This window comes from Mobula birostris, chromosome 2 (genome assembly GCF_030028105.1).
Source record: "Mobula birostris isolate sMobBir1 chromosome 2, sMobBir1.hap1, whole genome shotgun sequence".
Lineage (NCBI taxonomy): Eukaryota > Metazoa > Chordata > Chondrichthyes > Myliobatiformes > Myliobatidae > Mobula > Mobula birostris.
Window position 1 is genome coordinate 43,924,165 of NC_092371.1, and position 72,089 is coordinate 43,996,253.

The 72,089-nt window shown below is 39.5% G+C and overlaps 1 protein-coding gene across 1 annotated transcript; it reads left to right on the top strand.

Annotated features, from left to right (window-relative positions):
* Nucleotides 1–11,948: 11,948 nt before the first annotated feature.
* Nucleotides 11,949–47,419, top strand: LOC140210552 (cadherin-like protein 26). The gene is made up of 14 exons (XM_072279605.1): nucleotides 11,949–11,957; nucleotides 12,327–12,474; nucleotides 17,573–17,739; nucleotides 17,872–18,000; nucleotides 20,461–20,646; nucleotides 22,067–22,326; nucleotides 25,204–25,346; nucleotides 25,572–25,805; nucleotides 34,088–34,125; nucleotides 35,114–35,212; nucleotides 38,895–38,975; nucleotides 41,869–41,952; nucleotides 44,069–44,158; nucleotides 47,213–47,419. The coding sequence occupies exons 1-14, from the start codon at nucleotides 11,949–11,951 to the stop codon at nucleotides 47,417–47,419; spliced, it is 1,875 nt and encodes a 624-aa protein (XP_072135706.1).
* The last annotated feature ends 24,670 nt before the right edge of the window (nucleotides 47,420–72,089 follow it).

The window sequence follows — 72,089 nt, forward strand, 5'->3', positions numbered from 1 at the left end:
AGTCTTACAAGTGATGTAGATGAAATCAATGTAATTGAGGTAATGCAACTACATGAAAACGTGACAAAATTAGGGAAGAATAGCAGTTTGTGGCATTATCTAATTAGCGCATTAAGCATTCACGAGGAATTGCAACTACGGAGTGATGCTAATAGAGAACTGCAGGCTGAACTAGATTGTCTAAAGTAGAGAACTCCAGGACGTATTTAGTTGGAACACCACAAATCTAGCAGATGGCGGTATCTTCTTTCAACAGCTTCCTCTTCCATTCCATTGTTAACTTCACCAGGCTACACTTGTGTCATTTTAATGACTTAAAAAACAACAGAATTATTGCAGGACAACAGCCAAATATCTCAGAATCCCAATCTCAAAGTTAATCAGGAGAAATGAGACTAGCCTGCAGGCACTGCTAGATACTTTGAAAGAGTACTTCATTCACATGAACTTTGTCTTCAGCTGCATGAAGTTAAGAAGGGGCGACATGGCTTTTGAAAATGACGAAAATATCTAGCTGTGAAATATTGTTGCATTTCTGTTGACACTCTGTTTTTCTGTAATGGGATATGATTTATTTTGGAAAATCTGAGTTGGAGCTTCAAAATTACGACAATAACTCCACCCACAATCTGAGCTGAGCAGTATTAGAAATCTCTTCTTTTTTCACATACATCAGTTTCTGATCAAATTTCGATTCACTGAATGCAGATTAGCCTTGGCACGATGTACACTTTTCAGACAACAAACAACAAATAGATACATGCCTGCAAAGAAAACAGAAAGCAAGGTGATATTCCTGTGATGGATTAAGTGAATTTGTTACTAGTGTTTATTATTGATTTCTAATTAAAGTAGCATAAACTTTAATTTGTTTGGATTTATTGTTCAAATATACTGTAAAATATCATTACTCTGTTAAAGTCAAACCCAACTTCATCGTAACTGAGAGAAATTCACTTAATTCTCTGGAACCTGTAGTTACTGGTGGAACATTAAAGTGAGGAAAACTGTGAAGTAAATAAGTTGACATTAAAAACAGGAATTTCAGGTTGTGTTATTTGATCTTATTAAGCCATCTCACAGAGAATTAAATAAGCCATCTGCGACTGTGATTTGCAAAACAAATTCAACATCAGCGTTGTTGGATATACAGTCATCATGGAATTAGGAATGCATACGTTTCTGCTTTTCTTCGTAATTGTAAGTATATTTTGCTGATTTATTTTTTAATTTAACAAGTCACTTTGTTAGAAAAGACTCAATGAATTTAATGCAGAGCAAGAAAATACATATTATTTCTGCTTTAGCAAAGACTGATTTGCTTCATCATATTAAATTTTAACCTCTGCACAAGGTGATGGGAACTTATTTTTATAAGAAGGATTTGTATATTTTAGAGTGCTCAAAGATTAAATGTTGTGCCAGTTTTTGTATTGATTAGTCGGTAGGTAGGAGGCAGAAGAAAACCTCTGAATTGAAACATGATTTAATCAAGCAGCAGCTTTTCTTTCTCTGCATTCTTAATGGTGCCAGTTGAAAACGGTATGACATTTTTTTGCTCTGGCCATACAATTGCCAACTATTAATCAAAATTTAATGTGAAAGAAACTAAGTGAGTTTCTTTCAAATTGAATTTCATAGCTCAGATTTCTTTTGCTTTGTGGTATCTAAAATACAAATCTGTGAGTTCACAGTTTAAACCTATACTAATTAAGATTAAGTAAAAACATACCTACCGTATATTGCTCAAGGTCCCACTATTGTGTTCTGTCAAACAAGGTTTCATCTTTTCATTCACTTTTAATGGCTTAAATGTTGTATTATTTTTGTTAATGATATGTTTCCACTTATAGTGTAGCGTCACCTGAGAGTAGAAGGGGATATTTGTAGTCTAATTTCTCTGCAGGCTCATCCTGACTCATTCAACATTTCCTTCAAGGACTGTAGCTTTTTGTATCTGAACAGCTTTGATGTGAAGTCAGAAACTTTAAAACAGATCTTACTTTGCACAATACTGTGCATTATGTTACATAATATTGATTGGCACCTGATTAGTTCCAGTGGTTTAGACAGGGCAGAGTTTGTTAAGTGTGTCCAGGACGGATCCTGTCACAGTATGTTGACAGGCCGACTAGGGGGAATGCCGTACTAGATCTAGTATTAGGTAACGAACCGGGTCAGGTCACAAATCTCTCAATGGGTGAGCATCTGGGAGACAGTGACCACTGCTCCCTGGCCTGGATAGAAAAGGATAGAGTCAGAAAGGACAGAAAAATTTTTGATTGGAGAAGGGCAAATTATAAGGCTATAAGGCTAGAACTTGCAGGTGTGAATTGAGATGATGTTTTTGCCGGGAAATGTACTTTGGACATGTGATCGATGTTTAGGGAGCTCTTGCAGGTTGTTAGCAATAAATTTGTCCCAGTAAGGAAGATAAAGAATGGTAGGGTGAAGGAACAATGAGTGACAAGTGAGGTGGAGAATCTAGTCAGGTGGAAGAAGGCAGCATACATGAGGTTTAGGAAGCAAGGATCAGGTGGGTCTATTGAGGAATATAGGGTAGCAAGAAAAGAGCTTAAGAAGGGGGCATGAGAAGGCCTTAACGAGTAGGGTAAAGGAAAACCCCAAGGCATTCTTCAATTATGTGAAGAACAGAAGGTTGACAGGAGTGAAGATAGGACCAATTAGAGATAAAGGTGGAAAGATGTGGAAACCTGGAGAAGTGTGAGGTGGTAAACTTTGGAAGAACAAACTCTAAGGCAGAGTACAAAGCAAATAGCAGGATACTTGGTAGTGTGGAGGAGCAGAGGGATCTGGGGGTACATGTCCACAGATCCCTGAAAGTTGCCTCACAGGTAGATAGGGTAGTTAAGAAAGCTTATGGGGTGTTAGCTTTCATAAGTCGAGGGATAGAGTTTAAGAGTCGTGCGGTAATGATGCAGCTCTATAAAACTCTGGTTAGGCCACACTTGGAGTACTGTGTCCAGTTCTGGTCGCCTCACTATAGGAAGGATGTGGAAGCATTGGAGAGGGTATAGAGAAGATTTGCCAGGATGCTGTCTGGTTTGGAGAGTATGCATTATGATCAGAGATTAAGGGAGCTAGGGCTTTACTCTTTGGAGAGAAGGAGGATGACAGGAGACATGATGGAGGTATACAAGATATTAAGAGGAATAGATAGAGTGGACAGCCAGTGCCCCTTCCCCAGGGCACCACTACTCAATACAAGAGGACATGGCTTCAGTGTAGGGGTGGTATGTTCAAGGGGGATATTAGAGGAAGGTTTTTCACTCAGAGAATGGTTGGTGTGTGGAATGCACTGCCTGAGTCAGTGGTGGAGGTAGATACACCAGTGAAATTTAAGATGCTTACTAGACAGGTATACGTAGAAATTTAAGGTGGGTGTTTGGATTATATGGGAGGTAGGGTTTAAGGGTCGGCACAACATTGTGAGCCAAAGGGCCTGTACTGTGCTGTACTGTTCTATGTTCTATATTCTATAAAGTGATTTGTTTTTCAAAGAAGTGATTGCCAAATGGTTAGTGCGTCAGTTGTTTTCTCCCAGATTTTCTGTTTACATCCTTCTCCTCTGATGCAATGTGCTTGTAAACCATTGTGTCACAGGCTTCCAGTACTGAGGCAGTTTGGAATGAAATGGTTGATTCTACTCTGCATTATTTATGGACCTCAATCTTCAGCTGGGCCAAAGATATGGCAGATCGAGGTATCAAATATCCCCTAGATAGGCTCCTTTTCTTTGAAATTTATTCACTACTTATCACCCTCCTCTTTGCTGTTCTTCAGCCCAGACAACCCAGCCCTCACCCCACTTTTCACCCATCTTCTGAGCAAAGCTGCTCTAATATGTGAGCTAAATTGCTCTGCAGTTTCTAGTGCTCAGGGAAGTTTTTATTTACTTCCTTTGTAGTTTCTAGTGTCCAGGAAAGTTTCTGTGGGTAACCCTAGATAATATCTAAGGTAAGGACATGTTCGGCACAGCTTTGTGGGCTGAAGGACCTGTATTGTGTTGTAGATTTTCTATGTTTCTATATTTCTATTCAAAACTCTAGCCTGTTTCAGGTAGTAACCTTATTTTTATAATAAGAAGGTCTTTAGGTACAATTAGAACCTTATTTGCCCTGAATGGGAATGGACTGTGGTCCTTGGAGTACAAACACTAATCATTTCTTTACATATGGAGCAGAAAAGACTCCGTAAATTTAAAAATTTGTTTTTTTTTTGTGGAAGCTGGTGGCATCAGGAATGCATAAATTTATCTTGCTGGTTAACTGGCTAATAGCCAAGTGTCAATCCAATAATTTGCATGGATGAATCATATGGCACCCTGCAGACTGTCGGTTTAATTAAAAATACAGCTGATGCCTGAGCACCCTGACTTCCACATTGCATGCACAATACTTCACCGTGTGCAGCTGGAGCTGAACATCTCCTTCCCTTCACCTAAATCAGAAGGCTAGACCCAAATAAGATGAAGTCTGAACTTTCTACCGATTTTGCTTTCAAAAGCATGCATAGTGCTATTATTTAATGATGTTATGTATGGATAAACTTGAATGGTTTCAGAATTCGGTGCTGTTTAAGATTTAAGAAAGCAGATTTCTTTGAAGTGGATCTCTTATTGATGGATTAAATACAACTTCAGATTTCCAGAACTGGAGCTTAAAGAAAGTACCTGTTAATAAAAATATTACACATGAATCTTGGATACTTTATATATTAAAAACTGAAATGCTTAAATTTAGGACATGTGCAGGGCTGAAGAACAGCATTCGATCATACTGCACCGGGAAAAGAGAAGGTGGATTTCTGCTGTTTTTAGACTTGTAGAGGAAGATCCAGGACCTTACCCAAAAAAAGCTATACAAGTAAGCATTGTAATGGAAGAAAGAAAACTTTTTTTTAATGAGAACAAATTAGCATAAAATAAATCTATGTCTTTCATAAAGTAATAAGGTAGTGCAATTCTGTTTCTGCCTCACATAGAATGTTGATGACCGGCTTATTGTCGCCTTGTGTTAAGCATTATCATTATTTTGGAGTCAGGAAAAAAGCTGTAACTCATTATTTTCTATTTAAATTTATTTGGTGTTGGTTACAGTTGTGAAAGTTTCTAGAAATTTCTCCTGTACAACAGGTGCACAGGATGTGTCCACAACCTAAGTTTTGTCAAACTGCTGCCGTATACCTCCAGCTGTGGAAGCCCCAGAGACTTCATCTTTCCATGGGTTCATTGCATACATCTCTCAAATGGAGCAAGAGACTGGGATCAGATAGGGCAAATGACTGTATATCAAATTTATGCACTTTACAAACACAACCTACAAATGTAGTTGATCTAAAAAAAATGTGTTGGAATTGCAGTGTAGAAGTAATGCATGTCAAAATGACCTGGCCTCATTCTTGAAGCTAGTGCCTGCCTTTCTATAACACAATTATAGGCTCTAAATGCACATTAGATGTAGATTGGTGCACATTCACAGTCTGTGAACTCAAGACGCTGAAGCACAAACCAACGATACAAGTTATGCAAGACAGGCACAGGTATTGACAATAATTGGGGCAGTCACAGTATAGAGAGTGGGTTACAGAACTGATGAAGATGATAGCAAGCTCATATCCAATCCCCCTTCTCACTAGGGCAGAAGTCGGCTATCTATCCCTTCCAGGCTGCTCTGTCATTTATCAATATCATAGCTGATCTTTTATCTGAGCATCCTTTTTCCAGCACCATTCCTATATATACCTGTTGATTCTTTTAACATCCAGAAATTTACTTACTTTTGTTATGAATACATATAATGGCTGGGATTCTTCAGCTCCCTGAACCTGAGAATTCCAAAGGCAGACAATACCCTGACTGAAGACATTTCTCCTAACCTCATTCCTAATGGCCTCATATTTATTCCGAAACTCTGCCCACCAATCTTAGATGTCTTGAACAGGGGAATCATCCTCTCTGTATCTTGCCAGTCAAGTTCTTAAAAAATTTTCTACACTTCAATGACATTTCATTTTAGCCTGCAGTCAACAGGATGAGTTGCAACGTAAAAGGTGGACAAAATCAAATGAGGTAAATACAGGACTGAACGCGTTATATTTGAATGCACACAGTATATGTAATAAGGCAGAGAAACTTGTAGCACAGTTGCAGATTGGCAGATATGATGTTGTAGGCATCACTGAACCATGGCTGAAAGAAGATTATAGCTGGGAGCTTAACATCCAAGGATACATATTGTATCAAAAGGACAAGCAGGAAGGCAGAACGGGTTGCATTGCTCTGAGGTGACATACAGTCAGAAGGTGATGATCTTTGTGCAAAGAGCTAAGGAACTGCAAGGTAAAATGGCCCTGATGGGAATTGTATACAGACACCCAAACAGTAGTATGGGTGTAGTCTACAAATTACAACGGGAGGCAGAAAATGCAGTCCAAAAGAGCAATGTTACAATAGTCATGGGGCATTTCAATATGCAGGTAGATTGGGAAAATAATGTTGGTACTGGATTCCTGGAGGGAGAATTTCTAAAATGCCTACGAATTGGCTTTTTAGAGCAGCTCATGGTTGAGCCCAATAAGGGATCGGCTATTCTGGATTAGTTGTTGTGCAATGAACCAGAATTAATCAGAGACCTTGGGGCCATTAGGGTCAAGTAATCATAATATAATCAAATTCACCCTGAAATTGAGAAGGAAAGCCAAAGTCAGATGTATCAGTGTTACAGTGGAGTAACGGGATGCACAGAGGCATGACTGAAGAGTTGGCCAGAATTGATGGAAAAGACACTAGCAGGGATGATGGTAGAGCAGCAATGGCTGGAATTTCTGGTAGCAATTCAGAAGGTACAGGATATATCCATCCCAAAGAGGAAGAAATATTCTAAAGGAACAATGATACAATTGCAGTTAACAAGGGAAGTCATAGCCAACAGAAAAGCCAAAGAGAGTGCATATAATAGAGCAAGAATGAGTGGGAAGTTAGAGAATTGGGAAGCTTTTAAAAACCAACAAAAGGCAACTAAAAAAGTCATTAAGAAGATAAAGATGGAATATGAAAGTAAACTAGCCAATAATGTTAAGGAGGATACCAAAAGTTTCTTCAGATACATTAAGTATAAAAGAGAGGTGAGAGTGGAATTTGAACTGCCAAAATGATCCTGGAAGGCAGTAAAGGGAAACAAGGAAATAGCCGACAAACTGCATAAGTATTTTGTATTAGTCTTCATAGTGGATGACGCTAGTGAAGTTCCAGGTGTCAGGGGTCATGAAGTGTGTCCAGTTATGATAATTGGAGAGAAGGTTCTTGGGAAACTGAAAGGTCTGAAGGTCAATAAGTCACCTGGACTAGATGGTGTACACCCCAGAGTTCTGAAAAAGGTGTCTGCAGAGAGTGTGGAGGCATTAGTAATGATCTTTCAAGAATCACTAGATTCTGGAATGGTTCTGGAAGACTGGAAAATTGCAAATGTCACACCACTCTTCAAGAAGGGAAAGAGGCAGAAGCAAGGAAACTCTAGGTCAGTTAGTCTGAGTTCAATGGTTGGGAAGATGTTGGAGTCAATTATTAAGGATGATGTCTCTGGGAACTTAGAGGCACATAATAAAATAGGCCATAGTCAACATGGGTTCCTCAAGGGAAAATCTTGCCTGACAAACCTGTTGGAATTCTTTGAAGAAACAACAAACAGCATAGACGAAAGAAAATTGGTTGTTGTTGTGTCTTGGATTTTGACAAGGTGCCACACATGGGGCTACTTAACAAGCTACGAGCCCACACTATTATAGGAAAGATTCTATCATGGATAAAGCAGTGGTTAATTGGCAGGAGGCAAAGAGTGTGAATAAAGGGAGCTTTTTCAGACTGGCTGTTGGTGTAGATGATTCAATCACACTTTCATAACTTCCAAGCTTATCCATGAACTTCCAGCTATGCAGGTTTCAATTGCTTAATGGAAAGCCTTTGAAGAAGAAACCCTTTCATTCATTCTGATAACGGCGATCACCAAATCAGCTCCTGGCACTCCTATAATTAAGGCTAGTACAGCACGTCACCAGGAAATAATGCCCTCCAATCATGGTACAAGGGAAGATGACCCTTTGTGTCAGTTTCCTAAAGGTCATAGGCAGTTCTTCTCCAGTGGACTCAATTTAGGCTTCTGCTACCTGTATCAATGATAAGCATTGAGCATTTTAATTGGATTGGTAAGTTGGGGGGGAGGAGTATGCGAAAATATTGGAGTGATTATTCACTATCAAACTTACAGTCAAATTGGGTCTGCAATCCAATTTCTAGACCTATTCATTGTGCCATCCCTAGTGTCATGAGTACTGTAACTGTGACAGGGATTGCAAATACCTCAACTTGATCCAAAATAAATCCACCTTGCTGATGCACACAGTCCACCATTCAACTACATGCTGTTCCATATCTAACCAATGTCACTATGTTTTGCTTTTTATGGAGTTCCTGCTATGGTCCCTGCTGTCAAGATAGACGTTGGATTTTTACAGTAAGAATATATCTTCACAGACTCTTTCCTCAAACTTATTTTCCTTTCTCCTTCTCTAGATTTCTTCTTTTTAATACTCTTTTTTTCAATGGATCACATGTTTTGTTTCATATTTATTTTGAACACACATTCCTTCTCTTCATCCACTCACATTTTTCCCTTTCCCATTTAACCTGCTCTTGCTTGTGTTGATCTTTCTGTTTGCCCAAGTCTTATGTTCAGAGGTACTTGTATCTCTCCTTGTTTCTCCAAGGTTGGAATCTGAAATTAAACAGAGAGAAAGTGGAAGCAGAGGGATAGTTAAAGAAACAAGGAACAAGGCTCAGGGGGTTTTCATTATTTTGAAATCTTGGTGCACTTCAGTCAGGCTGTGCTTTCTGTGAGATAATACAAGATATTATATATCTTTTCAAGCCAATACATGATTAAGTCCAGTTAAAATCTGATAAAGATAGTGGATATTCTTTGAAACACTTTTGTAATAAAATGGGAAAGTGTTCATTCAATCCTAAGAAATAAAGGATAGCAGAGCACTCCACAGTAAGTAAAACTTGTCTCTCAGTTCTTGCAAAAGCCAAACACAAGTGTACAGCATTGGCATGCCCATCTGCTGTAGATTGTGAAAACTTGTCATAGATTCCAGATCAACTAAGAACCTGCAATCCATTTCAAACAGACTGGCGTAACTTTACTTATTTAATAAAGATTAATAGCTCAGACATAAAATTTAACCCTTAGAGAAAATTCAAAGCCTAAGTTTTTAATGGTACATCATGTCTGCAAGTTAAAAGCTAAGTAATTGTATATTTTAAAGAAATGCTTTTAATAAGTCACTTTGTCTCATTCTCTTGGACAATCATTTCCAGAAGTAACAGCTTTCTTCTCTTACAGCTTTCCAATGACAGGTCAAAAAACCATACACTGATATTTATAATTTCCGGTGAGGGTGTTGATGAGGATCCTGAGAGAAACTTGTTCTCGATTGACAGAGAGACTGGAGAAATATTTGTTCATCACAAAGTTGATCGTGAGGAAACACCATCATTGATGGTACACATTTTCTTCCTATTATTCACTTCAACAGATGTTTTGCTGTATGATTCAATGCATATGAACCGGGTCCTATGATTTGTGCAACATTCATACATAAGATAGTGCTAGGTTTCTTAGGGATTGGTAGCCAATGTTTCATTGGCAGAGCTGGAATGTCATAGGCAGGGATAAGGGACAATAAAATGTCCCACTGAGCAAAATTATCACAATCAGCTAAAAACTTCAGTCTTTGATAAACATTGTCACTCTTGTTCAGAGGTTGTTTCTCTTTGTCACAAAGACCCCGTGGTAGTAACATCAATCAATCCTGAAAGATTGAAAGCATTGTGGTTGCTTTCATTAATATTATTACTTACCAGGATCAACTGCATGGTTTTATGTCTTGCAGTTGCTCTGTATTTGCACAGTCATGAAAAATCAATGTTTTCAGCTTTTGTATAGCACCTTCCTGAAAATGATGCTGCCCTTTATTTGCTTTTATTGTGCATATTAACCTCAATATTGTGTCCAAGAATGTTCATCATTATCTTATCCTCCTAATTACATTACAAAGATTCGTGATTTTGATACGATCAATAATATCGAGAGACACACATTCACTTCAGCCTCTGTTCATAAATATAAAATCACTATTTCTATTCATAAAAACTATCACCTGCACTTGCTGTCTTGTGATCCTATATATTTGAGGCTCTATATCAAACCATGAAGCTACCGGACAGAATGCTTTCCAGTGTACATCTTGTATCAATCTGTTGGGCCTACAGTGGAACCTCTGTGATGTTGATGCCCATTGCTGACCCCTCAATGAGGACTGGTTATGTTTTCCTGACCTCTCCGTCCTGAAGCCCACTATCAATTCCTTGGTTTTGCTGACACTGAATCAGAGGTTGTTGTTACAATAGCATTCAACCAGCTGATCTATACTTCACTCTTTACGCTTCCTCATTAGCATCTAAGATTATACCAACAGTAGTGGTGTCACCCATGAATCTGTAGATGGCATTTCAGCTGAGCATTCCCATCCAGTTCAAAGTTTTGGTATGTTCTTATCATGAAACAGATGTTCAGATGTCAGGTCTCCGATCTTTCGTGTTGCAGGGCACAGATACAGATGTGGAAAATGCACTGAATAAATGAACCTATGTTTGTTCGTTATGTGCTGTGTTGTATGATGAGGGCGATCATGGTCTTTCCATGTCCATGACTGTTCTTGGCAAGTTTTTCTACAGAGGTGGTTTGCCAATGCCCTTTTCTGGGTAGTGTCATTACAAGATGGGTGACCCCATCTTATCAATACTCTTCAGAGATTATCTGCCTGGGAACAGTTGTCACATACCCAGGACTCATGAAATGCACCAGCTGCTCATACGAGCATCCACAACCTGCTCCCATGGTTTCATGTGACCCTGATCATGGGCCTAAGCAAGTGCTGCACCTTACAGGCAAGTAGAAGGAAGGAGTGCCTTACACCTCCTTTGGTAGAGATATACCCCAACACCCAGTCTGAACCTATCAGCATATGAATTAGGAGTTGTGTAATCCCTTGAACTAACCTTGACATTCTATCAGATCATGGGTCATCTGACTTTAACCTCAAATGTAGTTTAGAGTCATGGAGAGATATAGCACAAAACAGGCCTTTCAGCCCTTCAAATCCATTGCAACCATCAACCACCCATCTAACACTAATTAGATATTAATCCCATTTTTTTATTCTCCCATACAACTTCCATATAAAGAGAACCAATAGTAGGATTGAACTTGGATCTCTATGCCATGCGGTAGTGACTGTACCAGCTGTGTGACTGCACCATTCTTTCCTCTGTTTCATCCCTAATAACCTCTCATTCCCTTGCAAATCTAATTATCTCTGCTTGAAGTTATTCAAAGACTCTGATTCCACCATCCCTTTGAGGGAGAGAGTTCCAAAAATTCATAAGCCTCTGAGAGAAGAAACTTTCTCTTCGTGTCTGACTTGAACATATAATCAGTTATTTTTCACTTATGTCTTTCAGAACTAGATTCTTCCACTGGACTAGGGGAAACATTGTTTTGGTGGCCATATAGTCGGGATTTTTATGTTTCAATACATTTATTTTTTAGGCCCCTAAACTCACCCAATTTGTCCAATCTTCTGTCATCAGGCAGCCTGAAAAAAAAACTTTCATTAATTTTCTGATTTTTTTTCCTTCAATTTTAATAGTGGTCACCATTCAGCACCACATTGGATTATTGCTGTTAGAGAATGATGCATGAAAGATCTTTCTAATAGGGTGATATTATGGAAGTTTATAAAATTATGAGCAGCACAGGTGATCAGAATCACTTTACCGAAGTAGGGGAGTCTTAAGCTAGAAGGAAATGGTTAAGGTGAGATGGGAAAATTTTAAAGGGCATCTGATATTAAGTTTTTTTTCTATTTGGATGAGCTGCCGGATGAGGTGGTAGAATCAGATATGATAAGGCACTTGGACAGGAATGAGAAATAAGTAGAGAGTAATGGGCCTAATGTGGGAAAATGGGATTATCATAGATGGACATTATAATTGGCATGAGCAATGTGAGTTTTAAGGGCTCATTTCTCTGCTGTATGGTTCCATAGTTTTATCATAACTTAAATATATAACACAGTTTTTAGTGCTTACTGAATATACTTATTTTGAGAAAATAACTACATTGAATTTGCTAATGTATAATTAATTTTGTATTTTATCTAATACTTCCTTTTTGACTTTTTAGTTTAAAGTTGATGCTATGGACAGAGCTACTTTGAAGATAATTGATGACCACATATTATATAGAATTCAAGTGATTGATATTAATGACAATAGCCCTAAATTCAAACAAGATGTATATAATGTTGACATATTGGAAAGTACATATCCAGGTAGGAGCCTCTATCAAAACAGATCTATGCTTTTATATTTCTTTTCATTTAATCAGCACCTGTATATTATTGTTCAGAAAGAAAGAAAGAAATAATGCCTAATTAATATAGTTACTTTTGCAAAAAATGAAGCAATCTTTGCCTGTTTGAGAATAAGACAAAGACAACACTGCAGGAAGAGCTGATAGGTTGCACGTAGCATACTTCACATGAAAATGCCAAATAACCATTTCTATCTAGAGTGTTAAATGACCTATCCTTAACATTCAAGGACATTTCAGTTGCCAAGCCACTCATCTTCAATAGCTTAGGGTTCATTACTGCTCATAAATCAAGTGGACCAGCCTCATAATTTCTGTAGATACAAGGACAAATCAGAAAGTAGGAGTCTTCTTGAGAGTGACACACCACCTGACAGTCCAAAAGATTTCTACTAACTACAAGGCATAAATCAGGATGGTGATAGAATAATTTCTACTTGCTTGCATAAGCAGGGTTCTAACAACATCGAGTAACTTAATACCAAGTTGCTTCTTTGGCATCCCAGCCACAGCCTTAATCATTCAGTTCCTTCAACACCAGTACACAGAAGCTGTAGTGTATAGCTTTTACAAAATACATTTTTCTTGGCGATTCTGACAATACTTCCCAAATCTACAATCTGTACCAACAAAGTTGCATGGAAATATCCGCATCAAAGGGTTCCTCTCCAAGCCACCTTGTTCATTGATTATCACTGATTCTAAATCCTGAAACTCCCTACCCAACAACATTGTGGGAATACTTTTACCAGAAGGACTGTACTGGTTCAATAGAAAACCAAGCACTTTGGCAGGATAGTCGCTATCATAATCTTGGAATATGCAATAGTCAAACTACTGTGCAAACTACAATGCAATAATAAAAAACAAATTTTTGAAGGGACAGTATTTGATAGAGGATAAAATGTGGATGGAATTCCTTGATATTGCTGGAGGATCTTTTATTTTATTGAGAAGATCAATATGTGACATTTCACTTACAAGACAACTCTTCTGACATGCCACCTTAGTGCCATACAGAGTGACAAATCCAGAGATAAAAGATCTATCACTGTAGAAAGGCTGATGCCAGGGTTGATATTTTGACAGGTCATGTACATTTATTGAATATAGACCCTTGATATGTAAATCAAAGAACAATAATTACTCGCAAGAATCAAAGATAAAAGTCGAAGTAAAATTTATAATGAAATTACATATGTTACCATATACTACCTTGAGATTTACTTTCTTACAGATATTTGCAGAAAAATAGATACGACAGAATTTATGAAAATCTATAGATAAACAAAGACTGACAAATGACCAATGTACAAAAGAAGACAAACTGTGCAAACAAACGATTAAAAAAACGTACTGAGAACATGATTTGTAAGGAGTCTTTGAAAGTGAGTCTGTAGGGTGTAGGATCAGCTCAGAGTTGTGACGAATGTAGAGCAAAATGGGCACAAAGCTGGAGGAAGTCAGCAGGCCAGGCAATATCTATGGAAAAGAATAAACAGTTGACGTTTCATGCTGAGACCTTTTTTCAGGACTCACAGTGAATGTAGTTATCCACACCGGTTGTAGGGTAATAATTGTTCCTGAGCCTGGTGGTATGGGACCTAAGCCTTCTGTACCTCTGGTGCAATGGTAGCAGCGAGAAGGGAGCATGGGCTGGATGGTGGGATTCCTTGATGATGGGTGCTGCTTTCTTGAGGCAGTGTTCCATGTAAATGTGCTTAATAGCAGGGAGAGCCGTTGCCTGTGAGGGACTGGGCTATATCTACCACATTCTGTAGACTTTTCTGTTCCTGGGCATTGGCGTTTCCATAGCAGGCTGTGATGCAACCAGTTAGGACAGGCCCCTTAAATGAAATGAAGATGTGGAACCTTTAAATGCTTAACCAAAGATGCAGACCAGGCATTAATTTAATATCTCATCCATGTTGGCAGGCCTTTATAGAAGGGTTTCTGTTTCAATTATGGAATGGAAAAGTTATGCTTTTGAATGCAAAATAAAACTTCATCATAATCAAATTAATGTGCAAATTGTAGTTGTATGCATTTCGTGGGTGGTAAGCACAGATTCAGATTTAGATTTACTTATCACTTGTAGGAGGGGTGATTGATAAGTTCGTGGCCTAAGGTAGACAGAGTCAATTTTAGAAAACCTAGCACATTTATTTTGCAACATAGTCCCCTCCTACATTTACACACTTAGTCCAGTGGTTGTGGAGCACACAGATCCCTCCTTTGTAGAAGTCGGCATCTTGGACCTCCAGAAAATGGTCCACAGCAGAAGTGATTGATAAGTTCGTGGCCTAAGGTAGAAGGAGATGAGTTATACAACTCTCTTTACATACACGTGTAGTTCAATTCTTTGAGTGATTATACAGAAAGTTTGAAGTTAATAACCCATCTCCTTCTACCTATCAATTACCCCTGCTGTGGACCACTTTCTGGAGGTCCAAGATGCCGACTTCTACAAAGAAGGGATCCGTGTGCTCCACGACCGCTGGACTAAGTGTGTAAATGTAGGAGGGGACTATGTTGCAAAATAAGTGTGCTAGGTTTTCTAAAATTAACTCCTTCTACCTTAGGCCACAAACTTATCAATCACCCCTCGTACATCGAAACATATATTGAAATGCATTATTTGTTTGAACACCCATCACCAACCTATATATTTGCTGGGAACAGCCTGCAAGTCACACATTCCAGTGCCAAAACTGCATGCACACAATGCTCAGCAGAACAACACAGAACACAACAAGTAACAAATCAAGTCCCTTTCCTCCCTCCCATCTATCCACTTAAAGGGACAGTCCTACAACTCAAGAACAGGCCTCCAGGCACCATCCACTGATCTTTGTTCTCCGGACTACCGATTGACCTTCAGGCTCTGATTGACCTCTTGACTAGCTAATACTGGACCTCCCCCCCCACCACCCCCCACAACTCCAGGCTTCCAAGGACTCCTAGTTGCTGGTCTTTGAGTGATTTATAAAGTGGATTTTATGGCATCTCTTACTTGATTAGAAAGACTTTCCACTTTGTCAAATGCAGAAGATGTACAACCCACTGCACACTAAAATGCATGTTGCTTTGACTGGTTGCATTCTGAATTTTCAACAATTATAAACAAGCTGGTTACCCCTAAATATGGATTATGTATTCTGAAATCAAAAACAAAAATGAACAGTAAACAAAGAGTCCACAAAATCTATTCTTGACTTAATTTATTGGAAGGACAACCACTTGGGAAGCAGGAGAATCATGTATTACCTTTTAAGATATATATTTTGATTTTATTTATCGTTTTTATGTGCTATTGAAGAGTCATACCTGGATCTCTTGTATTTTTCTAGATTGCCAGTTCCGAATACTTTAGATCTAGCCGTCATCAGATTTTGAATCTCATGGTTCTTCCAGGGCTTCTGGTGGGGGAAGACTCATGGGGTCCCACTTGCCCATGGGTGTCTTTAAAGTCCATGACAACCATAAGACATAGGAGCAGAACTAGGCCATTCAGACCATCGAATCTGCTCCACTGTTCCATCGTGGCTGATTTATTATCCTTCTCAATTCCAGACTTTACCCTGTAACCTTTAATACCTAACTAATCAAGAACTTATCCACCTCCACTTTAAATATACTCAATGGACTCCACAGCCATCTTTACCAATGAATTCCAAAGATTCTCTACTCTCTGGCAAAAGAACTTCCTCCTCATCACTGCTCTAACTGGATGTCCCTCTATTCTGAGACTGCATTCTGGTCCTAGTCTCCCCCATTGTAGGAAATATCCTCCCCACATCTACTACTCTGTTTAGACCTTTCAATATTTGATAGGTTTCAACCTCCCCTTCCCCCGTTCTTCTAAACTATAGCAGGTACAAGATAATCAGAGATGTGTATAAGATAATGAGAGGCATTGATAGTGTGGATAGTCAGAGGCTTTTCCCCAGGGCTGAAATGGCTGGCATGAAAGGGCATAGTTTTAAGATGCTTGGAAGTAGGTACAGAGGAGATGTCAGGGTTAAGTTTTTTACGCAGAGAGTAGTGAGTGCGTGGAAAGGGCTGTCGGCGGTGGTGGTGGAGGCGGAAATGATAGGGTCTTTTAAGAGACTCCTGGATAGCTACATGGAGCTTAGAAAAATAGAAGGCTATGGGTAAAGCCTAGGTAGTTCTAAGGTAGGGACATGTATGGACAGCTTTGTGGGCCGAAGGGCCTGTATTGTGCTGTATGTTTTCTATGTTTCTATGTACAGGTTCAGAACCATTAAATGCTCCTCATACATTAACCCTTTAATTCCCAGAGTCATTCTTGTGAATCTAACCTCCTGTGGGCCATTTCCAATGCCAGCTAACCTTTTCTTTAATAATGGGCCCAAAACGGCTCACAGTACTCCAAGTGCAGACTGACCCCAGGACTTATAAAACATCACCATTCCATCCTTGCTTTTATATTCTTGTCTTCTTTAATGAAGCCTAACATTGCATTTGCCTTCCTTAACAGTGACTCAATCTGCAAGCTAATTTCTAGGGAATCCTATGCAAGGACTCCAAAGTCCCTCTGATTTTTAAAAATTTTCTTCCCATTTAGAAAAGTGCATGACCAAACACTTCACTAAACCATATTCCATCTGCCACTTCTTCACTCATTCTCCCTATCTGTCTAAGTCCTTCTGCAGACTTTCTGGTTCTTCTGTACTACTTGCCCCTCCACCTATCTTCATATCATCCACAAAGCTGCCCACAAAGCCATCAATTCCATCAGCCAAATCATTGGCATATAATGTGAAAAGAACAGTCCCAACACCGACCCCTGTGGAAGATTTCTAGTCATCGGCAGTCAACCATGGTGTATTCATTTAGGTTCTCTGATGAATCCATAAACATGGCACAGTCCACAGTCCCATAGCTCTTCCTCTGCCTCCCATGGCCACCCATATATTGCCTTTACTTCTGGTGGCTTGCTCTTTAGTCTCTGCTTACATGCAGGTTGGAGGAGGACAGCTAGATGGCCAGATGTTAAAACAAATTTACTGAGCACTTCATGCTCTGTGTTTCAGGGACAAGTGTCTTCAGAATTAAAGCAGAAGATCCTGATGAAATAAGCAGTGGTAATGGACAAGTTTCATACTCTATTATATCTCAAGATCCTAAAACACCTTTGAGTATGTTTAGAATTGATGAAAACAATGGAACCATTTTTCTTCAAAAATGTTTAGACTATGAGGTATGTACAGCATCTGGAGATTTAATCCAGACTGCTTTGATTATGTCTAGACAGCCCAGACACTTGTCATTTACTATGACTTAAAATTTTAAAGTCATTGTTTGTAAGGTCTGATTCTTATTTGTGTTCTAGGCCATCAAATCTTATTCATTAATCATTACAGCAAGAGACAATGGACGGAACGTGCTTTCATCTTCTGCGCAAGTGAAGTTCAAAGTGATAGATTCCAATACCCATCCTCCTATTTTCATACAGAAAAGTGTAAGTATTTTTAAAGAAACTTTAAGGGGAGTATTAAGTACAAGGAATGAAGAGGATGGGGGTTGGGTGGACTTCGCTTACTTCAAATCAAAGTACAATCCAGCTCTATAGCTCCTCATCTGTGTTTAATTCCTTTGTATTTGGATACTGCTGAACTGAGATGTGCACAGTAACTTAAATTTGACTACTTTTGAAAAGGTATGTAATACACATAACAACTGGATGCAAATATGCATACATGCACCTCCTCAATTTGCATAACGGAACACAGAACAGTGCAGTATAGTACAGGCCATTTGGCCCAACATATGGTGCCAATGCTTTAACCTTCTCCAAGGCCATGCAGTCCTCCATTCTTCCTTCATCCCTGTGCTTATCTAAGAGTTTCTTAATTCATTGCAAAGTGTTTGCCCCTACCACCGCCCCTGGCTGTGTGTTTCACACACCCACCACTCTTTGTGGTTAGAAACCTGCCTCTGATATCCTGCCCCATATAATTTCCTTCAAGCACCTTAAATTTATGCTCCCATGTATTAACCTATCGCCACCCCCCCCCCCGAGAAAAGTCTTTGGTTGTCCATTCAATATATGACTCTTACCATACAATATACCTCTAACATGTTACCTCTCATCTTCCTTTTCTTCAAAGAGAAAAGCCCTAGTTTGCTCAAGCCATCCTTATAAGCTAATGCTGTCTAATCCAGGCAGCATCCTAATAATTCCTCTTCCTTCCTAGAGTGAAATGACCAGAAATTAGCACAATACTCTAAGTATGATCAAAGTGGAGTCTTATAGAGCTGAAACATTACCTCAGAGCTCTTGAACTTAATCCCCTAACTAATAAAGGCCAATGCACCTTATGCCTTCTTCACCACCCTATCAACTTATGCTGAAATATTGAAGGATCTATGGATGTGAACCCCAAGATCCTTCTTTTCCTCCACACTCTTAAGAATCCTGCCATTAATCTTGTATTCTGCTTTCAAATTCACTATTCCAAGGTGAGCCACTTCACACATTTCCAGATTGAAGTCCATCTGCCACTTCTCAGTCCAGCTGCATTTCTATGTTCTATCAATGTCTCATTCTAATCTGTAACTGGGAGTAGATGTTGGAGCCTTTTCCAAGCTAGCTGCAGTGTACACTCACTGAAGATGGAGAAGTGAGTTTCAAAGATGAGCAGGTATAAAAGTGATTAACATCCTACTGGAGATGTGAATGAGAACACAGAACAGAGAAAAGATATGAGACGATGTCCTCAGGGAGAGTGCAAGAGAACATTGAACAAGCACTTTCTACTTTTCTATTGAGAAACTCTTGACAATTTAGAATATCTTCATATGCTTTTCCACTCCAAAATTCCTTGCTGATGCCTTTGTCACACGTGCTTATCTGGCACCATAATATTCTCCTGTCACCATCATGAATTTCTGTACACAGGTGTTCCTTGCAAAATTGTCTAACATTGTCATATAATACAATTTGTATGAATGCAAAAACTGACAGAACTCCATGCCAATGCAAAATTATTTTAAATTAGTACATAATTTGTTTTAAATTGATTTCAAAAGTCTTTAATATCATTTGAAATATTGTTTTACAAGTACTTCTCTATTTACAACTTCCTGTCTAATTATTTGGACTAACATTGTATTGTTTGTAGAGGATAGAATTGCAGTTTTCCCTATTTATTGAGTAGAACATTATCAATAATTCAAATGAACTATAGATGCAGGTGCAAGCAGCAGTTTTAAGAGTATATCCACTCAGTGGCCTCTATATTAGGTATACTTGTACACCAGCTTATTAATGCAGATATCTAATCACTCAATCATGTAGCAGCAACTCAGTGCAAAAAAGCATACAGACGTGGTCAAGTTGTTGTTCAGAGCAAACACAAGAATGGGAAAGAAATGTGATCTAAGTGACATTGACCATGGACTGAATGTTGGTGCCATATGGGGTGGTCCGAGTATCCCAGAAACTGCCGATCTCCTGGGGTTGTCACACATAACAATCTCTAGAATTTACAGAGAATGTTGTAAAAGACAAAAAAAAAATCCAGTGAGTGGCAGTTCTGTGGGCAAAAATGTCTTGTTAATTAGAAAGATCAGAGGAGAACGGCTGGTTTAAATTGACAGGAAGGCAACAGTAACTCAAATAACCACCTGTTACAACAGCGATGTGCAGAAGAGCATCTCTGAATGCATAAAATGTTGAACCCTGAAGTGGAGGGGCTACAGCGTCGCGAGACCACAAACATACACTCAATGGCCACAGGAGGGTACCTAAGAAAGTGGTCACTGAATGTAAATTCTGGTTCATTTCTCAAGGAGCAAAGGAATTTGAGCACTGGAGAGTCTACATAATTAAAAAAAACTATCTATTTTGGCTTTGGAGTATAAAGGTTTGGTGTACTTGTTTTTTTTTCTGTGACCTATCTAATTTTCTTTTCACTAGGCTTCAGCAATTATCAATGAGAGTGCCAAAAACATGGTTATATTACAAGTAGGTGTTACTGATCAAGACACTCCCAATACACCAGCCTGGAGGGCAAAGTTTAAAATAATAGAAGGGAATGAAAATGAAAATTATAAAATGGAAACAGATCCAGAAACAAATGAGGGTCTACTGAGTCTGATAAAGGTATGATATGGTAACTCTGCTTTAATTTTGCTTGAAGGAAAAGTGGGTAAAGAGAAATATGTTATCTTCATTTGTATTGTTTCCAATATAAATATTTATAATTTTCAATTTTATATTGCAGCTGGAATGCAAAATTTTCCTTCATTCTTTAATATTAGTCGTATGCAATTTTTGTTATTATTGAATTAAGTTAATGTTTCTGCCTTTTAGATTTGGTGATCAAGTGATCAATATCAAAACTCTGGGGTGAGATTTCTATATCTATGGATTTAATTTTTAGTTCAGGTAACTAAGTCTAAAACTGTATCTATGTACTTGTACTTACTATCATCTAGTCAGGGAAAGAAAACATCACAACTTGGTTTCCTTTTCTGTTCCAATTATTCCATTTGTAATACTTCAATTCTTTATGGCTAATTTGATCATTCAAAAATGCACAATCAAATTTAGCCTGCTTCCAAAGACTAACAAACAACATTAGCCACAGTGATGATCTTATTTTGAACATATCTGAATCTGAAATGATGAGTTGGATTTCAAATAAACTTCAGCTGTTAGAAATTAATGTATTAATGCTGAAAAATGTCTATTGACTTTAATAGTTGATGTGCAAATAAATATTATTATATTCCAGGACCCAATTACTAAAGCTTTGTAGATGTTGAATGACAAGACACATTGTTGATCAATCATTAAGAAAGCATTTGGAAAGGCTTCCAGTATTTTTAAATAGTGTCACGTGTAGTTACTAAAATGTCATCATCACAACCTCTGGATTAAAATTAATGTTCCTTTCTACTTTTTTAATGTGTTCTGTTGGGTTTCTTTGTTTTGTGACTGCCTGTAAGGAGATGAATCTCAAGGTTGTATATAGTATATGTACATTGATATTAAACGTACTTTGAACTTTAAAATTTGAACGTGATTCTTCCTTGCTTCACATTTCTGTCAATTCAGAAGTCACATTTATTTCTACAATCTTGAGGCCTTTAATTATTTTGTGATCACCGAAGTAAAGATTGGAATTCTTTCAGAAATCAGTATTATTCAACCACAAGTAAGCGTTATCCAAAACAAAAACAAAGACAACTCAGCGTGCCTGAACCTTTATTCAGAGCTTTGACAATACACAAAGAACAGTACATAATTGACTGTTGTTGTAGAATGCAGAATTCCCTCCAGGTTACGACAAGGTCTGTAACCTGAACTACTCACAAATCAGAAATGTAGCTGCATAAACCCAGAATAGGAGATGCCTGCAGCCCTAGAGCAGCCTGCAAATCCATTCCACTGGAGTCCCAGATGTTGTTCAAAAATGCAGATTGTGCACACATTGGGTGTTCATAAACTGAGTTGGCCACAGAAGGAAAAACTCCGGAAGATATTTAATTCAAAGTGTTTGTGTTTCTTACTATTGCAGTCTCTGGATTATGAGCTTGGTCCTAAAAGGAATCTTAAAATCACTGTGGAGAATGAAGAGCCACTTTTCACATGTCTGGATACAAAGCCTATGGAACCAGAAGTGTTATCTGCAGTTATTACTGTGAAGGATGTGAATGACCACCCAGTGTTTGATCCTCCAGTGTTAGTTGTTAATGAGCATGAAGGCGAAAAACCTGGAAGAGTTCTGGGAAAATTCAATGCTTATGATACTGACAAATTTTATAAACATTCCATCAAGTAAGATACTGAAATCTACAGAATAATAATGTGAAACATTGAAACATGCAGTTTTTTTTGCTACAGTATTCCAGATTATTGTTACATTTCTTTGATTATGAAAAGTGAAGTTTTAATTAAGCCTTTGGCATGGTGAGCCAATGCCATAGGATCAGCTGGATAATGTGTAAATATGGTTTTGCTACTACATAATGAGTGAATTTAAGTAATTTAAATATAAAAGCAGCACGTGAAATGAAATACCACATAACCAATGGATTATAAGATAAAGATCTTTTGTTTGTCAACATTTTGTTGAGAATGCTGGCAGAACAATAGAAAATGACATGGCCCAGTATACAAGTCAAGAGGCAGTCAAAAATATCAAATAAATTATCTTACTCACTAACATCACCATACGTGCCAGTATCTAGCTACAGAAAGTTCATAAGTGACCGAATCCATTGAAATTATAAACTCAAGAGATCCTGCAGATACTGGAAATCTTGAGCAGCATGCACAAAATGCTGGAGGAACTCAACAAGTCAGGCTGCATCGATGGATGGTCCTCCATCAGCAGTTTCTCTTTTTAGCTTCTCTCACTTTCCATTGGCATGTGTATGAGACTCACCTATGTGTGCCTTTTTGTCAGCCATGTGGAACAATCCATGTTCCAAGCCTACACTGATAACATTCCTCAAGTCTTTCTGCGCTACATTGATAAGTGTATTGGTGCTGCTTCCTACAAACATGCTGAGCTTGTCATTTTCATCAAATTTGCATCCAACTTCCACGCTGCTATTTTGGTCAATCTCTGACACTTCTCCCCCTTTTCTCAATCTCTCTGTGACAGGCTATCTAGTGATATCTTTTATAAACCTACCGACTCTCATAGCTATCTTGACTTCCCACCCTGTCACTTATAAAAATGCTACTCATTTTTTTTTCATTTCCTCTGTCTACATCTGTTCTCAGGGTGAGGCTTTCCACTCTAGAACATCTGAGGTGTCCTCCTTGCTTAAAGAACAAGGTTTTCCTTCTATTACCATAGACGCTGCCCTCCCCTCTATCTACCTCATTTCCTGCACCCATCCTCCTTTTGCCATAACAGAGAAAGGGTTATCCTTGTCCTTACCTATCACACCATAAGCCTCTGTATCCAGTACTTAATTCTCCATTACTTTCACTATCTACAGTGGGATCTAACCACTAATCACATCTTTCTCTCTTCCCCCCCCCACGCCCCCCCGCATCCCACTCCCAGGTTCAGCTTTCCATATGAGTCAGTATGACTTCCTTGTCCACTCATCCTTCCCCACTCATGTGCCTCCTGGCACTTATCTCTGTAAGTGGCACAGGTGCTACATCTTCCCCTATACCCCCCACCCTGCTACTACCATTCAGGACTCAAATCAGTCCTTCCAGGTGAGATGACAATTCACCTGCAAGACAGCTGGGATCACCTACAGCATCTGGGCTCCTGTTGTAGCCTTCTCTACTTCGGCGAGACTTGATATAAATTGGGGTCTGGTTCATTGAGTGCTGTCTGCCACAAAAGCAGAGATTCCCCGATGGGCACCTATTTAAATTTGATTTCCTATTTCCATTCTGACGTGTTGGTCCATTGCCTCTACTGCCAGGATGAGGCCACATTCTGGTTGGAGGAGCAACAACTCATGTTTTGTCTGGGTAACTTCCAAACTGACAGCATGAACGTCGATTTCTACCCCCACCCCTTCTCTGATTTTCCATACCCCATAATAGCTCACCTCTTTCCCCTTCTCTTCTCCTCAGATGCTCATCACCTCCCTCTGATGCTCCTCCTTCTTCCCTTTCATCTATGCTTCACTATTGCCTCCTATCAGATTATTGTTTCTTCTGCCCTTCACCTCTTCCACCTATCACCTTCCATCTTCTTGCTTTTCCCCCTCCCCATTTTCTTGTTTTGGCTTCTGCCCCCTCCTTTCCAATCTTGATGAAGGGTCTTGGCCCAAAATGTTGATTGTGTCATTCCCCTCCACAGGTGCGTCCTGAAACCAACATTTTGTGTTGCTGAATGTATTGAAAGGCAAAATACTTTTCAAAATCACACAAATGATAATTAGTTATTTTCAGAGTGGAATATGATAGTGATCACTTTGGAAATTTAACCAGGCCATGGGCTTCCAAATCAATTGTCATTTGCGTACTTTGCCTGGGAAATTATGTCTCATCCTGTCCAGATCTGAAGTTGGAAACTTCCAGAAGTAGTGGTCCCTCCATAGTTAGTTAGGCATCCGTTAGTCTCATGGGACTATGGACTTGTGCCTTGGAAGTTTTCCAGGGTGCAGGCCTGGGCAAGGTTGTATGGAAGACCAGCAGTTGCCCATGCTGGAAGTCTCCCCTCTCCACGCCACCGATGTTGTCCAAGGGAAGGGCATTGGGACCCATACAGCTTGGTAGCAGTGTTGTCGCAGAGCAGTGTGTGGTTAAGTGCCTTGTTCAAGGACACATACGCTGCCTCAGCCAAGGCTCGAACTAGCGGCCTTCAAGTCACTACATGAAAGCCTTAACCACTTGGCCACGCGCCGTAGTAATGGAAGTTGATCAGATGTGCCTGAAGAGGACCTCTAGGCACTGGGAAAGTTGACTCATGCAAACTTTCTTAATTTAATTAGTTGTCAGTTCTCCTCTGGCTCAGCATATCCCCCATATAGTGTTTGGATTTCCAACAATGACTGCCTAATCCTGAAGGTTTCTATTCCTCAAATGTTGACATCCATGCTCCCATAAGCTATTATAAAGTAAGAAGCGATTTCCTCAGATAATTGAATGCAGTTTAGGAGACTATATAAACCTTCTTAGTTTTAAACAATCTGAATTCCTGGCTAACCTAGTCTGTCTCTTTTTGTTGGAAAGATATTATAAAGGTGATGAACCAGCAGGATGGGTGACTGTAGATTCAGAAACTGGTGTTGTCACAACAGTAAAAGAATTGGACAGAGAATCCCCGTACGTGAATAACAGTGTTTACGTATTTACAGTGCATGCAATTGAATTTGGTAAGTATTTTCTGGACATTTATTTACAGCTCACTTGCTTGAATATGAACAAATAGAACATAGACATTAGCATCTGTTTATGCACATTTTTAATTAGACTATCAACACATGGCAGGCTCTCTCTCAGTTTCTCCATTCATATGTTTTGTTACAAACCATTTACTTCCGAGGGAAATTTATGTTACCATTTAATTTTAGTATTGATTGCATCTCTTCCTACTTTAGGTGAGAATCCCATGACAGGAACTGGCACAATGTCTATTATTCTATCAGACATTAATGATAATCAACCATATCTGGAAACTGAATATGAAGACATGTGTGATGATGGAGAAATGAAATTTATAACGGTTACAGCAAATGATAAGGACCTAGAGCCCTTCAGTAGTCCCTTTACATTTGAATTGTTGGACAATGAACAAAATATAAAGAAAAACTGGGAATTAGGTAAAACAACAGGTATGCATCAATAATGCGTTTTCTTTAAATGTAATAAATGAAAAAAATATTAAAACAAAAAACCTACAAATGCTCTACATCTTAGGTAAAAATATGTGAACTATCAAATTAATATTTCAATCTTCTAGTAATAATGTTTTGTTGATGAAATATTTACTATGGCATGCTATGAAAAGCAAAGACCATCTTGAGCTATTACACTCTGTCAATCTTTATTGGCTGTATAAAGATGGCATTTAATTGAAAAGTTAACTTTCAAGACTAAAGGAAGGTCCCTCAGAATGAATGCTGGCTATCAGGGGAAAAGATAGTGCAAATAATGAGAGGTTGATACTTGATTCTCTTGCCATTATTTGTCCTCTCAGAATATTCATTATATTTGATTTTTTTTACAACGACTGTGTTGTAATGATAGTGTGCAATGTTATTATCTGTAAGTACTCTAATGTTGTTCTTATTTGTTTTGTTAGATACCACTGTTCAGCTCAACAGAATAAGAAAAGTTCCCATTGGAAATTACAGCATACCTTTCAAAATCCGAGATAGGCAAGGAATTTCCAAGGAAAGTTCACTGAATTTACATGTTTGCCATTGCATTGATGGGAAAACATGTCCTGCTCCAATGCCTGCAACATCCTTCTTGGGCAGAGCTGCAATTGGTTTTCTCTTTGCTGGTTTATTATTCTTAATTTGTAAGTATACCCAAACTCAAAATATCCATATCAGCTATTTTTATATTCAGCTGAACATGTCGCATTATTTCATGGTCTGATGCTACTTTGAAGAAGTTATATATTTAAGGATAGATCAGTATGATTTTATAGAGACATATGGGACTGCAGATACTGGAATCTGGAACAAAAAAAAACACAGGAGGAGCTCAGCTGGTCAAGTAGCATCTGAGGGGGAAAAGGAATTGCCAACATTTTGGTTTTCCCCCTTACGTTGCTGAATCTGCTAAATTTCTCCAGCAGTTTGTTATTTGCTCTCGTAGAATTTAGTTTTACATTCAAAGCCACATATTGTTAAAATATTTGAATGCTTTCCATTATTAAAAGCAACTTTAACTAATTTTTCAAAAATTTGAGTAGAAAAATTGAAGAAGTGGAAAATACTCAGTGGATTATTGAGAGTTTGTTGAGAAAAAGCAGTTAATATTTTAGATCAAACAACTTCCATCGGAACCGGAAAAGTGAGAATACTAGCAACTGTTAACTTGTTGGAATTGGAGAAAGCAAAGTGAATGTCAGTGAAAGGTGAAAACCAAGTTTGTCCAGATAGCACAGGTAGTGTTGGTACTGTAGCTGAAGACATTTGCTGACAAAAGTACTGTGACTATTGAAGTGAGGTTTGCTCAATAAATTTTCAAGATAAAGAAGAGAAACAGAAGCCATTGAGGATTAGCAAAGCATAAGAGACAAATGGAGATTCCATCAGAAATAAGGGTACAGTATCTTCAAGGCTAAATATTTTCAGCATTTTCTGGTTTTGTTTTAGATTCCCAGCATCTTAAGTTGTTTGGTGAGGAAATTGGATTAGAATTATTTATATATAATTTGGTTGTAAAACTCAGTTATTGAATGTTTGTGAGACAAACAGTCAAATTTCCATAGACGTTGCACCATTGGATATTGGTATATTGATAGATACCCTGGTATATAATGGGGACACGAAGTGCCAAGCTTTTAATGTCAAGGAAGAAATCTGCATCCTGTTTTGCAAGGAAAAGAGTATTTGCCCCACTCAAGGTAAAACCATTGAGCTTTATGATGGCATCTCCCTTCAGAGGAACTTCTGCTTCAGTGGCTTCAAAGAAATTAGAACTAACGCTGGCCAACAGCTAATGCCATTTGTTCCTGATTTGCATATTGTGAGAAACTTTGTTGAATAAAACTATGATACAACCTGTTTATGCAATTAAACCTCCAGTGACTTCAACTAAAAACACACAGCAGGTCGGAAGAGAAATGGAATTAATGCTTCCAGTCATAGATCATCTGGCAGAAATACGAGAGTGAAAAACGAGCTGGTTTAATTTACAGTGAAGGTGGGGAAGAGTAGTCACTTCTGTTAGGGCAAGGCCTGATAATCATTGACGTTAATGGAGACATGGCAACTCTTTACCTAAATAAAAAATTGAAATAAGGAGCACTTATAGGTCACATCAATATACTTTCTGGCCACGGAAGTTCCTAAATAGCAGTCATTAATGCCAGAAATACAGCAAGCCATGTATTAACATGGAGGCCCTATAAACAACAAGGGTGAAATGATCAAGAAATTTGTGTTTGGCATGCTGCCTGATGGATAAATATTGTCCAGGACACTAGGGAAGACATAGTGCCGTGAACTTCCATCTGAGAGAGCAATAGGGGAGCAGGTTTAAAATCCTGTCTGCCAATGCAGCAATTCCTCAGTAATAATGAATAATAAAAAAAATGTGTGGATGGGAGTCAAGGTCTGGTGAGAGTTTGTGAAGATGGGTAGTGAGGGTTTAGTGTCTGGCCTGTTGAGCAAAGCAAAATATTTTCTGAGGTAAGCTTTGCTGGAAACTACAGTGGTTTTGTTAAAGGAGAGCTCAATTCACACTCAAATGAAATGCAGAAATTTCTGCCTAAGGGTTGACTTTCAACACTTCAGACATTTAAATTAATAGCTTTACCAGCAGGTTTTCATAATGCATTGAACTTACCTTGATTTATGCTGTCAAACAGAACAGGAAGTTTTACTGAACTTCATTCTTATGCAAAGTAAGGATCATAAATTTTGGATTTATGTTTCTATTTACCAGAAGCCTGAAGGAGTGTAAGTACTGCCTTAGATCTGATCAAAATATCATCTCTGAAAATGTTTTACATTACATATTTTAAGCACTTAAAAAGTTAGGTACATCAACAATTTAAAAAAAGTTCAATTCAGATCTGTTGTTCTTGAGGTAAGCTATATCTACCTAATAAACAGGGAAGTGTGTATACCAACAATGTACTGCAGGAAGTAAACAGTCAATTGACCAAAAGACTACAAGATATAGGAGCAGAATTAGGTCATTCGGCCCATCGAGTCTGTTGCACCATTCAATCATGGGCTGATCCAATTCTTCCAGTCATCTCCATTCCCCTGACTTCTCCCCATACCCTTTGATGCCTTGGCTAATCAAGAACCTATCTATCTCTGCCTTAAATGTACCCAATGACTTGGCCTCCACAGCCGTTTGTGGCGGCAAATTCCACAGATTTACCACCTTCTGACTGAAGTAATTTCTCTGCACCTCTGTTCTAAATGGAAATCATTCAATCCTGAAGTCATACCCTGGTGTCCCGGACTTCTCTACTAAGGGAAATAACTTTGCCATATCTAATCTGTTCAGGCCTTTTAACATTCAGAATGTTTCTATGAGATCCCCCCCCACCCCATTCTCCTGAACTCCAGGGAATACAGCTCAAGATCTGCCAGACGTTCCTCATACGGTAACCCTTTCATTCCTGGAATCATTCTTGTGAATCTTCTCTGAACCCTCTCCAATGTTAGTATACCCTTTCGAAAATAAGGAGCCCAAAACTGCACACAACTTACCAACTACTGATGTCAGACTAACAGGTCTATAGATTCCTTTCTGCTGCCTCCCACCCTTCCTGAATAGTGGAGTAACATTTGCAATTTTCCGGTCATCCGGTACAATGCCAGAATCTATCGGTTCTTGAAAGATCATTGTTAATGCCTCCACAATCTCTCCAACTACTTTCTTCAGAACCCAAGGGTGCATTCCATCAGGTCCTGGAGATTTATCCACCCTCAGACCATTAAGCTTCTTGAACACCTTCTCAGTCATAATTTTCATTGCACATACTTCACTTCCCTGACACTCTTGAATGTCCGGTATACTGCAGATGTCTTCCATTGAGAAGACTGATGAGTTAAGTGTTAAAAGTACACTTGGACTAAGATGTTAACTGTCCTGTGCTATCACCAGTGGGATCATCAGTTGATCTGCCACCTGTCTTCAGGAGTTTTGGCCCGCTCATGATAAAGACTCCCTCGAGGTGGTGGGCCAGCAGTGCTAAAGCACTACCTCCCATTTTGCCATCTCTGCGTCTCTCATTACAATATCTCCAGTGTCATTTTCTATTGGTCCTTGATCCACCCTAAACTCCCTTTTACCCTTTATATACTTAAAAAAAACTTTGAGTATCTTCTTTGATATTATTCACCAGTTTCCTTTCATAACTCATCTTTTCCTTCCTAATGACCTTCTTAGTTTCCTTCTGCAAATTTTTATTAGCTTCCCAATTCTCTATCTTTCCACCAGCTTTGGCTTCCTTGTATGCCCTCTCTTTTGCTTTTACTTTGACTCTGACTTCACTTGTCAGCCATGGTAGTGTCCTTCTTCCATTCGAAAATTTCTTCTTATTTGGAATATATCTGTCTTGCACTTCCCTCATTTTTCGCAGAAATTCCAGCCATTGCTGCTCTGCTGTCCTTCCTGCTAGTGTCTTTTTCCAGTCAACCTTGGCCAGTTCCCCTCTCATGCCATTGTAATTTCCTTTTATTCCACTGAAATACCGACACATTGGGATTTAGTTTCTCCTTCTCAAATTTCAAAGTGAACTCGATCATATTGTGATCACTGTTTCCTAAGCGTTCCTTAACCTTAAGCTCTCTTATCACCTCCAGATCATTACACCAACACCCAATCCAGCACAGCCGATCCCCTAGAAGGTTCAACAACAAACTGATCTGAAAATCCATCCCTTAGACATTTTACAAATTCTCTCTCTTGAGGTCGGGTACTAGCCTGGTTTTCCCAATCCACTTTCATATTAAAATTTCCAATGATTATCATGACATTGCCCTTCTGACATGCTTTTTCTATCTCCTGCTGTAATTTGTAATCCACATCCTGGCTGCTGTTTGGAGGCCTGTATACAACTGCCATTAGTGTCCTTTTAAAAATTGAATGTCCATTCACCATATTCAAAAAACACTGATTGTTTTAACATACTGTTTCTGTTACAATAAATTCCATTTGATTACAGAACAAAGTTCTTTGTTGTAGTTTACACCTTGTAATACTTGATTGTGCTGTTATCATGCTACTGTTATTCTATTGTTAAACATAGAACATAGAACGTTGACAGGTACAGCACAGGATCAGGCCATTTGGTCCACAATGTTGTGCTGAACCAGCTAAAAGCCAAATCAAAAGCACCCAAACACTAATCCCTCCTACCTATACTATGTCCATATCCCTCTGTCTTCCTTAAATACATGTGCCTATCCAAACGTCTCTTAAAAAGCCTCTAATGCATTTGCATCCATCACCACACCAGGCAGTGCACTCCAGGCATCCACCACTCTCTGAGTAAAAAAGTTTCCCCACCCATCCACCTTGAACCTGCCCCCTCTCATCTTCAATCTATTGTTTGCCTCTCATAATCTCATAAACCTCTATCAGATCTCCTCTCAGTCTCTGATGGGCCAGAGAGAACAGCACAAGTTTATCCAATCTCTTGCGATAGCACATCCCTCTGAACTAGGTAACATCCTGGTAAGCCTCTTCTGCACCCTCTCCAAAGCCGCAACATCGTTTCTGCTGTGGGGCAACTAGAACTGTGCACAATACTCCAGATGTGGCCCAACCAGAATTTTATATACTTGCAACATAACCTCCTGACTTTTGAACTTAATGCCTTGACTAATAAGAGCAAATATTCAACGAGCCTTCTGATCACCTTATCAATCTGTGTAGCCACTTTCAAGGAGCTATGAACTTTGATCCCAAGATCTTTCTGCTCAGCAACACTGTTAAGGATCTTGCTTGTCTCCTTGAGCTTGCCCTACCGAGATGCAACACTCACATTTATCTCGGTTAAACTCCATCTGCCATTTCTCAGCCCATCTGCAACTGATCTATATCGTGCTGTATCCTTTGCCAGTCTTCTACACTATCCAAAACTCCACCAATCTTGGTGTCATCTGCAAATTTACCAACCTACCCATCTACATTTTCATCCAGGTCATTTATATACATTACAAACAGCAGAGGGGTCAGCACAGATCCCTGTGGAACTCCAATAATTACACACCTCCAACTCAAATGCATCCAACCACTACCCTCTGTCTTTTATGCACACACCAGTTCTGAATCTAACCAGCCAATTAACTGTGGGTCCCATGCATTTTAATCTTCTGGATTAGCCTCTCATGAGGGACTTGGTTAAATGACTTACTAAAATCCATGTGGATAACAACCACTGCCCTATTCATCAATCTCTCTTGTCAACTTGGCAAAAAACTCAATCAAGTTGGTAAGGCATGACTTGCCACGCACAAAGCCATGCTGCCTCTCCCTAGTTAAGCTGTGAGTTTCCAAATACTTTTATATTCTAACTCTAAGAATTTTCTTCAGCAATTTCTCTACAACTGACATGAGACTCATCAGTCTATAGTTCCCAGGATTTTCTCTTGTTCTCTTCTTAGATAGAGGTACAACATAAGCCACTTGCCAGTTTTCTGGGACCTCGCCTATGGCTAGAGAGGACACAAAGATACAGGTCAAGGGTCCAGCAATCTCATCTCTTGCCTCCTTCAATACCCTGGGGCAAATCACATCAGGCCCTGGAGACTTGTCCACCTTAATCCTCATTAGAAAGTTCAACAATTCCTCCATGACCTCTAAAAGCCTTAATGTATTTATACACTCAGCACTGATCTCCTAGTCCTCCATATCCCTTTCCTTGGTAATACTAAATACTGATTAAGAACCTCACTCATGTTCTCTGTATCCAAGGAAATTTTACTCCCTTTATCTTTGAGTAGTCTCACACTCTCCCTAGTTATCCTTTTGCTTTTGATGTATGCATGGAATGCCCTGGGATTCACCTTAGTCCTACTTGCCAAAGATTTTTCAGAGCCTCTCCTGTCTTTCCTAATTCCCTTTAGTTCTTTTCTGGCTTGCTTATACTCCTCATGGGCTTTGTTTGATCCTGACTTCTGAAGCTTTACATGCTTTCCCCTGTTTTTCTTGACTAAATTCTTCATCTCTTCGGACATCCAAGGTTCTCTTATCTTTCCATCTCCATCCTTCCTTCTACTAGGAACACACTTTTTCTGTACTCTGTGCAATAGATCTTTAAAGTTGTAAGTTGGTTTAGTATTGCTATGTGTACTGAGATACTGGGGAAAAATTGTGTTACACGCCATCCATACAGACTATTTCATCACATCTGTACATAGAGGCAGTACAAAGGGATATCAATAACAGAATGCAAAATGAAGTGTTACAGTTACAATAAAAGTGCAGTGAAGATCGACAATAAGATGCAAGACCATGATGAGGAAGATTGTGAAGACAAGAGTAAATCTTATCATACTAGAGAAACATTCTTATAATGTGGGATAGAAGCTGTCCTTGAACCTGGTGGTGGATACTTCCATGTTTTTGTATCTTTTACCCAATGGGAGATGGAAAGAATAAAGAACTTCTGAATGAAGATTATAAAAAAAACCCTGCAGATGCTGGAAATCTAAAATAAGCTAAAATAATCAAAGATATATCAAATAAAGCAAGTCAGTCTGCATCTGAAGCAGAGAAACAAAGCAAATGCATCAGGTCAAAGATCAATGTTAGAAGTGGAAAGGAGAAACAAGTTTATTAAGTTTCAGGGAATGCAGAGGAGTCCGATGAAGGACTGATATGATAGGCAGTAAAACCTCAGGGATGCTCCAGCAGGCATTCTGTAAGGTGATTACTCAATTTGCATTTTGTTTCTTCATGCAGAGGAGAATACATTGTGAACACTACAGTAAATGCATTACACTAGATTGGAATATGTGTGAGGATTAAGACTATTAATGATTGGTGCCCAAATGAACATTAACTGATTAAACTATGCATTCTTTTCCTTTAAAATTTTGCAGTGGGATTATGCTTACTCCTGTTTTGCACATCTAAAAAGTTGTTTTTGAAACCTTACAATGAACCTGTGTGGACCTTGATTAAATACAATGATGAAGGAGTTCCTGTAGAGATTCAGGCGAGTAAATGAAATCTGTTTTAAACCTCTGTGCATTGCAATTTTATGACAACATTAGTTAATTTATTGTCCATTCTACTGAGTAAACATAAGTAATCAGTGAAAGTCATTAAGATGCATGTTTAATTTTTATATTACCTGTAGAGTCTATTAAAGTATGCGGCCAGAAAGAGGCTCTGCAGACCAAGGGTATCACTGTGTAGTAATCACATTTCCATTATTATCTAATTCTTTATATACTTGTTCTAGAACTCACTGCTCTTATATTCCATGCCTCACTGGAGAAGGTAAGTATCCTATTTGACGTCTTAACCATCTGTGCTCAAGATTCTTGGACATGTTCCCAAAATCTCTCTCTTCCTCAGTCATAATATTCTGTGTATACATGCTAGTCTTATCCATCTTTCCAAAACATATTTCTGAGGATTAAATTTCATCTGTGATTATTGTGCCAATTTTATCAACTGATTACAGGAAATGTTACCAGTCAGTTTGCTGATGACATCAAAGCTGTTGACAGTGTTTTGTTTTTGAAGACTACCCTGATGATCAACAACGTTAATAAATTTCATCAGCGAATGGACATTTCCTACATTGACACCTAGTCATAGAGTCATAGGGAAATACAGCACAGAAACAAGTCCTTCAGCCCATCTAGTCCATGTTGAAACCATTTGAACTGCCTACTCCCAACAACCTGCACTGGGTCCATAGCCTTTAATACTCCTGTTATCGAAGTGCCTATCCAAACTTCTCCTAAACATTGAAATCAAGTTCACACGGATCATTTGTGCTGGCAGCTCATTCCACACTCTACCAACCCTGTGAGTGAAGAAGTTTCCCCTCATGTTCCCCTTAAACTTCTCACCTTTTACCCTTAACCTGTGACCTCTGGTTATAATTCCACCCAACTTCAGTGGAAAAAGCCTTCTTACATTTACCTTATCTATATCCCTCATAATTTTGAATACCTCTATCAAATCTCCTCTCAATCTTCTATGTTATAAAGAATACAGTCCTAACCAGTTCCATCTTTCCATATAACTCATTATAGTTCATTAATTTATAATACAATTCGAAAATACAAGCCTTTGAGCATCATTTGAATGTGTTAAATAATCTCTATGTATAGCACATCTGTTCATGCAACATTCTGGTGGAACTATATCAGTTAAGATTCATTCACTGCTCTAATGACAATTACAAATTACCCTCGTTCACCATGTACTGAATTTATGAAATCATTTGAAAGACATAATTCCTTTTTCACTACAGAAGCCAGCAAGTATTCTTTCATCACAAGTAGTTTCCAATGAAGTCGGGCTGGGTGTTAAAAGGAATACAATCAATTATGGCAGTCAAAGAAATGTTGGAGTAAGTAATTGGCCTTTTAATTTCACTTAAAGGTGTGATGATAGCTATTTTAGATGCATTTAGTTTTAATTTAAAATATTACTTGACAATGTATATGTCTTTGCAGGAAGCAGTTAAGTTCAAGTGCATGAACTTTCTGTACCTTATTAAGATGAGTTCTTTTGCCAACAGCAAATAAAAACAAATATAAACAAAGGTTTTGATTTCCTTCAGCATTGTCATATTCAAATAAATAAAGTAAAGGCAGCAAGAAATATAAAATATATAAAATAGTAGCTCATTATTTGGTGGGGCTATCATAGTTCCTGATTGCTGTGCCTTGGTATTGATTACTTCTTCTCAGGTAATGATTAAAGATTAGCTTTATATGTCACATGTACATTGAAAAATAATAGTGAAATGTGTTGTTTTGTGTCAACAATCAACACAGTCCAAGGATTGCGCTGGGGACAGCCCGCAAGTGTCGCCATGCTTCTTGTGCTTGCACACAACTCATAATCCTAACTGCATGTCTTTGCAGGAAACACATTCGGTCACAGGGAGAATGCACAAACTCCATATAGATAATGGCTTATTTTTTTGCCAACTGTCAGTGACAAAAATCATTGCTTTTTGAACACATACACATGCAACTAATGCTACTTAAAAACTGATCACTCTAAACATGGTGTGATATCTAATAGTGTACTATCTAAAGTTCTTGCACCTGACAATAGTTAGAAATTGCTAGCAATAGTTTCCTGTCCCAATTAAGTGACATAGTATCCCAAATAAACAAAGGGACATCTGGTTATTTTCTCAATTTAGTTTTTGTCTTTAAGAATTGTACCAAATAATTTGCTATCTTGAATAACAGATAACCCAGTTAACTATAATCCACTGTAGTCGTGTCCTAGGTCCTCTGTCTACCATGCACTGTGAAAGTCCTATCCTGGTCAGACCTTACAAAATACAACACCTTGCACTTCTTCGGGTTGAATGCCTTTTACCATTTCTGAACACACTTACTGTACCTTGCTAATCAAGATCCCCTTTTAAATTTTGATAACCTTTTTCACTGTCTATGATACCAATTATTTTAGTGTCTTATGAAACATGTCTTGCAGATTCTCATTCAAACTCATCATCATTATTATTATGTGCCGTGTCGTATGACATGGGTGATCATGGTCTTCCATCTGTCTTTAATTTGATCCTTGCCTGCGAGGAAGACCTCCTTCACACCGTTCTTATTCTTTTCTCTGTCCATGGCCAAGATTGCTCTTCGCAATTTTTTCTACAGAAGTGATTTGCCATTACATTCTTCTGGGCAGTGTCTTTACAAGATGGGTGACCCCAAACATTATCAATACTCTTCAGAGATTTTCTGCCTACCGTCAATGATTGCATAACCAGAACTTGTGATATGGACCAGCTGCTCACACAACTATCCACTACTTGCTTCCAAGGCTTCATATGACCCTGATCATGGGGCTAAGCATGTGCTTTACCTTGCCCTGCAGGCCAGCGGAGGGAAGGAGTGGCTTGCACATCCTTTGATAGAGACATTTCTTTACCTCACCATAAACAACAATAGTACCACTAGTTAAAGTTCAAAGTAAATTTATTATCAAAGTACAGATATGTTACCATTTACAACCATGAGATTTATTTTCTTGTGGGCATACTCAATAAATCCTTAATAAAATAATAACCATAACAGAATCAATAAAAGGTCACACCAACATGGGTATTCAACCAATGTGCTAAAGGCAACAAGCTGGGAACATTTCAATAATGTGACAAGTGAAGTTGAGTGAAGTTATCCCCTTTGATTTGAGAGCCTGATGGTTGATGAGTAATAACCGTTACTAGCTTCCAGTCCAAAAAAAACAATCTTCTACTATCATCCTCTGTTTCCTCCCATCAGGCCAATTGTCTTTCTACTTAGCTTGCTTCCCTTGGATCCTATGTAACCTAACCTTCCAGATAAGCTTTTCATATGGGATCTTGTCAAAAGCTTTGTTAAAAAAATGTCCACCATGCTGCCCTCATCAGTCCTCTTGTTTACCTCTTCAAAAAAACACTAAGATTTCTGAGACACAACTTCTCATTCACAAAACCTTTCTAACGATTCCTAATTGGTCCTTGTCTATCCAAATACTGCACGATGTGTCTCTCAGAATCACCTCCAGTAACTTACCTACTGCCAATGTCAGGCTCACTGGCCTCCAGTTTCCTGGTTTGTCTCAGCTGTCTTTTTTTAAATACAATAACAGTACAACATTGGCCGTCTTCAACATTTACCAGAACTTTACCCATGGCTAAAGATTTTATTTATTTATTTATTGAGATACAGCACAGAGTAGCCCTTTTGACCCTTTGAGTCGTGCTGCCAAGCAACCCCTGATTTCACCCTGAGCCTAATCATGGGACAATTTACAATGACTAATTAGCCTACTAACTGGTATATCTTTGGAATGTGGGAGGAAACCGGAGCACCTGGAGGAAATCCACATGGTCACGGGGAGAACATACAAACTCCTTACAAAGAGCAGCAGGAATTGAACCCAGGTAGCTGGTATTATAAAGCATTGTGCTAACCACTACGTGACCATGCCCCCCACCCCCATGTAGGTTGATGTAAATACCTCTGTAATTTCTTCCTTAGCTACCCATAAGGTTTGAGTTCTCACTTGGACAGGCCTTGGAAACTTAGCTCTTAAATGTACTTTCGGATTGTTAATGCCTCGTCTTTGGTATTTCGTATATTCAGTAGCCCAAGACATCCCAACTTATTTGTCCCAATTCCTCAACGTCCATCATTTTCTCAACTTATGTAGCTTGAGATAATTGCTCCCCATGTAAATTCATGGCAGACATTGAAATGAATTTCTCTTAATCAACAATAATTGATTTTGTTGTAATGCAAATCAAATATTATAGTAAACAATACATCAAAATTGTGGTAATCCACTATCTGAAAGGTTAATACGTGGCTCATCAGATGCTGATTCCTGTGCTCCTTTGAAATTTACTTGGTTCAGTTAAGATTGTTTTTTTCTACTCTATAACATTTGTTTCAAAAAGTGAATTAAAATGTGTTGAGTATTAATAGAATAACATTCAATAATCCAAGACAGCCGCTAATATGGCACCGCTAAAGTGCCGAGTGTCCCAAAGGTGGTAGTTCACAGAAATGAATAATTATTTTTTTAAATTATCAGTAATATATGATTATCTAGGTTTCACAAAGGCATTATGGATCTGTAATATAATTTCTACATTAATATTCTGTCTTTAGATAAGGGCCAATATTTTCATTAATCTTTTTAACCAATTTATAGTTGCCACTAATTTTTAGAGACTTTTATTCTAAATTTCTCTGCTCTTCTACAATTCCCAGCTTCTTATCAAATTGAAAATATTCTCATCTGTCTTTACCAGATCCAAATTGGACAGCATCTCACTTACACACATTGAAGTCCACTTGCACAGTTTTGCCTAGTGGGTGGACTGGTATTTTAATATCGTCAATGTACAGTACTTTTCCATCTTCTTTGTGGCTTCATTAGAAATTCTGTGAAAAAATGTGATTTTATACCCATGATCAATTCTCATTCTACTATTTCTAAACAATTTTTTTCCAAAACAATAGATTGCTTTCAATTTCATAACAGAACATGATTTCTTTTCACATTAGGGGATGCAATCCAACGTCAATGGGACAATAAGACAAATGAATCCCTATGATTCAAGAGCATTGTCTTTTAGAAGCAATTTGGTAAGAACAAATACTCATCACTGCTTTATAATATTTTCATTTAATTTTGGTAGAATGGCAGTAAACACATAACTGAAGGTCTCAAATTAAATGACAGAGCAAAATATAATTAAAATTGTTCTTTAGCTTCATTCTATGATTGGTTCTTTAAAGACCCAGGTGTGTGGTGCTGGCCATCTGATCATTATAAAATATTGGTTCAGCTATTGCACGATGATCAGTTCAGAGAACAGCACTTCAGGAAAGAAGGCAAGTGGAAATAGAGAGACAACCTGTTCCTGTTACAGAGGAGTCAAAATCTAGTGATATTGAATAAAGTTGATTGACCAAGCAACCAATTTTTGCATCGGGGAAACATTTCTTTGAAGTAAGAGATTTGTGTCTGGAATGTACCAAAGGTAGCAGCAGAGGCCGATTCAATTATAGTAATTCCAAACGGAACTGGCAAAGCATCAGAAAGGAAAAAAAATGCGGTACTGGGGAAGTGTGCTGTCGGATTAATCTTACATAGAGATGGTACAGATTGGCAAGCTTAATGGTCTCCATTTCTTAATAGCAACAATTTTGTGAAATCATGATGCTCTACACTCCAAGAAAAGGAACTTGCATGACTTTTCTTTCAGTAGAATATATGAGGGTGCATGGGCTTGCTCTGACCTCAGTTTCCCAGGATGCTGGCTGTGTTTATGGAGCAGTGGGTTTCCCTTCAAACCCAGAGTTCTTCATTAATAAAGGGCTCCCAGTGCTTCCAAATACATTCTTATTGATACATAGTTTCCTTTGTTCCTAACCATTGCAATTGAAAGATTCTGTGCTGGAAATGTAGTAAAAGTTGAAAATATGTGTAAAGTGCAGGAAGATTTACTAATCCTTAAAGACTGCAGTTCACTTATTCAGGAAGATTTTTCTTGGAGAACTTAAAGTTTAATAAAACTCTTGATTTCTTTCAAATGTAGATTCGTCACTTGAGGGGAGCATGATCAGACCAGTCACTAGCTCCTTGACATTTTGGGAATACAGGCAAATTTATTTGACAAATAAACAAAACTTGGTACCAGCGGTCATGGAAACTTGAGGAAATATTGACAGCAAAGATTTAGCATGATTCTTCAATGTTCTGTAAACATTCCCATCTTGAATGTTCTGCATTCGAACATAAATGATGAAAGGAGGAGGAGCGGGGGATGGGGGGCAGAGTTGATGAGAGCAGGAGGGAGGCTGAGGACAGAGAGAGGAAGAGAGGGAAATAGGAGAGCAGAGAGAGGAGAAAAAGGAGAGCAGTCTTGGTTCAACTGCATTGTAGGTGAAGATTACATCCATAGTATGGCAAAGAATTTTGCACATCTTATTCCAATTTACTTATACAATATGTTTATGGGTTGAATCCACAGAATGTCTTATGACTCGGCCTATTCCATTTACAGTTCATAAATACACCAATAGATCTTATTAAAGCATAAGATTTTGAGGAAGCTGGTAGAGTGCTGTGATAATGTTTTTTTTAAGTGGAGGACATCTAAGTCAAGGCAAGGCATCCATGGGATAAAGTGACTCCCACTTATGTATGAGTTTAGGATGAATTTCTTTCTGCAGAGGGTCATGAATTTTGGAGTCCTTTATGCCAGAGACCAGTAGCTGCTGAGTGATTAACTATACTTGGAATCTGGTAATGTCCTCAATCCTCAGATACTGGTTTCCTAAAATTGCCTTGATACTCAGGCAGCCGCTTTGAAAATCAAAAGAGTTAACTTTTCAGGCCTAAGGCTCAGCTTTAATTGAAGATGATTTCAAACACACCTCAGCCTGGCAATTACTCAAAGTAGTCTTTTCCCATGTTTGGAGGTGTTCAATCTTGCAAATTATTAAAGGTTGTCTACAGCACTGTATCTTCATTACACAATTACATCTTCGGTAATTTTAGTGATGTAATTGCTCCTTTGTGCTTGGTCACAGCATCTTTAGCTTGTCAGTGTTACAAGTCTGCACTGTCCTCTCAAGGAAATATCACTCTGATTCATATTTTGACTTTTATCATATAAAGGTGATTTGATAAGGTAGATTCTGGGTTTATTCACATATTGAATGGATTTTACTCCAGGTCCACTATGGTTACTGCATTTGGACTTGTCTCTTTATTTGAAGATGGTTATGATTATGGCATTTCTGCACTCCTCTGTCAAAGTTGGGCATTTTAGACAAAGAGTCCAAGGGCTTAATGTCCATCACAGACATTTTTTTTTTTGGTGTTTTGGGTGGTAGGGTGCCTGCACTGAATAGTTTGCTGTAGTATGGAATGAAGGACAAAGCCATGGTTGAGGAATTCTTCAACGTGTTCTTTCCTCTTAGTGCTGATTACCTCCTCATACAAGACATTTGCCTCTATTCTTGGCTTACATTTAGGGTGGCCCTTTGGTGTTTGGGCTGCAGATGAAGAATCATCATCATTGTTACTGAAGTGTTGCTGGACCTCCTGTGCTCATCCTAGCAAGCTGTTAAGTAACAGGTTTTCTAGTCTTCAGGACCTAAGGAGCTGTTTCTTTTCCCCGAGGTCTGGTGGACTTCCAACCCAAGCAACTCCCGGTCATACTTACCAAAATTTTCCTGGTAGAGTAGCAGCTTGAAATTATAGACAAGGAAGGCATTTTTGAGTTAGCATGAGGTTGCTGGTGAAGGTGTACAGGTAAGTAGCCCTATTGGTGAGCACAACTTAAAATGCAACTTGTATAACCGTATTCTTGGCTTATGGCATAGTCACCATTAGAAATCTAAATAATCATTGTTTACTTTAGTAAGGAACAAGCTAATACATTGTAAAGCATTGATAATTTTTAAATGTTATTTAATTTGATTATTTTAACTTACTTTAAATTATTCATCTTTCTTGTAATTGTAGAATACTTATGGAGACGGCAGATTAAGAATGAATAACATGTCACAAAGATATAGCATGTATGGTTTGGCTAACAGGCAGAGTATGGTAAGAACAATTAACTCTGATGTTTGATCCTTTGTTAAAGAAATATTAATATATTGTACATAGGCTGCAAAATGTGGAGAATAGAAGTTTCGATCTCGGCCTAACTGTGCATACTCTCTAATCAGCATGAATATAGTTATATACCTTAATACTTGACACTGGGTCAGATGAATTAGTGCCCAGGATATGAAATCAATATTACTCATAGGTTAGGCATTAGAACTCTGAAAATATATTTTGAGCATACTGAGGGTGCTGCCTAACGAAGAGAGCAGTGATCATGGAATGAAATGCTGGGTTCCCACTGGAGATCATTCTTTTTCCCAGCCCCACTAATGGACTTTGTTTAAACCCTGGCTTAGAATCACAGGTGATTACTGCAGTTGGTTATCAGGAAGTTACATTTGCTCTAACCAAGTCTCTCTTTGCCATTGTTTTGCTGGGCCCTTTCAAGACTCAAGATTTGAGAAATCCTAATACAGGAAAGCCCCATCTCTTCCTTTAGCAATTACAGGGAATACCATCCCAAAAATGCCAATTTAGAAAGTTATATAGTATAGCAAGTGTATTCATGTTCATATCACTGAGCTCCAAGTTCCTTTTCAAGTTACAGTGCGAATACACAGGAATTCCATACATTTTCAGGGCCTACATACCATAATTTCCTCTGTAGAAGTTCATTTCATTGGCCAGCAATTTTGAGGGAACCATGGACAATCAAGTGATTGCCAAGTAATGAATTTCCATGGTTCCACAAAACCACTGGCCCGCCCAACATCTCATTTCATCATTAGTCTCCATGTTGAAAATTGGAAAAAGTTGGATTGAAGAGTTGGAAAATTTCCAACATGGGAATGAAAACTCCAGGCATTTCAGTGGGGGTACCCAGACCAGAGACTAGGAGGAGAAAAGTAAAAAGTAATTTACCTATTTTATATTAATATTGTCAATGTCTTTTAATCTGTTTACAACATTATAAATGTTTCTTCAATTATTTGTAGTAATTGTAATTACTCTGAGCATGTGATATTTATAAACTTAAATGTTCACCTGGTCAGGTAGGAGGTGAGGGTTTAGTCATGCTTTGCCTCTTAGGGAAGCACAGTAGTGTGGTGGTTCGTATAATGCAATTACAGCACCCATACTATGGGTTTAATCCAGCTGCTGTCTGTAGGGAGTTTGTACTGTATGTTCTCCCCGTGACCGTATGGGTTTCCTCCTGTATTCCAAAGACGTACGGGTTAATAGGTTAATTGGTCCCATGGGTGCAATTTGGCAGTGTGGGTTTGCTGGGTCAGAAGAGCCTGCTAACATGCTTTACCTCCAAGTAAATAAATAAAATCTAAGACCGTCAGGGTGGTCTAGACTGGGCTTCAGTAGAACACAATCGAAGGCGAATTTGTCTTCTAAGGACCCCTATGTCTCACTGCTCAAACCACAAAGGCAAGTACTCCACTCTTTCAGTCTCATGCATTTACCCTAAGTAAGTGCATGTAGATAGGAGCCATCTTCATTAAGGCCAATTCAGCTCAAAGGGCCCCAGGTCTACAAATAATGCAACTGATGTACAAGGGGGAACAGAAGAAAGACATGCAAAATATAATGCAGTAAGGGTCAAAAGAGCAACTATTGCCGTAGGTTCTTTGGCTGAAGTTAGACCACTCCCATGAAGCCAGCAGGGTATCCAGCAGAAAAGTTGAAAATGCAACAGTGTAGTATGAATGGAATCTAGAAACTAAATAGGTCTGATTTAAAACAAAATGAGGCAAGAGAAACACAAAAGAAAGTAGGGATCAGGTGGAACTGGGCAAGGGGTAGAATGAATCTTGGTGAATTTTGGATTGGTTGGAAAGAAACAATCAAAGCAGATTAAGATGGTGTGAGTCATAGTCATAGGACCTCAGATTTATTGCTGGAGGGGAATGTAAAGGCAGGAGGGAGAATGGCTGGGCTTCCTGTAGGATAGCATGTTGTAGGAGGGTGAGAGACCAAAAGAACCTAACTACAACGTAGGCACAAAGTATTTTGTCACTCAATGGATGAAGTAATAGTGCATTCATAATAAATGTTTTTAGTTTCTTGGACAATTAAATTAAACTATTACTTTTCTTGGTAGGACCATTCATCACATGCAAGTTCTGTATTCAATTCAAAGGATTCTTTGTACTTCAACAGGGCACAAGATTGGGGTGCCAGGGAAAGGATGGTAAGAATAAATTTTATTATTATGCCGTTATCCAAAACATTCCTTTCTGTTCTAGAATGTTCAAAGTGGCACAGGAAACTAAAGTACAAATAACATTTTATAAACACAAGAAATTCTGCAGGTGCTGGAAATCCAAAGCAACACATAACAGATGCCAGAATTAAAAGATACAGGGAGGGGAAGGAGAACGGCTAGTAAGAGATAAGTGAAACCAGTTGGTAGGAAAGGTAAAGAGCAGGAGAAGAAGGAGAGGAGAGAGGACCGGGGAGAAAGGGAAGAAGGAAGGGACCCAGGGGGAGGTGATAGGGAGGTGAGAAGAGCTAAGAGGCTAGAGTGGGGAATGGAAGAAGAGGCGAGGGAGAGGGAGGTTTTTTAACAGAAGGAAAAAAAAATGATATTCATGCCTTCAAGTTGGAGGCTTCCCAAATGAAATATAAGGTTTTGTTCCTCTATCCTGAGGATAGCCTCATTTTGGCACAAGAGAAGCCATGGACCATGCTGCATGTTGAATGGGAATCAAAATTAAAATGTTTGACCACCCAGAAGTTCTGCTTTTGGCTGATGGAGCGGAGGTGCTCAACGAATTAGTCCCGCAATTTATGACTGGTCTCACCAATGTAGAGAAGGCCACATCAGGAGGACAGGACACAATAGACAATGCCAGCAGATTCATGGGTGAAATGCTCCCTCATCTGAAAGGACTGTTTGGAGCCCTGAATGGAGGTGAATGGGCAGGTGTAACACTTTTGCTGCTTGTAGGGATAAGTGCAGGGAGAAAGATTAGTGGGGAAGGATGAGTGGACAAGGGAATCATGGAGGGAGCAATCCCTGCAGAAAATGGAGGGGGCGGGGTGGGTGAGGTAAAGATATGTTAGGTGATAGGATCCCTTTGGAGATGGCAGAAGTTGCAGAGGATGATATATTGGATGTGGAGACTCATGGGAAGGTAGGTATGGACAAGAGGAACTATGTCACTGCTCAGATGGCAGGAAGATGGAGTGAGCATGGGTGTTTGGGAAATGGAGGAGATGTGGGCACGTGGCCAAGTGGTTAAGGCGTTTGTCTAGTGACCCAAAGGTCGCTAGTTCGAGCCTCAGCTTGGCAGCATGTTTGTGTCCTTGACCAAGGTACTTAACCCCACATTGCTCTAGTGTCTGTGCGAGGAGTGGCGCCCCACACAGACATCCAATCTGCACCTTGTAAGGCATGAAAATGCCCGACGCAGGCCTCTCATGGTCTGAGCCGACGTTCCCTCCCCCCCTTGTACTTTCTCACCCGAGTCATTCAAATAGATGGCAAATGATCCCTGAGGAACACCACTAGTCACAGAGACTGGAGGTCTGAGAAACAGTCCACCATTCCTACCTCCTGCTTCCTACCATCAAGCCAATTGTGTATCCAGTTAGCTAGCTCTTCCTAGATCACATGTGATCTAACTTTCCATAGAAGCTGGCCTTTCAGAAACTTAAAAAAGACTTTACTGAAATCTACAGTATGTCTACTGCTCTGTTGTCATTGAATTTTTTGGTTACTTCATTCAAGTTTGTGAGAAATGATCTCACATGCATAAAGCCGTACTGACTATCACTAAGCAATTGTCTGTCCAAATGCCAATTCTTGTGCCTCCAGAATCCCCTGTAGTAACTTATAATGTTAGGCTGAGTGGTCTATAGTTCTCAAGCATTTCTTTGCAACCCTTCATAAATAAAGGCTAACCATGAACCACCCTCCTGTCTTCTGTCCCTTTATCCATTGCTAACGATAATACTGTACATATATCTCAATCTGGGCACCTGCAAACTCCTCTCCAGATAAGTAAATTGCACCTAATGAACTTGCAGATAATAATGCAGGAGTTATCTTAATAATACCTTAGAATATATGTTTATCATTTATCAGAAATGACCATTATTTAAGAGAATATTATAGCAAGTAAAAGAAAATAATTGATAATGGTAAAAAACAGAGGATTTTTGATTTAAGGGATGATGAGAAACAGAAAATATACTATACTACTGGTGTTAGAAAATCACTTGCCTCGAGGATCATTTTTGTACAATCTGTAATGGAATTTATATCAAAAATAGGATTTCCAAATGCCTATAGGATCTGCATAGATCTTCTGTAATGTCAGATTGGTGTCAGATTTAAGTTACTTTATGCAGTTTGGTGCCTTGATAGAAACAGTAAAACACACGGTTGACACCACTTCCAAGCAAAGTAGAATATTTGTGTAGAAACATGTCTTCATGACACTCAAAGTTCATTTCACAGCAAGCTAAAATGCACCTAACAGATTAAGTTCAATGTAGAGAGCTGGTAATATGGAAGTGTCTATAAGTGCGTCTCCTTTAAATTCTGCACCCATCCTTTGCTACAGGCAGTCTTGGGTCTTTCACCTCCAAGTTTTACTTGTTGCAATGCAAATCCATCCCATATCCATCTCATCACAACTGATCACAACCAGACCCACCATCTTCACCATGTGATAGGAATATCTGCCTCTGTGCCCACTTTCCATGGTGACCTTGCATTTACTGAATGAATTTACAGCCTTTAATTTTTTCCTCACCCTGATTTTGCTTAACTGCAACCAACTCTAGTTTCTTGGTTAACCTTACCAACTTAAGTCTTTAACAGTGAAGATTCCAAATAGGCATAACTTAGCACACCTTTTTCCTTATCAGAGAACAAATATCTTTACTGGGTCTGCAAAATTGGTTCACTGTGAAACTTTAATTTGGCTGCTGCCTTACTAACATTGATCTGTTAGATATAAAGGAGAAGTTGGTCTCCATAATGTCTAGGTTATAGAGAAAAAATGAAGAAAACCAATTTCCATGCACAAGCACCCTGGAAATACAAAAACAAGCATTTCAATTCTTCAAGTTATTAGCTTAATTGTAGGGTTTGTGATGGAAGAGTTCATGGTTCATAATAACACAGATTTTAATTTTTAGAACTGATACTGATTTAAGATAATATTTTATGATTTAGAAAATCATACAAAATCATAAACAAAGTGATATCTAGTTTGATTTTTATTACTTCTAGGACATGGATGCAGAAATTATAGAGGCTGTCTATAAGCCTTGTGTATATGACGATGAAGGAGAAGAATCAAGTAGGCTAACTCTTGATTCCATCAGCAGGATTGAAGATAACATAAGCTTAAGCTTCTTGAATGATTTGGGACCAAAGTTTAAAACACTGGCAAAAGTATGTCAAGATAAGAATCCACATTTAAGTCAACAGGAATAGATCAAAGCTGTGCTTTCAATGCCTTTTATTCAGCCAATACCTAATTAAATTGCATAACTTCAGCTTGTGACATTTGAATTGAGATAAAAATGATATTTCTCAATGGTTCTGTATTCAAATCCATTATTACATGTTGCAACAAGGTTGCACATTGAACCAAGATGACTTCATTGTGACCTCTAAGGCAACTCTATGCAATACCATGGAATATTCATATATTTGAATTTCTGCTGGATTTCCTAGATTATCACGACTGGTTGATCATGAGATTAAAAAAGCAAATTCAAATCTTAGAAAATTAACCAAAATGATATTTAGTCCAGCGTTTTGGAAATTTCTGCAGTAGACCAAACAAGTGAGGAGAATTATACAGGAAGTTAAATTCCATAAATTGTAGTTTATACAAAAACTGGGGACTAGTTTTGACTATGTTTTTGTGATTTTTATAGCTCTGATTCATTGCCAAGTAAGGATTGAAAATATGTTCAGTTTGCTCTTATATTTTCTTTGCAAAATTATTTTAACTGTTTGAAAAGGCTGTAAATGTTTCATATAGCAAGAGGAGTTAGCATTACATTTTTTCATGTAAAGAACCATTCAATTATATTAACATTCCTTTTCTCAGGGCATTTTCAGTGTTGAAACACAGGGTTAAATTATCATTTGGCACTACATTAACAAAACAGCTTAAGTAGGGCATCATCATTCCTGGCTTAACTGCAATACTTATTAGTTAGACTAGTCTGGAGTAGTTGCCTCTTGCTACATGCCTCTTCTTTGGAAAAACATTACAAGAGTGAAAAAACACCCTGTAAACCACTTCATTTATTTGCCCTTTTCTTCAGAGTTAACCAGGGAAAAGACACTGTTACTGTCAAAATCCAGCTTGGTGAGGGGGATCCTCCTGACATTTCAATTTTGCTTGACAAACTTCAAGTGAAGTAGTTTGAGGTCAATATTGTAGTTGCAAGTCTTGGCTCAATGTTATCCCACTAGCAGAATTTTTAGTCTATATTTGAATGTAAGGTGATAGGTTCACCATTTGGAATTCCATGTTCTTCTGTATTAGCTTTATTTAAATGTTATACTGGTGTTTTGGAACAGTGGGCTGTGTAAATATTGTGTATTTTTTGACAGGGATTTGAAAAATGTACATTGAGTTGTTTTAGACAACAATTCTTTTGGAGTATGGATTATTTTGAGAATTGGTGAAGCTGGTTTTGATCTTTTAAGTATGCAACTTTAAACACTTTATATTGTTTTGTTTAAAAAGGGTTTATATGAAATATAGTTGAATATGAAATACTGTATGTTTAAATATCCTGATTTTTTTCTGCCTGTTTACCAAGTACAGAACAGCAGCAATAAACATTGTTTTTTTCCTTAGAAGTCTACATCAGCAGTTCAGCTGCAACAGATATTGCTGTCCACACTAGTAGTGGAAGTCCCAGCATCACACTCACACTCTCCAGTGTGATATATAACTCTACTGTGCTATTTAAGGAGACCATGTACATTTAAAATCTGTGCATTTTGTGGTTTGTTATATTGGTGGACCAGCTACTGCTGATAGCTGGGAGATGTTTGTCTTCAATAAAGGATACATTATTGGTAACTCTATCTGACTGATTTGCCAACTGAAGCAGTAACACCAACACTACATTGTTGAAGCTATTTTTGTTGACACAGACACTATATTGTTGACTCTGTATTGCTGACAAGTCCTGACACGTTAAGTGAATTTCAGTTAACAAAAACTGGGACTTTAAGTGAGATGCATGAGAATTTGAAGGAGGTAGGTTCTCAGGACTTACTGGTTAGTTTTACTTAATAGGACACATTTGTAAATGCTCAGTTAAGTTGATTTGAGTTATGTTTTATATCTCCAAACCATAAAACTAATTCACTGGACACTGTGGATCATAATGTGTGAGTACAGTGTTTGATGACACCATTTACTTTACCTTTTGGAAAGCCAACTCACACCATTGTCATTTCTTTCCAATCTGTAGCAATGAGTTCCTGGGGTGGAACACAGTAGCCTGGATTGGCAGGAACTTGTTACAGTAATTGACAAATCTTAACTGCAAATGTGACACATCCTTTGGCTTTGAGCATCCACTATTGCTTGAATTTTCCTAGCATGCTTGTTTATTCCTTGTGGTTCAATCATTTGACTACAGTAAGTCATCTTGGTTTAAAGAATTCACACTTGTTGCCTTGAGCTGCAAGCCCATAATCTTCTAATCTTTTTAACACTGTCTAGAGATTTTGAAAATGTTCTTTGTCTTCCTTTCCAATAACAATGATGCCATCCAGGTAACACTGAGTGCCTGGCTGCCATGCAGCACCAGGTGAATTGTTTCCTGCCCAAGCGCAGGTGCAGACCTTACTTCAAACATAAGCTCATTTATAGCAATAAAGCCCTTTTGCTTATAGTGAAAAACAATTTAGACCCTTCTTCCACCTTCATCTGTGGCTTCAGCTAAGTCCACTTTGCTGAAGTGTTTTCCTTCAGAAAGGTTTGCAAAAATATTCTTTATCCTGGGCAAGGGGTATTGATCTACTGTCAGTACTGGGTTGATGGTGACCTTACTGTTGCTACAGATGCTGACAGAGTCATTCTTCTTGGACACTGGGCCACTCAGCCCTGGAAGAACTTATTTCAGCCTCCAAGTGATCCAGCTCACTGGCTACTTTATCATGAATAGTATAAGGAACAGGACGGGCTTTGTAAAACTTAGGTGTGGCATTTCATTAAACGCTGTTTTACCCTTAATATGTTTGAGATTTCCAGTGCCATGCTTGAACACTGCTGTGGCCTCATTCAGTACTTCTCTTGATTTGCTTTCAGTTGACTTTATTGCAGGGGATGTGGCATGTAAATGGTAGATGGATGTTCAATCAAGTTGTGATTGTCTCAGCCAGTGATGACCCCACAATACTGGTTCTCCTGTTCTTACCACATACAAACGCAATGTGGCTTGTTAGTCATTATATTTCACTGTTATGAATCTCATTCTCTCAGGATTGATCTTTTTTCCAGTATAAGTAGAATATCTGCAGGCTTCAGCTCAGTATCTTTGAAATTCTGTTCAATCTCATTTTGTGAAATGAATGAAACAACTGAGCCAGTGTCCAATTCATTTAAATTAATTTGTCGTTCACTTCTGATGTGTGCCATATTGCTTGTGGCCTGTTAGTTTTCACATTGTAAGTCTCAAGGCAACCCAATCTTGTGTCACTACCATCACTATCAAATTTTTTGTCAACAGCATGCAGATTAGTACTCTTTTGAAACAGCAGCTTGACTTTTTAGCTCTTTCTCTTCTCTGTGCAGTCCATTTATTTTTGTCTGCCCAACATGCTCTTTGTATGTATCCTAGTTTGTTGCATTTTCTGCAAGTTTCACCTTTAAACCTGCATTGGTCTGGTGTATGTGAGCCCCTGCCACAATGATAACATAATTTGTTTGGTCAAGCATGCCTCCAGCTAGATACTGCAATTTTGTTCACACTCAATTTCATTCGTGTTTGCAGCTCAGTTGCATCTTTGTCTGTTGTTTCCATTGGTACAGGTATTTTATCTGCTCTTTAAAATGTAAGTTGTGCTTCAATTAGGAGCCGTTTTTGAATGCTTTCTTGTAAGATTCCACAAACTAAACAACCTCTTACTGCATTACTGAACTGATAATGCTCAGACAATTCTTCAATTCAACCAAGTTGAATGGACCTTCCCTTCCTTTTGATCCCACTTATGAAACCTAAAGTGTTCTGCAATCAGCAATGGTTTGGGTTCTAAATGTTCCTGCATTACCTTTGCGATATCAGAAAAGCTAATTACTGCTGGTTTGGTTGGAGCAGTCAAACTTCTAAGCAAACTGTTTGTTTTTCTACCCAAATCATTCAGCAAAACTGGTACTTATTTCTCATTGGCTATTCCATTTGTTTTAAAATATTGCTCAATTCGCTCAGCATACATATTCCAGTTATCTGTTATATAATTGAACAGATCTGTCTTTCCAATATAAACAGCTATTTCTTTATTTTTTAAAATTTATGATATCACCCAGTGTTCACTGTTTACGAAACTTTGGGTTTGTCTGTTTTCTGCCTTTACTTTAAACTCGACTGCGTTCTCTCTCTCTCTCTCTTCTGAAGAAATACGTGTTACGTTGAAAAGCTAAAACAGGTAAATAGAGGGATAGCTCAAGCGAAGCGGCCAGTGCGTGAGTGGGTCAGTGAAGGAGTGGAGCTTTGAGGCTTTGACTCGAGAGGCTTTGACGAGAAGAGGCGGAGGACGAGCTTGTTCCCAGTTAGTTTTTCCAATGTCTCCTGAGATGGTGATGTGCCAGTCTTGGGGGAACTCCCCTCTCCCGCAGAGTCACATCTGCCAGAAGTGCATACGGCTGGGCGATCTGGTAGACCGTGTCAGGAATCTGGAGCAGCAGCTGGATGACCTTCGACTCATAAGGGAGAATGAGGCAGTCATAGATGAGAGCTACCAGGAGGTAGTCACACCTAGGCTGTCGGAAGCAGGACATTGGGTGACAGTCAAAGGGGGGAAAGCGAAGGTGAGCAGGCAGGTAGTGCAGAGCACCCCTGTAGCCATTCTCCTGAATAATAAGTTTACCGTCCTGGATACTGTTGGCAGGGATGACCAACCAGGTGTGAGCCACGGTGGCAGGGCCTCCGGCACTGAGTCTGACCCTGTGGTGCAGAAGGGTGGGACGGAGAAGAGGAGAGCTGTCGTCATTGGAGACACTATAGTCAGGGGAGCAGACAGGAGATTTTGTGGACATGAGAAGGACACCCGCATGGTTTGTTGCCTCCCGGGTGTGGGTGCCAGGGTCCGGGATGTCTCTGACTGGGTGCACGACATCCTGGTATGAGAGGGAAAGCAACCAGAAGTTGTGATACATGTTGAGACCAACGACATAGGCAGGAAGAAGGATGAGGTCCTGAAGTGTGAGTTTTGGGAAGTAGGCAGAAGGCTGAAGAACAGGACCTCAAGGGTGGTGTTCTCAGGATTGCTACCAGTGCTACGTGACAGTGATGGTAAGAACTGGAGGAGATGGCAGTTGGTGCAGGGAGCAGGGTTTTAGATTTTTAGATCATTGGGATCTCTTCTGGGGAAGGTGGGACCTGTACAGATTGGATGGGTTGCACCTGAACTCGAGGGGGAGCAATATCCTTGCAGGTAGGTTTGCTAGCATGGTTCGGGAGGGTTTAAACTAATTTGCAAGGGGGATGGGACCCAGAGCGATAGAGCAGTGAAAGAAGTGCATGGAGTAAAGCCAGATCTAACATACAAAGAGGCTTTGAGGAAAGAGAAGCAGAATAAATGGTGTAAAGACAGTAAGGTAGAAGGGCTGAAATGTGTGTACCTCAATGCAAGAAGCATCAGGAACAAAGGTGATGAACTGAGAGCTTGGATACATACATGGAATTATGATGTAGTGGCTATTACAGAGACTTGGCTGGCACCAGGGCAGGAATGCATTCTCAATATTCCTGGATTTCAGTGCTTTAAAAGGGATAGGGAGGGCGGAAAAAGGGAAGGAGGGGTGGCATTACTGGTCAGGGATACTATTACAGCTACAGAAAGGGTGGGAAATGTAGCAGGATCCTCTTTTGAGTCAATATGGGTGGAAGTCAGGAACAGGAAGGGAGCAGTTACTATATTGGGGGTATTCTATAGGCCCCCTGGTAGCAGCAGAGATACAGAGGAGCAGATTGGGAGGCAGATTTTGGAAAGGTGCAAAATTAACAGGGTTGTTATCATGAGTGACTTTAACTTCCCTAATATTGATTGGCACCTGATTAGTTCCAAGGGTTTAGATGGGGCAGAGTTTGTTAAGTGTGTCCAGGACGGATTCTTGTCACAGTATGTGGACAGGCCGACTAGGGGGAATGCCATACTAGATCTAGTACTAGGTAATGAACTGGGTCAGGTCACAGATCTCTCGGTGGGTGAGCATCTGGGGGACAGTGACCACCGCTCCCTGGCCTTTAGCATTATCATGGAAAAGGATAGAATCAGAGAGCACAGGAAAATTTTTAATTGAGGAAAGACAAATTATGAGGCTATAAGGCTAGAACTTGCGGGTGTGAATTGGGATGATGTTTTTGCAGGGAAATGTACTATGGATATGTGGTCAATGTTTAGAGATCTCTTGCAGGATGTTAGGGATAAATTTGTCCCGGTGAGGAAGATAAAGAATGGTAGGGTGAAAGAACCATGGGTGACAAGTGAGGTGGAAAATCTAGTCAGGTGGAAGAAGGTTTAGGAAGCAAAGATCAGATGGTTCTATTGAGGAATATAGGGAAGCAAGAAAGGAGCTTGATAAGGGTCTGAGAAGAGCAAGAAGGGGGCATGAGAAGGCCTTGGCAAGTATGGTAAAGGGAAACCCCAAGTCATTCTTCAATTATGTGAAGAAAAAAAGGATGACAGGAGTGAAGGTAGGACCGATTAGAGATAAAGGTGGGAAGATGTGCCTGGAGGCTGTGGAAGTGAGTGAGGTCCTCAGTGAATACTTCTCTTCGGTATTCACCAATGAGAGGGAACTTGATGATGGTGAGGACAATATGAGTGAGGTTGATGTTCTGGAGCATGTTGATATTAAGGGAGAGGAGGTGTTGGAGTTGTTAAAATACATTAGGACAGATAAGTCCCCGGGGCCTGACTGAATATTCCCCAGGCTGCTCCACAAGGCGAGAGAAGAGATCGCTGAGCCTCTGGCTACGATCTTTATGTCCTCGTTGTCCACGGGAATGGTACCGGAGGATTAGAGGGAGGCAAATGTTGTCCTCTTGTTCAAAAAAGGTAGTAGGGATAGTCCGGGTAATTATAGACCAGTGAGTCTTACGTCTGTGGCGAGAAAGCTGTTGGAAAAGATTCTTAGAGATAGGATCGTTAGGCATTTAGAGAATCATGGTCTGATCAGGGACAGTCAGCATGGCTTTGTGAAGGGCAGATCGTGTTTAACAAGCCTGATAGAGTTCTTTGAGGAGGTGACCAGGCATATAGATGAGGGTAGTGCAGTGGATGTGATCCATATGGATTTTAGTAAGGCATTTGACAAGGTTCCACACGGTAGGCTTATTCTGAAAGTTAGAAGGCATGGGATCCAGGGAAGTTTGGCCAGGTGGATTCAGAATTGGCTTGCCTGCAGAAGGCAGAGGGTGGTGGTGGAGGGAGTACATTCAGATTGGAGGATTGTGACTAGTGGTGTCCCACAAGGATCTGTTCTGGGACCTCTACTTTTCGTGATTTTTATTAACGACCTGGATGTGGGAGTAGAAGGGTGGGTTGGCAAGTTTGCAGATGACACAAAGGTTGGTGGTGTTGTAGATAGTGTAGGGGATTGTCAAAGATTGCAGAGAGGCTTTGATAGGATGCAGAAGTGGGCTGAGAAGTGGCAGATGGAGTTCAACCTAGAGAAATGTGAGGTGCTGCACTTTGGGAGGACAAACTCCAAGGCAGAGTACAAAGTAAATGGCAGGATACTTGGTAGTGTGGAGGAGCAGAGGGATCTGGGTGTACATGTCCACAGATCCCTGAAAGTTGTCTCACAGGTGGATAGGGTAGTTAAGAAAGCTTATGGGGTGTTAGCTTGCATAAGTCGAGGGATAGAGTTTAAGAGTCGCGATGTAATGATGCAGCTCTATAAAACTCTGGTTAGGCCACACTTGCAGTACTGTGTCCAGTTCTGCTCACCTCACTATAGGAAGGATGTGGAAGCATTGGAAAGGGTACAGAGGAGATTTTCCAGGATGCTGCCTGGTTTAGAGAGTATGCATTATGATCAGAGATTAAGGGAGCTAGGGCTTTACTCTTTGGAGAGAAGGAGGATGAGACGAGACATGATAGAGGGGTACAAGATAATAGGAGGAATAGATAGAGTGGATAGCCAGCACCTCTTCCCCAGGGCACCACTGCTCAATACAAGAGGACATGGCTTTAAGGTAAGGGGTGGGAAGTTCAAGAGGGATATTAGAGGAAGGTTTTTTACTCAGAGAGTGGTTGGTGCGTGGAATGCACTGCCTGAGTCAGTGGTGGAGGCAGATACACTAGTGAAGTTTAAGAGACTACTAGACAGGTATATGAAGGAATTTAAGGTGGGGGCTTATATGGGAGGCAGGGTTTGAGGGTCGGCACAACATTGTGGGCCGAAGGGCCTGTACTGTGCTGTACTATCCTATGTCTATGTCTATGTTCCCTTTTTTTTTAACTCAAACAACTCACTGCTCTTCAGCAGGTAGGTAGCTGTCTCTGGTTCATTTAAAACTTTCCTATTGCCACTGTTATGTTTTGTAACTCTAAAACATAAAGCTAATTGAAAGTAAAAAGATGGGAGCCCAGGAGAACTTGTCTGTGATTCATTTTTTACTTTAAGTGAGGCATGTACGTACGACTTGATGGAATAATGATGTATGCCATTTCCGTACTTATACATATAACCTGCTATGCATAATGTAAACATCAAAAACTACTTAATTGAGCATATATGTACAATATTACTCAAATATTACTGAAATATAAACTGCACAACAATTGACCAATAAACTAAATAACAGCAGGCAATTTAAAAAAAAACTAGGGTCAAGCAGAGCGGCCAAGATAAAGAGGGTTATCAGACCTCTGGAGAGTTGAATTGAGCAAAGGACTGAGCCTGCTGCTGGGAGTTCCTTGCAGGTGTGCGGAGTGGACAGGAGGTGATGAAGAAGATGGAGACAGTGAACGGGAGATGGCATTGGTTGACAGGAATTGTATGGAGAAAGGCAAATGGTAAGTTTCTGGGAAGCGGAAAAATAAGCAGTGAATTTTAGTGGATTGTTTGCCTGGTGATGAAGGCAGCAGATATGAGTTAAATGAAAGAAGGAATGATTTGGAGTGTGGAACTGTTTCAGATATCAACTAGACTAGACTAACTAAGGATTTGAATAAAAGCAGTAGAAGTGATTGAGGGTGCAGGACCTTTAAGAAATGGGCATTCAATGTTTTTAATGACAGTAAGCAACATGAGAAAGCTTCAGGGTTACAAGCTGTGGAAGGAAGGAAAGTAACACAAAGGAATTATATTGGGAAGTAATCACAGGAGTGCCTCTAGATGTATCCACGGGCCAAGTTAAAAATAATTTAGTAAGGGATAAAGTTGTAGATGCTAAACAATTTGTGGTAGAGAAAGAACAAATAGCTTACACTGGTCAACAAAGATTTTGCTTATAGGATACAGAATACTTTGGCTATATCTTATTTATTATTTAAATCTTGAGAGAATAGTGGGTATGTCTACAGAGCCAGTGTTCTGTTCTGGGTGTCAGATGTGGGATTTCCAGCAGACTCCCACCCTCCCCGATGATGACATCTGTGCTAGGTGCATCAAGATGCTGCTCCTTAGAGACTGTGTTAGGGAACTGGAGCTGCAGCTCGATTGGCTTTGGCTTGTACAATTTATAGTAGTTTATAATAAATAGTATATACAACGATATTTGATTCTGCGCTTCACACTCCCTGGATTACAAATATTAAACATTAAAGATATTAAAAATAGTTAAAATTAGTAAATATTAAAAATTTAAATTATAAATCATAAATAGAAAATAGAAAAATAGGAAGTAAGGTAGTGCAAAAAAACCAAGAGGCAGGTCTGGATATTTGGAGGGTACGGCCCAGATCCGGGTCAGGATCCATTCAGCAGTCTTATCACAGTTGGGAAGAAGCTGTTCCCAAATCTGCCCGTACGAGTCTTCAAGCTCCTGAACTTTCTCCCGGAGGGAAGAGGGATGAAAAGTCTGTTAGCTGGGTGGGTCGTGCCCTTGATTATCCTGGCAGCACTGCTCCGACAGCGTGTGGTGTAAAGCGAGTCCACGGACGGAAGAGTGGTTTGTGTGATGTGCTGCGCCATGTTCACAGTCTTCTGCAGCTTCTTTCTGTCTTGGACAGCACAACTTCCATACCAGGTTGTGATGCACCCTAGAAGAATGCTTTCTACGGTGCATCTATAAAAATTAGTGAGGGCTTTAGGGGACAGGCCAAATTTCTTTAGTTTTCTCAGGAAGTAAAGGCGCTGGTGGGCCTTCTTGGCAGTGAACTCTGCTTGGTTGGACCAAGTCAGGTCACTTGTGATATTGACCCTGAGGAACATAAAGCTTTAGACCTGTTCCACTTGCGCACCACCGATGTAAATTGGGCCGTGCGGTCTGCTACTCTTTCTAAAGTCAGCAACCAATTCCTTCGTCTTGCTGACATTGAGGGATAGGTTATTGTTTTCGCAGCATGCCACCAGGTTCTTAATTTCCTCTCTGTACTCAAACTCATCATTACCTGAGATACTGCCTACAATTGTTGTGTCATCAGCAAACTTACATATTGAGTTTGATGGAAACTTGGCTACACAATCATGGGTGTACAGTGAGTACAGCAGGGGGCTGGGTACACAGCCTTGTGGGGCACCGGTGCTCAGAGTGATTGTAGAGGAGAGCTTGTCCCCTATTTAGACTTCTTCCCTGCAAATCTTGGCACTGTCAGTGACGAGCATGGTGAAAGGTTTCACCAGGATATAGTGCTCATTGAGAAATAGTATCAGGAACTGGAATCCATCAATGCTGGCTGATTATTGTTGGACACTTAAGCGAGAAGTGCCAGACATTGAGTACAAACAAAAATCATCAACAAAACATTTTTAGCTTAATTAAACAATTGCGAAGCATCATCGCAGTTAAGAAACTGAATGCATTATATTCAATACTGCTAATTTCTTGTTTCTCCAAATTCAGACATGAAACAAGTAGTCTGAACTAATATTTCTGTTCAGCTTCAAGTGGTCTATCATAAACAAAAAAAAATTGTGGAGGCAACACTTTTGAAAAAAGAAGTTGTCCTGTGTAATCAGTATTGATTAAATTTGATGGAAAAAAGTTGCCAGATAGGGTTAATTTAGGTCTATGAGTTATATGGTTTGAGTCTATGTTACACCCCCTCTGAGATGTTTTCAGTGCCAGAAATTTGGTCATGTGGCATCAGTGGGTAGGGGTAGAGAGCATTGTAGATGTGCTAGAGAACATGATTATCATAATTGTGGAGAAGGCGCTAGGTCAAAATGGAGCAATTGTGGAGGGGCTCATTGCTCTGCTTTTACAGGGTGTCCTGTATATGACAAAGCTGTGGAAGTTCAGTGCGTTCAGGTAGAAATGTGCATATGCAGAGGATCTTCAGTAAGTATAGTAGACTATGTCAATGTGACCTATTAACATCCAGGATACAGATAGAATGAAGTCTGTGGTTAAAGTGCATGATTTTACAAAACTGATTGTTGATAAACAAATAATTTTTACCTTCATTGCAGTTACAGTAAATTGTACAGCACAAACTGTACATTATAAATGGCATTATAAATGGCTTGGGTGTACAGCAGGACAGCAAAAAGTGCAGAGCAATAATAGTAGGTGATTCCATGTCAGGGAAATAGATAGGAGTTTCTGTGGCTGCAAGCAGGACTCCTGGCTGGTTACCTTCTGGAAGGAATGGTCAAGGATGTCTTGGTGTGGCTGCAAGACTTCCTAAACAGGCAGTGTGAACAGCCAGTTCTCATGGTACAAGTACCATAGGTACCAGTCATATTGGAAAAAAGTGTGGGATGATGCCCAACTCGCTGAATTTAGGGAGCTAGGAGATAAATTAAATATAGCACTTCAAAGATAATAAACTCAGGGTTGTTATCTGTGCTATCTGCTTTTCAGAGTGGGAGTAGCAGAACAGTTAATATGATTATGTGACTTGAGCAACAGTGCAGAAGGGAGTATTTCAGAATCCCGAGGCATTAGAACCAGTTCTGGTTGTAAACAGTACAAAGTTCATGGACTGCACCTTGATACAATGGAATCAATGTCCTAGGGGAAGGTTTAAATTAATATAGCAGGGGAATGGGAATCCATGCAGAAAGACAGAGCAAAACAATGCAGAAACCAAAGCAGTTGTCAGAAAAGTCAAAATGCAAAAGACAAAAAAAATTACTAGATTTTACCTCAAAGGACAATGAGTGTAAGGTCAATTTATCTGAATATTCATTGTATTTGAAACAAGGTCAGTGAATTTGTGGCTCAAATCAGTACAAGGGGGTATGATTGAGTGGTTATTACAGAAATGTTGTTGCAAAGTGGAGATAATTGGGAATTATATATCCAAGGTTATCAGGTAAAGCAGAAGGATAGGCAAGAAGGTAAGGGAGGTGGGTTAGAGCTCTTAATTAAGGATGAGATCAGGACAATAGTGAGAGGTTATATAAGGGAGAAAATCATCACCAGAGTCAGCAACCCTTAGAGGGTGCACAAGAGGTCTATAAGATGCTGCCTGGATTAGAGGGTGTGTGCTATAACGAGAAGTTGGACAAACTGCGTTTGTTTTCTCTGGAACAGCAGAGACTGAGGGGAGATCTGATAGAGGTTTATAAGTTTATGAGAGGCATAGATAGACTAGGCAGAGGATATCATTTTCCCAAGGTTGAAATTTCTAATACCAGAGCGCATGCATTTAAGATGAGAACAGTTACTTTTAAAAGAGATGTGAGAGGCAAGATTTTTACACAGAGAGTGGTGGGTGCCTGGAATGTACTGCCTGGGTGATAGTATACTGAGTCAGATACATTAGAAGCTTTTAAGAGATGTTTAGATAGGCATGTGGATGCAAGGAAATTGTGTAGGCAGAAGAGATTAGTTTAGTTGACTATTGATTACTAATTTATTTAGTTTTACACAACATTGTGGACTGATGGGCCCATTCCTGTGTTATACTGTTCTACGTTCCATGAGAAAAATGTTGAATCTATCTAGTCAGACATTAGGAATAGTATGGGAAAAGTCTCTGGTGAATGTTATCTATAGGCCACTGAAGAATATTACCCTGGCCCAGGGAATAAACTTAGAAATATCTGATGCATGTGAGAATGGATAAACATTCCAATCATCTTACAAGTTTTATCTCACTATCTTTTCTTTTTTGCTCCCTTTTTGCATTAGTTATTTAATTTATGTTTACACATATTCCTTGTTGTAATTTATAGTTTTGATTATGTATTGCAATGCACTGCTATTGCAAAACAACAAATTTCATGACATGCCAGTAACATTAAACCTGATTCTGATTCAGTTGTGTTGGGGGTCTTTAACTTGCACATTGATTGGGCAAATCAAGTCTTAAGGAATTCTTCATAAAATGCATCTGCGATAGCTTACCTTCAAAGGTTTCAAAGGTACATTTAATGTCAGAGGAATGTATACAATATACATCCTGAGATGATTTTTCTTCGCAACCATCCACGAAAACGGAGGAGTGCTCCAAAGAATGAATGGCAGTTAAATGTTAGAACCCTGAAGTCCCCCCACCCAGTTCCCCTCCCTCCCACGCATAAGTGGCAGCAAATAATGATCCCCCTCCTCCCACCACCGAGCACTCAAGCATGAGCAAGCAATAGTAAACACACAGGCTCGCAGTACTCCAAAGACTACATTGTTCACCTGGCATTTGACATACCACAGGCTCTCTGTCTCCCTAATAACAAGTGTCTCCATTTTAAGAGCGAGAGGGGAGACATAACAAATAACTCGCTGGTTTACAATGTTAAAAGTCTGTTACGTCACTTTTTTTGAGCTCTGTGCCCAAAGATCTCGAATCTCTGGGCACACAGCCATAGATCTTCCAACTCCCCTGACGACAGACTGATCTCCTGTCATGACACCGACCTTCGATCTGCCTCTCTCCAGAGCCCTGAGATCCTAGGCCTCCAAAGTCGAGCCGAACTCTTCGGCCGAGCCTTCAGCGTGCTGAACAACAGCCAGTTATGAAACCCTGAGAAGGGGTCCCATTCCCGCAAAGAACTGTAGTCAGAGTATAACTCCAGGTCAAGGTCTTCAAAAGAATCCTGAAAGGGGAAAATAGAGGTATTAAAGATGGAAATAGAGCTGTTTCCGAAGATGCAAGCAAAGAGTCGCCATTTAGCACCATCATTACTTCGCTCCTTGAACAACATGTTACAGGGTCTACATTACAAAATGCTTTCCTGTCCTGTGTAATGAGGCAGGTAAAATTAACGATCTTGCAGTTGGGGATCCTCTTGGAAAGAATGATCACAGTGTGATTGAATTTCTTATACAAATAGTGGGCTCAATAGTTCAAGTTAAAACACTGTATAGCCCCTGAACAAGGGAATCCACAATAGGATGAAGGAGGAGTTGGCTGGTGTATACTGGGAACACAGGTTATAGTGTATAGTGAGCCAGCTGAGGAACATCGGAAAGTACAATACATTCTGCAGAGGTCAGTGTGTCATATTATAAGACAATAAGCTATTGGAGCAGAATTAGGCCACTTATTCCATCCAGTCTGCTTTGCCATTTCATCACGGCTGATCCATTTCCCTCTCAGGTCTAATCTCCTGCTTCTCCCCGTATCCCTTCATGCCCTGACGAATCAACAATCTATCAAACTTTGCCTTACATATACCCAGTAATTTGGCCTCCATAGTCACCTGTGGCAAAGAATTCCACAGTTTCACCACTCTTTGGCTAAAGAAATTCCACCTCATCTCAGTTCTAAGTGGATGTCCTATTCTGAGGCTATGTTCTCAGGTCTTAGACTCCCCCACCATTGGAAGCATCCTCTCCACTCTATCGAAGCCTGTCAACATTTCATAGGTTTCAATGTGATCCTTCCTCATTCTTCTGAATTCCAGTGGGTACAGGCCACCAAACACTCCTCATGATAAGCCTTTCAATACCATAGCCATGCTAATAATCTGGCTGATGTTATTGTTAGATAGCTTTATGATCAAGTTTGCAGATGATGCAAAGATAGGTGGAGTTGCAGGCTATGTTAATAAAACAGGGAATCTGCAGGAGGACATGGACATGTTGGGAGAATGGGCTAAGAAGAGCTGGATGGAATACAGTGTAGGGAGATATATGGTCATGCACTTTTGTTATTAATAAAGGCATAGAATATTTTCTAAACAGAGAGCAAATTCAGAAATCAGAGGTGCAAAGGGACTTGAAAATCCCAGTGAAGGAATTCCTAAAGGTTAATATTCAGGTTGAGTTGTTAGTAAGGAAGTCAAAGCAATATTAGCATTTATTTCAAGAGGACTAGAGCACAAAAGCTGAGACTTTATAAGGCATTAATCAAACCACATTTGGAATAGCGTGAGAAGTTTTAGGCCCAATATCTAAGAAAGATGTTCTGGTATTGGAGAGATTTGTGAGAAATATCTCAGATATGAAGGGGTTAACATATGAGGAGTGTGTGATGGCTCTGGGCAGAAAAATTAAGGGATCTCATTGAAACTTTGAATATTGCAAATCCTAGATAGAGAGGATGTTTCTACTAGTGGGAGAGTCTCGGACCAGAATTCACAACGTCAGAATACAAGAATGTCCCTTTAGAACAGAGATGAGGAAGCATTTCTTTAGCCAGAGAGTGGTGACTCTGTGGAATTCTTTGCCACAGATGGTTGTGGATGCCAAATTATTTTGCATACTTAAAGCAGGGTTTGAAAGCTTCTTGATTAGTAAGGGTGTCAAAGGATATGGGGAGAAGGCAGGAGAATGGGTAGAGCAGAAAAATAAATCGGCCATGGTTAAATGGCAGAGCAGACACGATGAGCCAAATGGCTTAACTCTGCTCCTATTGTTTGTTTTATGGTCTATTGGTTGTAGAATGAGATACACAGGAATATGGGTGTCCTGGCAGGTGATTTACAAAAAGCCAATGCAAGAGCGGAGGGAGACAGTATACTGTTGATGTAACTAAGAACCAACCTTAAATTATCTCCAAGTACCATCCTGTGTAAATGTTGCATTCTTAATCTTCAAACAATACCCCCACCAACACCTGAGCAATAAATGCCATTTGTTCTAATCACTTGCTTTGGGTTTCATGCACACGAATATCCAAGTCCTCAGTTTACCTCATTTGTTGTCTCTCCATTAAAGTAAAAGGCTGCCTTTTGATTTATTTTTCATCACCACAAAGCATGAACTCTTGCTTTTGTACTATATCTCCATTTACCCCAGATTGTTGCCTCACTCAACTTATCTACATCCCATTGCAGAGTCCAAATATTCTTTTTGCACCATGTCCACCCACCTATTTTTATGTCATCAGCAAACTTTGATGCTTTATTCTCTGCTTCCTGAATACTTTTGTGTGTATCTTAAGGATTTTGGGCAGCTGATCATGAAAATTATCTTGAAGTTTCCCTAACATGCACCATTAAAAAAAAATCACCTATATTTGCTATTTCAATTCATAATTCAAGTCAATTAAAATGTTGCCCACAATGTAAGCTGATAAGTATTCTATCTTGTCCAGGCATACTTAGGCAAGTTTTAGAAGGATTAAAAATTTCTTTGAAGGACATGGATATTTCAAACAAATATTCCCAGAATAACAGATTAAGGAAGACATTTCTGTTGGTCTACTAATCAAACAGGTCATCAATGACAGGCAATTTGAAGAACTTCTCATGGGACCATTGAAAATTGCTTGGAAGTCATTCAAGGATGCTGCTGAAAATTCTCTTGACAACGGGTTCAAATCTGAGGCAGAGCATTCCACATAGTTACAGCTCTCTGGTTAAAAAAAATTCCTCCTTACCTCTGTTCTAAAGGGTCACCCCTCAAGTTTGAGGCTGTGCCCTCTAGTTCTGGATACCCCCATCACAGGAAACGTCCTCTCCACACCCACCCTATCTAGTCCTTTCAACATTCGGTAGGTTATAAAGGTTCAGCATTATGTCATTGCTTTCATATTCCATTTCCCATGAAATAAGTGCCAACATTGGATTTGCCTTCTTTACTACAGACTCAAATTGTAAATTAACCTTCTGGGAGTCTTGCACAAGGACTCCTAGGTTCATCTGCATCTCTGATATTTGAACCTTCTTCCCATTTAGATAAGAGTCAACACTACTGTTCCTTTTACCAAACTGCAATATCATACATTTTGCAACACTGTATTCCATCTGCCACTTTTTTGTCCATTCTTCCAATTTGTCTAAGACCTGTTGTAATTGCATTGCTTCCTCAGCACTACCTACTCCTCCAACTACCTTTGTATCATCCACAAACTTTGTCTCAAAGCCATTAATTCCATAATCTAAATCATTGACAAACAGTGTGAAAAGTAGCAGTCCCAATACTGACCCCTGAGGAATACCACTGGTCACTTGCAGCCAACCAGAAAATGATGATGATGATGATGATGATGTCGACTCAGGCCTGAGAGGGCAGCGTCGGGCATTTTCATGCCTTACAAGGCACGGATCAGAAGGCTGTGTGGGGTGCCACTCCTCACACAGACATTTCGCAGTATGTTTCTTCATTTTACGAGGTCAAGTTGCGAGCTCAACACTCAACCCGGCACGGATGGAAAGCGTACTCGGGAGCGGCCCGACTGGATTCAAACCCGGGGACCTCCGTTCCGGAGTCCGGCGCTGATGTCACTGACTGCGCCACCAGCCAGCCAGAAAAGGCCCTTTTGTTCCCATTCACTTATTGTAACGCCACAGGATTTTATCTTGTTAAGCAGCCTCATTGTGGCATCTTATCAAATGCCTTCTGAAAATCCAAGTAAATGACATCCACTACCCCTCCTTTGTCCACCCTCAAAAAACTCAAACAGATTTGTCAGGCAATATTTCCCTTCACAGAAACCATGCTGACTTTGACTTATTTTATCATTATTCTCCAAGTACCTTGAAACCTTATCCTTAATAATAAATTCCAATGCTTTCTCAACCACTGAGAACTGGCCTATAAGTTCCTTATTTTGCTAACTGGCCTATAAGTTCCTTATTTTGCCTACCTCCCTTCTTAAAGAGTGTAATGACATTTGCAATCTTTTAGTCCTCTGGGACCATGCCAGAATCAAAAGATTCTTGAAAGATCATGACCAATGCATCTGTTATCTCTTCACCAACCTCCCTCAGGATTGTGGGATATAGTCCATCTTGAGACTTTTGAGTTTGGCTAGCACCTTTTCATTTGTAATAACAAAGGCAATCACTTCTGGACACTCATGCGCCTCTGACACACTACTAATGTCTTCCACAGTGAAGACAGATACAAAGTCCCCATTAAGTTCATCTGCCATTCCCTTGTTCCTCATTACTACCTCACAAGCAACAGTTTCCAGTGGTCCAACTCTCACTTCCCTTTTACTCCTTACATATCGTAAGAACTTTTGGTATCCTGTTTTATATTATTGGCTAGTCTGCCCTCATATTCCATCTTTTCCCTTCTTATAGCTTTTTTAGTTGTCTTTTGTTGGATCTTAAAAGCTTCCCAATCATCCAATTTCCCACTCACTTTTCCTACTTTACATGCCCTTTCTGTGGCTTTTATGCAGTCCTTAACTTGCTTTGTCAGCCACAGTTGCCTACCCCTGCCATTCATATACTTCTTCCTCTGTGGGATATATCTATCCTGCACCTTGTGGACTATTCCAAGAAACTTCATCCATCTCTGCTCTGCCGTCAACCCTGCCGTTATCGTGCTCCAATCCATCTGGGAAAGCTCCTCTCTCGTGCCTCTGTAATTCCTTTTATTCCATTAGATACTGATACATGTGTATTAAAGTTCCTCTCAAATTGTAGTATGTATTCAATCATATCATGATCACTGCTTCCTAAGGGTTCCTTTACATTAAGCTCGCTAATAAGATCCGGGTTATTATACAACACCCAATCTAAGATAGCCTTTCCCTGAGTGGGCTCAAGCACAAGATGCTCTAAAAAGCCATCTCATAGGCGTTCAACAAATTCCCTCTCTTCCGATCCGACACGGAGCTGATTTTCCGAATCTCCTTGCATATTGAAGTCCCCCGTTACAATTGTCTCATTATCTTTATTACATGCCTTTTCCAGCTCCCTGTTTCCTGTTTCCCTCTCATCACCTCCCTCTAGTACTCCTCCCATTTCCCTTTCTTTCATGATCTTTGTCCTCTCCTATCAGATTCCTTCTAGCCCAGCCCTTTATCTCTTTCACCAATCAACTTCCCAGCTCTTTAATTCACCCTACCCCCCTTCTGGTTTCACCTATCACCTACAAGAATCACCTGCAAAAATCCGTTAATTAAAATCTAAAATGTGTCTGAAAATCATTGTAGGATTTTTGAAGTACTGTCAAATTTATCTGAGCAGTAGTCTTGTATTATTAAAGGCAGGATAAGGTGAGGGCAGGGCCAATTGATGTGATCAAGGAAGAGAGCAGAAACATTGATTAAATTAACACCTCTGGTATAAAGACATTGGGAAGTGACTGAGTTAAAAAAATATTTTTGCTAGATCCTGCATGTACATTATTATTGTATATCAACAACAGGGGGAAACTGTGCAGAACAGCCTCAGGGCTTTATGAGCTGTGCTTCTAATTACCCAGTTCTGTGCAATAAAGCTCTTTTCTACTACTCCAGACTTGATTTTATTTTGTCTCCATGCACTCCTAAAGTTCCTCTTCCGTGGTACCATTGTCAGCTTGATTAAGCCAAATAAATGCATAGATTAAAAACTGCAAAAGTAATTGTAATTGCAATTTCAGATGTATATGCTTTTCAATACTTCCCCGCTCATGCTTTGCCCAAAATGAGACAATACCTATGTGTAAAATGGCTCAGTCGCACCTGCCAAAGGAGCTCTGCTCAAAACCTTGACTACTTTTTTTCACAGATGCTGCCTGGCCCACTGAGATCCCCCAGCATTTTGTGTGTGTCACTTGCGACATTATCCTCTTTCCTTAATGCTTCTGTACTTCATGAATTGCCGCACGAATACCTTCCTTCATTAACAATGCTATTCCACCACCTTTCCCTTTATGCACATTCTTCTGAAACATTGGGCAACTTGGAATGTCTTGGTTTCCCTACAGTCACACCTCTGCAAAGGTTATTAAAATTCAAACTGTTTTCATTCTACTGTATTTTGCCATCAACTCATCTGTCTTGTCACATGTTGAATGTCTCTGGGTAGCTCTTTATCACAACCTGTATATTTATGCTATTAATATAATTACAAATATTTCATGAATTTAAAAACAGATTCTTTGCTTTTGTCTCTTCTCTACATCTCTCATAGTGGCCCTTCCTGCAGACTCATTGTTTTTACACTGTTATAGTCTGCTTATCCTTACCCAAATTCACTGCACTCTGCTCTTAACTCTCACTAGTTAAATACAGCCCCAGTTAATTGATTTCTAACAACATTGGCCATTCCTTTTTAGGTGCAAGATGACACAACAGAACTGCTCCCCGGTAAAAGCCACTAGTGTCTTATGAATCCGGAACTCCTGTGGTACCTCCCAGACCACATTAAGCCACCTGTCAACTCTAAACTGTTTGACTTAATGTCCCAGTTTGGCTATTTGCCCTGTATCTCCATATATAAATATATACATAAGATGCAAGCCTTAATACCCATGTAGTTCTATTCATTAATTTAGACACTTGCCCCTCATACATCTGCTGGGACTACCTCTATATTACATTGGCAATGGCAACTGGATCTTTCCCCTCTCACTACAGGTATATCTCCGGCCCTGATGAGTATGCGTAATCCTGAAAATGAGTAAACTACCAAGTCTGCAAGACTCATACCCTCGAGAGTATAGGATGGTATTTATTTCTCCTTCCTCTCACCATCTACACTGTCCCTGTAATCTTTTATTTTACTCCTCCCCTCTGAACCACTGGAAATGCAAAATTTTTGCTGAACAAGATCAAATGTAAATATTCCTGCATTATGTAATCCTGATTCCTCAAACTACCTGACTCAAATTTCATATTCTGCTCACCATAATTACTATTCAGCTTTTGTTTATTACCTGACCTAGGGCTTTGTCTTGAGGGGTAGTCATAACTATTCAGGTAACTCCCCTTTCCCTTGTATATCATAACATGTATAACTTGACCACCAGCTCAGCAGCCCCAAGTCATAATAGCAATGAGACTGCCTGACCTTCTCCAACTCCTGTGTGTTACAGCAACACAGCACTATGTTCCCTGCCATTCCCAGCAAATCTCAATTAGAAAGATACCCAACTTTTTTGAAACAAAAGTTATATAATATAAACATACTGCCATTTAATGTCAGTTTTTAATAACCTGAGCTTACATTAAGCATGAAACGAAGCTTAGATATCATAAGGCCATAAGACCATAAAACATAGGAGCAGAATTAGGCCATTCAGCCCATCAAGTCTGCTCCGCCTTTCCATCCTCGCTGATCCGAGATCCCACTTCACCCCATACATCTGCCTTCTCGCCATATCCGTTGATGCCCTGACCGATCAGGAAACCATAAATTTCTGCCTTAAATATACCCACGGACTTGGCCTCCACACAGTCCGTGGCAGAGCATTCCACAGAGTCACTACTATCTGTCTAAAAAAATTCCTCCTTACTTCTGTTCTAAAAGGTTTCCCCTCAATTTTGAGGCTGTGCCCTCTAGTTTTAGATACCCCCACCATAAGAAACATCCACTCTATCTGGTCCTTTCAACATTCAGTAGGTTTCAATGAGATGCTCCTGCATTCTTCTAAATTCCAGTGAGTACAGGCCCAAAGCTGCCAAACACTCCTCATATGTTAACCCCTTCATTCCTGGAATCATCCTCATGAAACTCCTCTGGACTCTTTCCAATGACAATACATCCTTTCTGAGAAACAGGGTTCAAAACTGTGACAATATTCCAAGTATGGCTTGACTAGTGTCTTATAAAGCCGCAGCATTATCTCTTTGCTTTTATATTCTATTCCCCTTGAAATAAATGCCAACATTGCATTTGCCTTCTTTACCATAGACTCAACCTGTAAATTAACCTTCTGGGAGTCTTTCACAAGGACTCCTAAATCTGTCTGCACCTCTGATGTTTGAACCTTCTCCCCATTTAGATAATAGCCCACATTATTGTTCCTTTTACCGAAATGTATTATCATACATTTCCCAACGCTGTATTCCATCTGCCACCTTTTTGCCCATTCTTCCAATTTGTCTAAGTCCAGCTGCAATCGCATTGTTTCATCAGCACTACCTACCCCCCCACCTATCTTCACATCATCCGCAAACTTTGCCAGAAAGCATATCACATCAGAAGCTAATGTAACTATGGCAAACACTGGAAAGGAAGGAACATCTCTCCTTTCCCCACAATACTTAGCTCCCATGTTTCTCAAATTACCAACTTCCATGCTCTTTTGAGGCTCACTTCAATTAATCCAAACTTTGGCAACTACTCTGTGTATTAATACGATTACGCCAATTTTGTCAGACTGATTTAAGCATTGACAGAGCCTCTGCTGACAACTTTTCTGATGAACAGTTACAAATGATCACTAAATTAACTTACTTGCATTGGCATCTACCAGTTAAAGCTGTATGCTGAGATTTAAATATGAAACCATGTTGAATTTTGGAATGAGCACAATCTCTCATCAAGTTATTGATTTTGGTAGTTCATCAAAACTGCACACTGTTTCAGCTGTAATCTGTGTGAAAAAATGCTGCAATTCAAACCTAAGTGTGTATGAAAATCTATCGATTATTCACAGCAATAAAATTTATTTCATCACTCTCAGCAATTCCATTGTCTTTTCATATCTCATTCAAGCCAAAATGACCCACTCTAATTCCTTAGGGAATAATACAAGGAATGCCAGAATTGACAAATGGAAGATCCATTTTGGCCTCCTCTTGATTATTCCATTTATCATCCATAAGCAATCTGATCCACTCTATATCTATAGTTAATGGATAGACCAACGATTATAGTTCTTGCAGCTTCACAGCCTTTATGTAAAAGGCCCATGTCACAAAACTTGCCAAGTTGTTCCAGCAAAACTATAACTCCTGCATTTTTCTGATAATTTGGGACATTCCTTAATTACTTTCAGCCCACAAAATCAGGAAATAACTAATGGTATTCCAGAAATGAAGTAAGAATGATTGCTTTTATCAATAAGCCAATGTTACATGGCTTGGTAGCATAATGGTTAGCACAATGCTTTACAGTACAGATGACCTGGGTTCAATTCCTGTACCCGCCTGTGACACATTTGTTTGTTCTCCCCTTAACTGCATGGGTTTCCTCTGAGTGCTCTGGTTTCCTCCAAAATCATACTGGTTGGTAGGTTAATTGCTCATTGTAAAATGTTCCATGATTAGGACAGGATTAAATTGGGGGATTTCTGGCCAGTGTGGCCTTGAATGGCCAGAAGGGCCTATTCCACTCTGTATCTCTATAAATTATCCAAATGTGGCCTCAAGAAACATCAGTAAAGTTGAGGTTGATGGGGATCACAGCTATGTCCTTGGCTTTATGGATTTACATTAATCTTTCAATCTTAATGTTGGGAAGCATGATTATGCAATTTGCAAATGTTCCTAAAATTACCAGCATGACCAATAATGAGGAAGGATTATAGGAACAGGCAGATGGACGAAAGTGTGGCAAATGAAATTTAATCCAGAGAAATATGAGGTAACATATTTTGCTAAAGGCAAATGAGCCAAAGGAAGTCATAATAAATAATGAGGTAGTAACAAGTGTAGAGGAGCAGAAGAATATTGCAGTGCATGCTTTAAATTCTGGAGGGTGGGGGGAAGGGAGGTTGGTGACAGCAAATGGGTAAATAATATTGTTACAGAGGCATTGGAAATTTATGCATTTATTGGCAGACGAACAGCGTACAAAACATGTTGATGAAATACAAAGCATTAATTAGGCCATGAGTAGTGTCATACAGTCATACAGGATGGAAGCAGGGTCTTCATAGCAACTTATTCCTATTGACTTGCGAGCTTACCTAAATTAGACCCACATGCCTGATCATTCTAAGCCTCACCTATCCACGTACCTGTCCAAATATCTTTTAAATGGAATATTGTATGCAGTTTTGGTCATCCTGTTATACGAGAAACATTGTCAGGCTGGAGAAGGTGCAGAAGAGATTTACAAGGATGCTGCCTGGACTAGAGGGCCTGAGTTATAGGGGGACATTGGACCTGCTGGATCTGTATTCCTCTGAGTGTAGGAAAATGAGGAGAATCCCTACCTCATAGAAATTTATAAATTCATGAGGGGTATGTATAAGTTGGATGGTCATAGACCTTTCCCCAGGGTTGTGGAGTGGAAAGCTAGGGGGTGCAGGTACATGGTAAGAGGGGAGAGGCTCAAAGAGACCTCAGAGGTAATTTCTTTACACGGTGAGTGGTGAGTACCTAAGACGAGCTGCTGGAGGAAATAGTTGAGGAAGGTAAAATTGCAACATATAAGAGACATGTTGATAAGTACATGGTAGGAGGGTCTCGGGTTATGGACTGAACGTGGACAACTGGGACTAGTAGAGAATGCTGTGGTCAACATGGACCAGTTGAGGAAAGAATCTGTTTCTATGCTGCATTGCTTTGTAATTCTAATATTGTAATTCTACTTGTATTAACACTTCCTCTGGCAGCACATTCCATCTAGCCACCACTTGTCAATGAACATTCTAACAGATATACTGTTGAAGGGACTGGTTGACTCATGGTCTGGCATGGCTATTCAAATGTGTTAGAAGGTAAAACGCTAAAGACAGTAATGACTCTGCCCAAGACATCTTGGGCACATCCCTCCCCATGAATG

Excerpts from the sequence above, each read along its gene's own strand:
- LOC140210552 (XM_072279605.1), top strand. Across the intron at positions 12,475-17,572 it reads ATTGGAAAGTACATATCCAG|GGACAAGTGTCTTCAGAATT; the intron begins GTAGGAGCCTCT and ends TCTGTGTTTCAG. Across the intron at positions 18,001-20,460 it reads CTATTTTCATACAGAAAAGT|GCTTCAGCAATTATCAATGA; the intron begins GTAAGTATTTTT and ends TCTTTTCACTAG.